Raw genomic sequence first — 72,089 nt, forward strand, 5'->3', positions numbered from 1 at the left:
ACTCTAAACACATAGTGTTGACTCATGGGGCAAAAAGTACATCCTTATTATAAAACATTTTATTCATAATTTTTACACCCTCACAAATTTGGCCCTCAACACGTAGCTTTCCTAGCGAAAATAGATACCCTTTTTCATTATTTTAGTGTTTTTGACATCCTTATTACGTTATGTACGTAAAATGCCCTATCTTGATATCTTGAAAAAAGACATCCTTTTTACGTGTTTTTTTTGGTTGCCCATGGTATCCACTCGTCAATGTTAGTGCAGATCCCCCCTCCCGTGAATAGAGACATTTTTTTCCCGTTAGAAAAAAAAATTCCTTGAACTTCCACCTCATTTTCAGCCACTGACTTCATTACAAGTGTTATGAATACCATTATTTTTTATTTGATTTGATTTCATTGTTTGCTTCTGCAATTACATCATTCGTATATAATACATTTTCCATAACATAACAAACATAGTATATTGAGAACTTTTTTTGCCATGAATCCTAACTAAGTGTACTAAAATTATCATTACAAACAAAACTGATCTCATACCAAATTAGTTAACATTTACAACTTGCAGGAGAACGATTGTCATCATAAGCAGATTGCTGGAAAAAATGACAACCCCAGGTTAAAACTCATTGATTAATATAATAAATTAATACAGCAGAATCGATATACAGTACATTTCATGAAAAACAGCAGTAATGTAATTTGAGCAATGAAGATGGAGATGATAAGGATGAAGATGATGGTGAAATGGTGAAGATGAAGGCGATGGAGAGGATGATGATGGGGATGATGCTTTAATGATGACATTGACACAGAAATTTTACTTCAAATATTCTGATATCAACATAGATTTAACGTTTGCCTTAAATGAGTAAAGAGACGTGGATTATGTGGTGGTATCATTTCCCATTGCAGACATGTTATTCTTCCTCAAATAAATCGAATTTCAAAACATTTATGTTGTTCATCTTATCTGATGACTGATACATTGGAAGAACCTTTACAATTACATCGTGATACTGTAAAAGAGAAGGGCAACGTGAAATGTCTTAAACGATACTTGTCCTTGACGTCCGGCCGATATGTTCGTATTGTTCTGGAGAAACTGTGTGGTATTTCCCTGTCAATGTCAGCTTGTATATTTAACCGCACTTCCTCTCTTTATCCTTTTTTTTTGTTGTTGATATAGTATTAACATTTTTCCATCTCAGATGAACCAGAAACTAAATATCACTTCCTTGTATACCAGTAGCTTGTCACATATAGCCAACATCATGATGTACAGGAAAACCACGGTAGAATATTATTTCCATTTCCGTACACTACAGTAGGTGGTTTCAGACCGCCTCGAAGTTCGCCAGTTCCAGGTATTCTCTGATCGGGAAATTTACCCCGATCAGAAAATACCAGGTATTTTGGTAATGTGAAAGCGAACTATGCGTAATTTCCCCGAAAGAAAATACCCGCTAAATAGTAGGTACTTGACGAAATTACGAGAACTTTCGTGGGGATTTTTCCAAGGTCGCAGGTATTTTGGCGATGTGAAAGCAAATTACGGGAACTTTTAGCCCAGCGTGTCGTTGGGCGCGGCGGCGTGGGTGGCTGCTGGGCTAGTGATTTTGAATCTCGCACCTTGCCTGCTTATCAGACCATACTGCGCATGCTCGTAACTTCGGGAACTTATCCCGAAGGATGTGTTTCGGGGCGGTGTGAATGCAGGAATAATTAACGGGTATTCTTTAGCCTTAAAAAGTTCTCGTAATTTAACGGGGATTCTTGTGATCGAGGCGGTTTGAAACCACCTAGTGCGTATAAAAAAAGGACAGTTTTGAAAAGTCTATCAAAATTTTGTTTGAATTTGTTTGAATTTTGTTTTAACCCCTGACAAAAACATTTCGTGTTCGCTCAAGCATGAACGAAACTTATTTTTTATGGCAATTGAAAGTTAAGATATCAGAGCATCTATTAACCTCAAAATATAGACATCATAATTTGAAACAAAATTTCGAAAGACTTCAAAACTGTCCCTTTTTTTATAGGTACTGTATTTTTGGTTTACTCGGTAGAGTGTGGTGCAAAAAAAAGGTAAATTATGACTGACTGCCAAACACAAAGAAATTAAGAAGCTGTGGTGGCTACTTTACCCAACTGCTTAGAAATCATGAATGCTAATTAGTACGCAATGAAGGTACTGATGATTTGAGGTCCTATCCAAGGGACTTCATAGGGATTCAATGCATTTCCAAGGGACACTAGAACATCAACTTAGCTTTAACATTAGAGTGTTTATAAATATCTTTGTACCACTAATCAGCAACATTATACAAATAGCGAATAGGCATGAGTGCGATGGTGCGAGATTTCGCATGAGGTGAAAGAAAGATGCTCTATTCAACGAGGCGTTAGCCGAGTTGAATAGAGCATCTTTCTTTCACCGAATGCGAAATCTTGCACCATTGCACGAATAAGAATATTCGCTATTTGTGTTGTACAACGCCTCGGAATCTAGCGAAAAATATGAAAAAAGAAGAGTTTTTCCCTCCAGTAATCTATGAATAGGGAGCAAAATATTGAAAGCGAAAAGCAAAATCCCACAAACCGGGCCCACAAGCGACAAGCGCACATGATCTTGGACAACATTGCGCATTTAGCCAGCGGGCTATACGCGCATTGTAGTATCTTTTCCTTATTCAATGAAATCGCATTGTGACGTCACCCCCTAAAGCCGTGCAATGGTACATTTTGGACGGTACATATGGGATGGTACGTCTTGTGTGCAACGGTACGAATGTGTGACATTCAGCCTCGCATTTGATCGCGTACAACAAGCTAAGTAGGCGTTGTACAATACAGCTCTGCCACATCTGATTCAATTTCTAACAAAATGTACTCTCCTTTTTTTCTCTCTCACAATCAAAGAATATTTGAGATAATATATGAAGAATTTTACTAACCAGCTAAGTAAATACATGAGGATGACAGTCTTTTTCATCCTCATTGCATCCTAAATTGCATGTTTTCGTGCAAACATCTGTTTAAGAGTTGCCTCAAGAGTACCACAAAACAATACTCAACATTATTAGGAAATCAATATTCTACATAAAGCAGAATACTACTTGCATTTTCTACATAAGTGTTCGTTGTGCAAATGGAATAAATCATGGCCGTATGCAGCAGGGGGCAGGGGGGAGTTGCCCCCAGAAATTTTGGAAACATACATTTTTTTTACTGAAAATTTTCACAAAATAAAAAAAATGGATGAACGAAATCCTTCAATTTCAGTTTATGAAATGCAAATGCACCCTCACTATCATTTTTTTAACTTTACGCATCCTGCTCCCCCCCCCCAAAAAAAAGCAACAATCACCCAGTAATTATTTCCCTCATTGTTATAAACTTATGAAATCCTACCTTCGATGCAATTTTCTCTGCTTCTTGCCTGCATTGTTGTTCTATATCTAGCTTGGTCTGGACATCCACAAACTCTTGTACCACCTGACCAGATACTAGAAGGTGAAGAAAACAAGTAAATAATTCTGAAGTTAATTAACAAGATAGCAAGAAAGTAAATAAAATACAAAACAAGTATAACAAGATTTATCAAGAAAACAACTAAAAAGGTAAGAAGATAAATATATAAGTTTGAAAAGAATTTTGCAAACAAATTATAAAAGTGAACAAATTATGAAAACATGTAAGAAAGTTACTATTAAAATTATAAACAGATAAATACTAAAAAATAAATAATAAAAAATAAATTGTTGCTTAAGTGATATCTTAGTTTGAATAAAAATTAGATTGCAAATCAACAACAAAAAACAAACAACTGTGATTTATGACAGAATTGCAGGTAAAAATACCAAATGGTAACGAATACTCATTAATAACCAGTGTACCAATCCTATATGAGTAGGATACACACTGAGAGGTCCACCTGCATGCTGTTGTTAGGTTACAAATAATTTTAAATACCAATTCACATGCAAGACTGGTAACCCTTTCTTGTGCTAAATGGTACCTCCCTCACTGACTAAGCACCTAAGAAAATGTTCCAGACGTGCGTAAAGTCATGTGTACTATTAGAAACACCCATCTATAAATGAAGATTGCTTTATGTCTCCTTTCTAAAGTTGACTTGATGTAACACATAATCAATACAGTAATGAACAATATTTCTGAAATAATAAACAAATACTAATCATCATCTCCTACTCATCCAATCATCCGATATAATAATAATATTCCGCATTTATATAGCGCTTAATACATCGGAACGAGGTCTCTAAGCAGACATATTATTACCCTGGTCATCGGATCTTTGCACGCCCGCATACAATGTATGCACCTTCTCCACTCCCTGGGGAGCATTCCAACAAGAGTTCCAAGACTCAACTGCTAGGCATACTACATATAGGCTTTCACATCCTACCGGGTATCCATTTAACACCTGGGTGGAGAGTTCCAAAGTGTGGATTAACGCCTTGCCAAAGGACGCTAGGCCATGGTGGGATTCGAACACACAACCCTCTGATTACAAGGCGAGAGTCAGAACAGCTACACCACGACGCTTCCATATTGTGCATACATATTTATCTTCAATATACAATCAAATAGTCACACTTATGAAAGTCAATCCTATTCTCATTAAAAAATAGCAAATAATAAGGAACATAAACTAAAACATGACAAAATTTAGGCCTACACCTTTGTTGAACAAATCATGGAGTGAAACAAGATCAATATTTGGTGCCAGGTCCCTGCTCAAAAAAAGGGGGATTTCCCCTAAATCAGCCAACTCGAATGTTTACCATCTTTCTCAGCATATACATATGCACACAACAAGGATATGGACCATTGAGAATGTCTACTAGATCAATACATAGACCTATCACGATGGTCTGCAGAACAATGGCTATATAGACAAAATGTCTGGCTCTGCCCAATAATGGTTCATAGATAAATATATCCTTCTATGAGTTCTAGCGCTGTTTTTCCCCCTCAAAGTTAAATCATATACTCCCTTTTTCTCTCTTTATCAAACAGAACAGTGTTTTCACTGGTTCCTAGATAAATACCAGTATATCCTCTGAGTTTTTTTTCAAAGTTTGGTCCTGTATGCTCCCTTTTTCTCTCTTTATTAAAAAGATCATATATGGTTTTACTTTTGTTACAGGATTTTCTGCATTTATTGGAATAAAAACAAATTTACAATGCTTGAGACAATCATAATATAGCATAAAGTACATAACCAATTAAAATCTTATATGTAGTGACTGGAGAAAGACAAAAATACAATATAGAAAAAATATATTAAGTAAAATGCAGAGGCAAACTATATAAGCAAATATATGCTTGAAGCATAGCAGCCAAAAATTGGAGACAGCTCAAACATGAAGAAATAACTAATGGCTGACACTTGAAATATTCAAGGATGTAAATGTGTAAGAACTGTTTTCAATCATTGCCTAACGATCATTCATGATTTTATTTACTATTATATACATGTCATACATGTATATCATGAACAATGCAAGCTTTTTAATTTGCTTTAGCACAAGAGAAGTGAACGCAAGATATATCATATTACATAATTACATAGAGCAGAATTTTAAAAGGATTTCAGGATACAATATTTGCTTCCAGCGATCTAGTATATGTGCAATCAATAAATTGTAAGATTTGCTTTAAAATGGGAATTTGTATAAAGGGAAAAAATTAACATTTCTGAAAGTTGGTAATAATATCATACAGAATCAACAGGTAGGAAGGACATTTTTGTAAGATTGGAATCTTCACCAAATTATAGGACAGGCACACAAGAATACCCATTCTTATGTATCAGTTTATCAATCATACATGTTTGCCTGTCGAGCAGTTTTGTTTGTTTTTATCATTAATTAGTTGACTTTATAAATAACTGTGAATCAGAGAAATACCAATGATAATCTTAAACTGATTCTGAAGGTAAATTTCCAATTAGTCTATTGCCAACTTGTCCACTCATCACACGGTCTACCTTCATTTTGTCTAATACCATTCCATTCGTCTAACAGGCATTTGGTCCAGTAACCATTTGATCCAATCATAACTTCATCTAATCACCCGTTCCTAAATGACCATTTCATCTCATAATCAGTTGGTCTAATATGGTATGTAAATACCCATTTTATATTCATTCATTTCACCGAATTAACACTTAGTGCAATTAGACCAAATAGTATCGTCTAAATAGCTATTTGACCAACTGGTTATTATATGAAATGGTGAGTGGACGATATGGCAATTAGACCATGTGGATAGTGGACTAACTGATGGTAGACCAAATGATAGAAGACGAGTCGGTAATCAGACGAAATGGCATTAGAGCAATTGAATATAAACTATTCTGAACATACAAACCTATTATTGCCTTCGTACAGGATACCAGTCATGTAAAGGAACCCCATATTAAAGTGCCTCGTTGTTGTGAATGGAGGAATTACCGTTACTAATTCAAGTAACATATTAACAAATTTATCTGTCACTTTAATATACAAAGTAAACAAAAAATATATGCATATTAAGATGAGATACTGGGAATATTTTTTTAATCTTTCAGTTTCACCAACAAAGTTGTGCCATTTCACTTTTTGTAGTTAACATAGGACTATAGCCCTAATTTGGAAACCAACAATTTGATTTTTTAATTATTTTTGAATTCATTAAACTCAATAGTTTGTGAGAAATAGCAGAATTTTATTTTGAGTTGATTAGATTTGTTGTGGCTGATAGATTGATTAACAGACTACCTGACAGATCAATTACATATAACTAGTAGGTTGATTGATTAATTAATTGATTGAGAGTTGGTTGATTTATTGGTTGACATGATTGATGCAATAGACTGACTGACTGACAGACAGACTGAGTGACTGGGACTGACTAGTCGGTGCTGCACCATCCCGAGTTTGCTCAATCTCGAGATTTTAGCCCGATCGGCCCTCTTCGCGATTAATCTCGAGATTCAAGAAACCCCGTCTCCACCATCGCACGAAGAGCGATTCTTGCTCGAGCGAGGCAACAAGCCCGATATTCCGAGCATGCGCACTTTCGATCTTGGAGTTTCAACGGCCCGCGCTTTTGAATAACTTCCCGCGATATGCAATCAAGTCCATGTACTCTTTCGCCGAATTCGACCGTTGTTATGCAACAATCCTCTCAGCTCAGCCGCGCTATAATTATAAGCGAGTGAAGTATTCTTCGTTTAATATGATGGCGGACTCCGAGGCAACGACAGAGGGGGAGAGTGAGAGAGGGGAGGAAAGACATGAAAGAAATGCTATTTGCTCACATTTTGCGAAGGAATAAGACGACAATGCTGTCAGTATTGTTATTGACTATGACCATCGTCGATAATGAGCGCCTCCCCCATCGGTCTGGTCTCTCCCAAAATCCATTCACGGGGGGCTTGACACCATCGGTGCTGATTGGGGAATTGATGAACGCTATGATAAAGTTGACTTTCGCATGCGTTCGGTATAATCGCTGTTTATGTTTTACCAAGGCGGAAATGGAACGCGAATTGCATTATGGACTGAAGGTCATGAATAAATTAACCCGAGTCCAAACCCGAGTGCGTCTGCACCTACGAATTAGCGCGATAATTCGTAAATAGCGCGCTATTTTGCAAATAAACCCGAGTTGACTTGGGATTGCAATCTCGAGATTAATCCTACGAACTAGCGCGATAATTGCGTCTGCATTACAAACAATCTCGAGATTTTTCAGATCGGGATAATTTGCCGGATCAGAAATAGCGCGCTAATTTGAAAACTCGGGATGGTGCAGACGGCCCTACTGACTCACTGACTCACTCACTGACTGACTGACTCATTCATTCATTGATAGATTGATTGATTAAGAAAATAATCAATTGGTTAAATGACTGACATCATTCCATGTCATTTAAATAGAGGTAAATATTTCAAATCGATCTGCAATGCCTGGAAGAATATATGGAACAATAAGGAACTTCTCCCCAATCCCTTTGTGTTTGATTCAGGATAATTCCTTTGTAAAATGAAGGAAAATACAACATCATCATTAAGACATCAACTTGAAGTGAGTGTTTTTGAAAGGTCACAAGGAATCAATTAATAGGCCTAACTATGTGCTGCAATATTATCCTTGGCATTATGGTTCATGGATAGGCTGCCAATATACAAATATTTATCTGGGCTCTGTTTCATGATCTTCATCACACTAGTTTTCAAGTTAAAGAAAGTGATAGCTATCATAAACTGCTCCTGAAATAATGGCATTTGATTAAATGTATGAAAATTGGTCACATATAGTTTGTCACAGAAATCTAGAATACTATGTGTTATAAAAGCAATGTATCCAAACATTGTCAAAATAACCATACAGGTGTACATGTACAATATTATATGACATCTCAGCACCAATGCTGTTTTACCGCAGTACTTTGTAATCATATCTCCACCGGCAATTATGCCCTAAATAAAAGGGATTTGAAATTAATCCTATTAGGCTGTGGTTGATTAGCAGTTAACTAAGCACGTGATTGGAATTCAAATCTTTAAGATTTAAAAAGTTTGAGGAAGACTGAATGTAGACCCTTCCATCGGCAATATGACCACGATCTGTGATGTCGCACACATACAAATTCCCCATTACTTCACTTTCATTTTGATATACTCTTTTATCTAGTCTCTTGCAAGATTGGAATATCATTTTTAATTACTAAAACTTATGCTCATCTTATTCCTTGATTATTCTGCTTTCACTCACGCTAATTTGCTTCAAGGTTTTCATTCTCCTTTATGACTGCACCTGGTGGGGGTTTCATAAAGCTGTTTGGAAGTTAAGAGCAACTTTAAGAAGGACAGGTGATCCTTTCTTGTGGAAAATGGTATATTCATTTGCGATGGTTAAACGCATAAGAAATGTTCACCAGTCATTCTTTAAAGGTAAATGCTAGTTTTGGTAACGATATCAAAATGAGTTCGTACAGAATCCAATGAAATGACCACCAAAGTGTCTGTTTGTATAAATAAAACGCATGTGCCAAAGGACTCTGGAAGAAATTGTGTAATTGCTGAGAAATCAGCAAATAAGCACAGGATTCAGGTAGAGCATCGGGCCCGACGCTCTAAGCAATAATTATACATGATTATATTATACATGATTTAAAACAATTTATGCTTCATTTTAATATCAAAGATTAAAGGGATGCTCTGGGCTGAAATTATTTATATCTAAATAAATGTAGTAAAATTCACAGAGCAAAATGCCAAAATTTTTATCAAAATCGCATAACAAATAACAAAGTTATTGAATTATAAAATTTAGCAAAATTTTGTGAAACCAGTTATATGCATGTCATCATGAATATTCATTAGATGGGCTGATGATGTCACATCCCCACTTTCCCTTTTCTCATGTTATTACATGAAATCATAATTGTTTCATTATTTCATACATGTGTTAATAATACGTCTCCCTTATAATGAAATAAATATCTAATGCACTAAATCAGTTGTCAATCCATTTTTTTTTAGTTTTTTGAGGAATAAATTGAATAAACCCAATATGATAAATTGAATAAACCCAATATGATAAAATACAAAAGAACAAGTGGGATATGACTTCATCATTTTGCTCATTGAATATTCATGAAGACATGCCTAGAACTCTTTCACCGGAAAATGCAAAATTTGAAAATGTCATAACTTTGTTATTCCTTGTCCGATTTTGATCAAATTTTCAGTGTTTTGTTTGTCTGATTTTTCTTTATATGTTCAAATCATTTTAAGTTCAGCTTAGATTATCCCTTTAAATATAAAAATATAACCTTTGTTCTCCTAAATTTATTACACTTGTTAAGCTGTCATATCTACTGTAAAATTAACATAGTAATGTATAAACATTTCAAACAGCATTTCAACAGGTAGTAAATGGGTAAGGATTGATGAATAACTAACCTGACTCGAGCTTGGTTAGGATTTGTTTAGTTTGCTCAAGTTCCTCTACTAGTTGCTTGGTTTGTTCTTCCTTCTTACTGAATTGCCGCTGAAGTTCCTTATGTTCTGCAATGGCTGTAAAAACAAAGAAAACATGATTTTTTTTTAAAGACTGAATATTCAGTCATTCCTTTAAAATGCAAGTTTTTTATGTTCTGCAATGGAATGGATTAGGCAATATATTCTTCAAGAGAGAATGCTCATTAATTCCTTCAGTTTTAGACCCGTATTCTGAACTCAGGTTTAAATTAAACCTCGGTTTAAAGTTGTGGTTTTAACTATGGAGAGCCAATTGCAGCACAAATCCCTAACAACACACATTCAGTTTATTAACTCATATGACACTCAAATTGTTCATAATTGTTTGGGAATCCGATCGATAACTGAAGTATTTTTATTCAAAATGAAAGCAAAAGAAATATTCAATATAAACAGAATTTTTTAACTTTTGGCTCCCATAATTTCAGAACATATTTAGACTGTGGTCTAAGTTAAACCTGACTTCAGAATACGGGCCTTAGTGTCTTCTGGTCTCATAACAATACAATACAATTATTTTATTTATCATTACTAAACAGTTTATGATGAAGTGATCACCACATGTGCTGTCAAATCGAATCTTTTGACAAGACTTTGAATTAACCCCAAGTTCAGAATATAGGCCAATGGGTTAATGCTATCTGTAACAACAAACAAAACAAGAATTTGTAGACAAAATAATGATATGAATCCTTTGAAATTTGAATTCTTTATCCTATGAAATTCCTGTAACAACAAACTTTTTACTGTAGAGCCTTGAAAGTTATCCAAATACTCATTATTCCAAAATTTCCATTCTATCTTCTTGTATGTAATTCCTTCAAAAGTTTTATTGTATATATATATATATTAATTGTTACGTAACAACTAGATAATTACAAACAAGCGTTACTATGTATGTTTCTGTGAAGGGCGCGCATCCTCAGCCAGTCATCATAACAACATCTGTCTGAGGATGCGCTCTCTGATTGATAACACACATTGTATATACTCCTGAAGAAGACGGAGGTCCGTCAAAAATTCGAGTAAATAAAAACTATATTGGCATTGAAAGCATTACCTTTTATCTTCAGCATATTTTGTATATATATATATATATATATATATATATATATATTCATAAATGTTCTTCAATAGTAATATAATTGTCTGATAGTTCTGACTCCTTATACAGGAATTCTCTTTAAGTTCTTCATTCTACAATGGCTGTATACTGTTTTTCAAATCACCAAAGAATGAGTTTTAGTTTGTCAGTTGTTTCTCATTAAACAAATACTTTGCACTACTTCAGATGGTAATAGATTCTTAAACAAAACAAACATCAATCCCTTAAATATAGGACTAATTTGTGTGATCGTCGGCAACCTCTATGTGTACATTTATGGCTCATTGCATTCTGTGACTATTGTTATAAATGTAATTACAGATGTAATTACACGGATGTATGATTAGTGATGAACACAACTGAGGCATGATTGTGTTCAAAGAGGATTTCCTTTTATAAACAATTTTCCCTTATTCACATGTTATTTTTCTAAACGCTGAAAACTGAAACTAAACTGACCATTAACATTTCATTGTTATTAAAAACAAGTGACAGCATTGAAGGTCTATGGGAAATATTTCAAATTATGTGCACAAAGCAGTAGAAACGAGAGTGAAATTCAATATCAATTTAAAGATAAAAGTGATATTAAATACCTCAATGGTTTACAACTAGATGGGTAATTACAAGTACTTCGGCCTCCCACCTCAACTCTTGGGTTAGGTGACACAGAGTGTAGTCACTGATCATTGGGATGATTTTTATAATTGATCGCATAGGACATAATATGAATCAATTACAAAACTCAACAATACGATCAACTACTAAGCTTTGTTTGGAGAGGGCCAGATTATGAAGCAGGCATTAATGTGAAAGCTATCAAAAACACTATACCACCTACTATTCTTTTGTAGTATAATTAGTCATCATCAAGTGTATAGGTTCTCTAATACCATGACATTTAATTATAAATATCATGTCGGAGTTGCTAATCCTAAGTAATATACTATTTTTATACTAGTGTAGATGATTATTCTACAAGACAAGGAAGTATTTTGTTCCTTATTCTCAGTGATAATTTATAAGTGTGTCTACTTAAGACAATGCTTGATAGCAACCCTTCCCCTTATCTCTCAACTGCTTCCCGCTCCTCCCCCCTCTCTCTCTCTCTCTATTTGCCTGCATCACTGCACTTCCTCTCCTCTTTTTCTCCCTTCTCCCCCTGGCTCACTCAGTGGCATAATAAGCAAAAAATTTTGAGGGGGCTAGGTATAGCGTATCAGGCAAAATTCAATCCAAAAAATTGCAAGCAGGCTAACATTTTGACACGTTCTATTACAAAACTCAAATTTGAGATAGATTTTGACATAACATTCGGAAAATAATATATTTCACTCTTCTCTCTTTCCCTTTTTCTTTTGGTCGTGAAAATTTGGGGGTCCATAGCCTGGAACCCCCCCCCCCCCATCTGTACACCATTGGGTTCTCTTGGCCTGGGGAGCAATTACTTTATATTAATAATATTGCGCAGACATTTATTCCAACTGGTGAAGAGCAGCTGCTTGAAGCATGTCCATGTATCTTATATGGTGTGGTTTGGTTATGACTAGTGTTCTACTAATTAACTTTTTATATATTGCAATTGAGCTTTTTATCATTTATGGGTATTTCATTGTTTGTTACTCATACAAGTAACATTAAACCTGTGGACAAAATCTGTTATTTTCTTACCCAAGGAATCACAACAATTCATATTACCATTGCAAGGACATTATGTATTGTATCAATGCTGTTGGACCATACAATCTAAATAACAAATTTGGTGCCTACTGTATATATCCAGGTATTCCTTGCTCACTGAGCCTGGGAAGTGTAGGTTTGTGAATAGCTTGGTCATACTCATAAACGTCCCACCATGGTTGGGCGAGTTCATTTAGGCAGACGAGCAGACTGAATATGACACATCTTATGTACTCAGTGCCAGTAGCACAATACATCCAACTCCACCCCTCCCTCTCTCCCCTTGTCCTTACCTACAGAACCTCCCCCTCCCCCAGCCTTCCCAAGCCCCCCCCCAAAAAAAAATAATAATAATAATCCTGCATCATGCAGCCACTACAATTCACACTTCCATACGACAGAGAGAACAAACATATTCCATTGATCATTACTCCACTGTAAGAAAGGAATACATCTCAGGGGCAACAGCTAGCCGGGCCAGGGGAGTGGGGCAGGGGGGAGGGGCTTCAGCCAAAACAATAAAATATCATATCTTTGTCATTTCTTATTCATTTTCAGTATTTTGTTGTCAGATTTTACTCTATCTGTTACAGATGTATCACTCAGCCTAGCTGGAGACCAGGAGTACAAGATATTAATGGAAGCCTGTGATACCAGCTGATGACTCTAGAAGATCTTGATGTGTTTTTTTTCTCTCATTTTATTTCATTATCAACAATGAAATAAATATATAAATTTACAGTTAATGTACAAAATACATGAAAAAGCAGATCTACATCAGATGCTGTAGGCATACTAATTTTAAAGCTGAAGTTGCCAACCCAAAATGAAAATAAAATCTTCATTACCATCAAGATCACAAGTGAAAGACATCAACATCATTATCTTAATTATTCATTTAAATCAAATTCACCATCATACCCTCTTCTGTACAATGGACCTCCTCCTTCCCTTAATCATGGTTATGAAGATGAAGTGTGAGTGTAATTCTGATATCAATGTATCAACTTCCAGTAACACTGCATTACCAAGTTTCGATAATCATCCTTTTAATTTCAGATCTTACCTAAGTCTGAGCAAGGTGGCAGAATGGCAATGGAATAAATTAAGAATCTAATCATTAAAATAAACAAAAGTCAAAACACACAATTTCTTAATCACGCACTAATTAGTTACACTAGGTTTTAAAAAGTCCAAGCATGCAGCTGCAAGGACCACCATGTGAATACGCGGAAGCTATTTATTCCGGGGAACCACCGGGAGCCAACCCTGTTGGGAGTGGTAGAAGGCCCAGATTGGTAGCATGACGCATTAACCTCCCTTGGCCTAGTATACAAATTAGATTACCTTTCTTTGCGACTTCTTTGATCTCTCTAACATCTTTAGCAGAATGAGGAGGGTGGCTTTCATCCAAAGACTGTTTCCGAACAGGTGGAGTTGGTTTTTTAGACATGGCGACAATCAGCTGGTATAAAAATCTTCAAAATGCGGAAGTTCACCTTAATAATTCCACAGCCCAATTTACAGACCTGTGCCTCGGATTGATCAAAGAGATTGGTGTGATATGTATTGCGGCTCGCTGAGCTGCATTGATAAATCAAAAGACCAACCATAACAAACACTAGTTGCAGAACTTTGCGAAAGTCTTGGTTTGGCGACTAGTTCATTTTATGATAGGGATATGATTCCGCAGCTTATTAGTACATAATTATGTAAAATGATATTCCAAAGTATTCAAATTTTTAAATCATAAAAAGTATTACAAATAATATACAATCAAATATCAAGGAAAAAAGGGTCTTATCATAATTCATAAATTAATTTTGTCCCTCACACTTAACATCCCCATCTGAAATAGAGTCTTCCACACGTGGAGCTAGCTAGCTAGCAAGTGAGCTAATCGAGAATGGTGGCGATCAACTGTCGCGGTCGTGAAAATCCAGAAAAAAAGATGTCTTTCTGTGGAACTTGTCGGGAGACTGTTCAATTTTACGAAAGTGATGGGCTCTTTTACTGTAGTCAATGTGATGGCCAGTCTGAGGTAACTATTAAGCTTGTTATTATTGGTTTAAATGCATATTTCAGATCCTTGGTAGGGGACCAGAAATTTGGAGAGTAGCATCGGGACGGAAGTGTAATACCGCCCCGAAACTCAGGGGCTGATAATGGCATATTCCGCTGAGGAGTTTTATACTAACTCGCTACGGCTGAGCTGTCAGTGATACTGAGTGTGACGTGTTTGTGTAGCTCATGGAGCTTCCCCTAGTTGTAACTTATGTGTTTTATGTTGTAGCTAGGAACATAACACAACACAAAACATTGTACAATTTGTACTTGCATGCCAAGGCCAGGGTGGTATTATGGAACACTGTCATAAATTTTGTCATTTCCCTCCGAGATGTGTCAACGCTATTGATTGTCTCAAATCTGAACATTGTCTTTTCCTTGTCATATCTCTTTATGTTCCCGCCCATCTTTTTGGAAGCAAACCAATCAACATCATTGTTAGTTCCCACACGGAGCCCTTCTAACCAATAGGAAGGCCTTGTAGCAGGTAGGGCGTATCCCCAATACATGTTCAGTACTTAGGCCTTAGCTGGCATTGCGCAACTACGAGTATTACTTAAAGGACAAGTCCACCCAAAGTAAAAGTTGATTTGAATATAAAAAGAAATATCCAATGAGTAAAACATTGAAAATTCCATCAAAATTGCATGTAAAATAAGAAAGTTATGACATTTTAAAGTTTTGCTTAATTTCACAAAATAGTTGTATGCACATCCTGGTCAGTATGCAAATGAGGAGACTGATGACATCATCCACTCACTGTGTCTTTAGTATTTTATTGTATGAAATGTGAAATATTCAAATTTTCTCATTGTCAAGTGAAACAAAGATTAATTCCTCCCTGAACACCTGGAATTAGCATTATTCTAATACTATATGGTTCAGTCCAGTTGGCTCTAATTGTCAAATCTGTAAAAAATGAAATATTGTATTATTCAAACAATAAAAAACAAAAGAAATAGTGAGTGAGGGACATCATCGATTTTGTCATGTGCATGTCACTGAGTTGTGCATATATAACTGTTTTATGGAAAAGAAGCGAAACTTTGAAATATCATAATTTTCTTTTTTTACATCCAATTTTGATGAAATTTTCAGCATTATGCTAATTTAATTTTTCTCTATTTATTCAAATTGACATTTTCCTGGGGTGGACTTGACCTTTAATTACAAAGAGAGACAGGGAGCTGTGAAGGATTTTAGAAGAGAATATAGAAAAAAAAGAAAACAGGAAAAAAATGAGGAATCACTATGTAGGGAATAGGCCTAGCTAATCTAGCATGAAAAAAATATTTTTGATGAGTGAAACTAATACCACAATATGATATTACCGGTATGTGTTTGACATTAGTCAACAGGGTAACAAAATAAAAAGATATGACAAAATTCATGACTGCTATCCCCCTGTCATAGATTTTATGTCATAGCTTTTGCTTTATGTATTTGGATCAGATTTATGGTGTGTGCTTATGAGAAGAGACAAAATTTATGATAAAGTTATGGCATCCACCAGAATACCGATTCTGTCATATCTCTAGGAAAAGACAAAATATGGAGAAAAGACAATGTTCAGAATACCACCCCAGGAACACAAGTAATTTACCATGGAATTACTGTAATAGTAAATTTTGCTGGGATTATTTATGTAATCTGTACTCTTACATTTGGCTTTCCATACTTTATTGTTTACATTCAACTTGTTTGTTTCCATTCAAACTCATTTCATCCTTCTTTCTATCCTCACAATCCACATGCATTGTCATGGTCTCATCTTTCATTCCATCTCCACAATACATCTCACATAGCAACACAGGTTCATTGCATTTCATGCTTTCATTCAGTTTCCCCTCAGTCATGCTTCCTGGTTTTCATTAGCTTTCCACTCCACATGGTCTTATTGTTTAATTCTCATTAGGATTCAGTTTAACTCATGATCACCCTTCCCTATTCTCTGGTTTGTTCTTATTGTTAAATAGGGTTAGTTCATTTTATAGTTCATACCATTTTCCTTGTATTTGATTGGTTGTTTTCTGATTGATTATCCAATGTGGGTACATTGGCAGAACTTCCCAGAAGATTAGATTGGAAAGTAAAGTCAGTGCTGATCTGGACTTCATCGTGTTAAGTTCTAATTTATTCTGCGTTCACCCTATCTTCAGTTTAATAATTTTAGTTAATTCAAGTAAGGAGAGCTTTGGAGATTGAATTTTACAGGAGAGCATATAGGAGACTGAAGTGCAAGAGTTTATGATTTTGGAATGTACAAATGGTCATGTTTCATTAGTCCTCAGACTTTTTGTTTGATTACTTTTAAAAAAGCATCAAACCAAATTTTATTTTAACTTGTTCTCCTGATGTCATCAGACCATGCAGGTGATGGAGTATTCTCATTTTGAGAGTCAACCAAGCCAGAGTAGTTACACTATGAGGGCAAGAACCATCAAAAGATCAACAGCTTCTAAAACCAAGGTTCCCAAGCCAGGTGAGACCAGCAGAGGTGCCAACTAGCCAGGCTGCTTCTTGAGAGTAAAAATCATTTACTGACGTAGGCTTACTCTCAATGAAGCCAGGTCTTCTCATTGACCTACACGAAGGACGCCAAAATCCGAAACTTTCATCCCCAAGATTTCTATGATTTAGGACTTGATCTTTTAGAAGGAAAGTAGAAATCTCGGGAGTGAAAGTTTCAGGTTTTGCCATCCTTCGTGTTGGTCAATGAGAAGGAAGACCTGGCTCCATTGAGAGTAAGCCTACGTCAGTAATTCATTTTTACTCTCAAGAAGCCGCCTGGCTAGTGCCAACCCTGGGGGGGCACTCAAATTGGGGGTCTAAGGAACTGACTACAAGGGTGAAATACGGGGTCTTGGGAACTAAAAATGTACCTGGCCGTGTGAAAAACAGGGTCTATGGAACTAAATCAAATCAAACAGGGCGGGGAAATGAGGTCATGGGAACGGCACATTGTACCGTAACGACTGCGATCGTGCGAGCTCTATAGCTTGCTTTGTATTGTAGCTGAGGACTCTTGACTTGATGGAGCTGTGCGTGTACATGTAGCTTGCTCTCCGAGATCCGGGGTAATGTAGATTTTCACGGCTCGCGGTGGACAATTTTGGCAGGGCTTGGGAACGGAGGTGTTTCGTAACAGGGGTCTTGGGAGCTGGTTGGGGTGGCTTATGAACGGAACTTTTGTAAAATGTAGATGCTAGTGTACTGAAATTTAGGTCTGAAAAGGGGGGTCTTCAAAGCAGCATGTCCCCGTACCACCAATATATGTGAGTGTTCATGAAACTGGACATAAGGGTAATCAAGTATTACTGAACATTCTGCTTTGGTTTCATGTCACATGACCAAGGTCAAAGGACATTTAGGGTCAATGAACTTAGACCATGTTTGGGGGAATCAATATTGAAATCTTAACCTAAGGTTAAGTTTATAAAAAGTCAGCATAACTTAGAAAGTATGTGGATCTAGCTCATGAAACTTGGACATAAGGGTAATCAAGTACATGTATTACTGAACATCCTGCCTTGGTTTCAGGTCACATAACCAAGGTCAAAGGTCATTTAGGGTCAATGAACTTAGACCATGTTGGGAAAATTATTTTCAAAATCTTAACCGGAGGTTAAGTGCTGTATCAAATTGTGTAATGCAGGCAAGACCGCAGTGGCATTCCACTTGTTTGATTTTCCAGGTCTATTTTTCGCATTTTTGGGGTGAAATCACCCCCAGCTCTTGTGTAATTTTCCCCCATCACGTACATGTAACATATATTTGTTCTCCTCAGTCTTGTCCTCTATTAAGGAAAGATTTGTTTTTATCATTGTGGGGGGCTACTTTTCACAACTTACTCCATAAATCTGCTACATTGGAGAAGCTTTAACATGTACAATGAATGGGGATTTTCCAGGGCCCCAATCTTTCAAAGAGTTACGATTGATTCAATCAACCTCAACTTTATGGAAATCCATCAATATCATATTTTTTTCCAGAGGAAATTTGCTCGATGTCCTTTGTAAACAAAGAGAAGCACATTGAATTTTCGATAAAACGATAGATGTATAAACATACATCATATCTAGAAAATATTTTGAGCAAACAAGCATCTAAGATGTTGGCGGTGCTGGCTTTCCACAGTTGTGGTCGATCGGATCAATGGCAACTCTTTGTAAGAGGGGGCCCAGGGTTCTGTTTGAGTTTCCAGGGCACTTTTGAGCATTTCAAGGTTGATATCGCCCCGAGCCCCGATGTGATTTTTTCCCCCTGCGTTTTGTTCTTGTTAGATGAAACACCAGATGAACCTGGAGAAGAAGATGACACCTGGTCATTTGCTGAGGTCTTCCAGCTAATCCTCAAGAAACAAGTCGATGCCCTCATAAAACTGGGTATCACAATTAAACTCAAGGTGAGTGCTAAAACAGGATGTTTAAAAAAAAAGATTTGGCCCACAAAGCTCCTAGATACTCCAGAAATAAGATTCTTCATTCTAAATCTAGGAGGAGAGAATACATTATTCATGATAGAAGAAAAAGAAAAAAAGAAATGAATGAAAATGTTTTCATTTCTTTTTAATAATTGTAATTATTGGATGGAATTAATGGATGTGGTACATTTTATTTGTTTCTGTGTTCAATATTTAAACACGGTGAAAAAAAATATAATGATACAGAAAAAAATGCATTAGCACACAGGCCTTAAATTTCTATATTTTCAGGGTAAGGCCACGTTTGTGCAAATGTTTTATTAATGGCAAGTCCAAGATGATATCCTCTGAAATGTCAAAAATTCATCTTGACAAACCACGTAGCCTTTTATGTAACCCAGGGCTCGACATTAGCAGTGGCCCGGGGCAACCTAAAATGAGAGTGGGGCCACCAAATTCTGTAAAAGCCTGCAATTGGTGGCCCAGTCAGGCTACCAAAGTTTTTGATAAATTGTAATGTTTTCTATTGTTTTAGGGCCACTAAATTTGCCTTTCAGGCCACCAAGAATATGAAATTGATGAGTTTGGTGGACCGATCCGGCCAACAAGAAAAAAAAGTTAGTGTTGGTCCTTGATATAACCAAATTACCTTTTCTATATCCGTTTTTGCAATACTCTCACTTTGAAAGAAAAATCTTTATTTTTATCTCAATTATTCCTAATGCTAACAAGGATTTCAAATAAATGTGTAAACACACCTGAAAGCATTGAACTTTGTGAGCACATCAAAATTAGTTGAGCATGTTAAATATTTTTTCAAGAGAGAATGATGGTTAAATGCTCGACCAACAACGAAACATAAATATGACTATGGATTGTATTACACTGTTGTTTTCTTTTATCTCTAATTAGGTGGTCTGTCTTTGACAGATCACCTATTAATTTCGTCAGAATTTTCTTTTTATTTTTATTCTTTTTAATGGCAAGGTTTTTGTCGCCAAGTTATCTCGAGTTCGACAAAATCAATTTCATTGAAGTTTATACCATTCATAGGGTCTCTCATGGAAACGTCAAAATTTGCTTTTCGATGTCATCAGGTCATGATGACGTCATCTAGGCGCCATTTTGTAAAATCACATTATCAATCATATCTCCATTATCAATTATCAAAAATTAATAATATTTACATCACATCAATTTCAGGTCAAGAATCATCAGGTCATGTAATCAAAGGTAACCTGGAGGTCATGCACGCGCGCAAATTTAAAAATGCTCAAAATAACTTTTTGACCAAACTAGAGTACGTTTTAGGTCATTCTAAGCATTTCAAAAATTTGCGCGCGCACACGTATGCGCGCGCGTTTCCGCGCGTAATGCCATAACGCAGTGCAAAAACACCGTTTTTTTTACATCATTGCATTGATAATATAATTATGGGAAATTTGATACCCAAGTTTGCTCTCTATGACCAATAATAATGAAATTAACACCCGTTAAAATTTGCAGCACGTGTGCGCGCAAGCTCTCACTTTAGGCCATATATGTGCAAAAACATGCCTATTGAAAATTCACTGTAGCTCTTTAAATAGTCCATTGACCCCCAATTTTTTTTTCATATATCGATAGAGTATGAGTTGTAGATTTGATTTCATGTCATCAATGTCCCTAAATTATATCATGACGTCATCAAAATGGCACCTAAACTAAAAATTTCATTTTTTCAAAAATGACGTCATAACATTTATGCAAATTTGGTTGTAACTTCTCGAATATAGATTGGTTTTCGCCCAGATTTCGATATGTTGTAGTTTAGAATGTACTCTTTCTCGTTAGTTAACATGAATTTTCTTTAAGAGAAACGCATCATAAAACAGCGATAAAAAGAGGCATGTCATTTTTCCTCATTTTGCGTGTAATCTCTATGGGACATGACTTTTTCCCAAAACTAGATTCGACATTCCTCTATTTCGTGAGCCATATCTCCATTTTTTCTTGTCAGTTTTCCCTGAGCTTTTAATATGTTGTAGCTGAGATTCTAAGCTTTCGGAAATGTGCCCTCCATTTTTTGATCAGATGCCGGGATCATGCCCGTATTTCGCTTGCAAAATTGGAATTGTAATTCTCAAAATTGCTTACGTGTATTCTCTATGGGGAATATCGTGGCTCAATGGATAACGCATTTGACTTGCTTTCTAAAGGGCGCAGGTTCGAGTCCTGGGGTAAGCAAGATTTTTTTTTCCATTTTTTTTCTTTTTACCACCTCGTACATGATCCCTTATGATAATTTAAAGGTACAAAAGTTAAAATTTAGCAACATAAAACAGATTATAATTACTTTTTTCATATCACATGTATTGTCATACATCAAAGAGACCCTTTTACAGTGCTTTATCATCTCCCGTCTTTCACAAGCATTCTATCCATAATCAACATTCAGTTGTCATCATGAAGATCACATTGATCTGCATGAACATGGTAATAGTGATCATGATGGCAATAATAAAGACAGACCACCTAATTCGTCCGCATGACGAATTAAAATCTAGTGCTATATTTCATTTTCATTTTTAATACACAGGAAGCGGTGGAGGTGATGTGGTTTCGATATCTTCGAAATTCAAAATGGGCTTTTGTCCCGAAACAATCGAACCGACTGCAAGTGAAAGGCAAGAATGGGAAATCCAGGAAAAGTAAGTCTTCTTTTATAATAAAGATTGTGAACAGTGCCTAAAATTATTCAAGAGGACAACCCCAGGAATTTACAGGACATTTCCAAAACTTTATTTTGGCTCTGAAATTCAGATGAATTTCTATAGTTGAAAGTCATAAATAAGTTGCATAGAAAAAAAATTGGCCCAAAATGTCTTCTTACACTAGAATTCATACCATACAACATTCTAGATATATGGGACTATATAGGCCTTTACACTTTAGTTGAAAACTGTTGTACCTTTTGTGTATGTTTCAATTAGATAATCTGAAGGCCATGATGTCACACTTTATTGGAATAAGTCTCAAAATAAGTTGCCAAAATGATGGAAAAATCTATAAAAGGATATTGATGCATCTAAAAATTGGATCCAATCTTAGACCAACAATGTCTATGTGTAATAAATCTTGGAATTGCCTATCAATGTGTTAATAGAATTATTTCCTTCCTAGGAATGATAACGTGCCACACATTTTCCGTTCAAAGGCACTGGAGCATTTAGACTTCCAGCTCAAGGAGAAGTCCAGCATGACATCAAGATGATAATTAATCAGAAAATTGAGAGAAACTTTAAATGAGGGTTCAATGAAAATCTATAAAAAAAAAATACTAAAGAGTTTTTGATCTCTGTCATCATATACAAGCGCTTATCCCATATCCCATAAAGTGACACTATTTTCAGTAAATTGAAAATCAGTTTACCTGTTCATTTGATAATCTGACGTTTTATTCCCTTTCATATTCATTGTATTGATTGCATATGAACTTCAAATAAGAAAGAAAAAAGAAAATCGCAGAATTGTTAATTGTATATACGTGAAATACGTGTATATGTACAAGATTCAAAATGGTTTGGTCTCGGTTAAATAGAAACTTATTTTCCACTGGCATTTCAAATCAAAACTTTCAGAACTGTATCATTAAAATTAACATTATTATACTGACAAGGTCCCCTCCCACCCCTGGTTGATTGAAAATATTAAAATTAATCATAGCAAGTGATAATCATTGAAATTTTATGTCATTATTGTCGTTATCAGCATTTGCTTTCCATTCTCAATATTATTGCTTAAAGGGGAATGAAACCTTTGGAACAAATAGGCTTGTGTAGAAACAGAAAAATCAAAGAATAAGAATAAAGAAAGTTTGAGAAAAATCGGACAAATAATGAGAAAGTTATGAGCATTTGAATATTGCAATCACTAATGCTATGGAGATCCTCCCATTGGCAATGCGACAAGGATGTGTGATGTCACTGATGAACAACTTTCCCTTTGGTGGACTATAAAATACCCTCAAAATGTCTCTTTGCTTTTTCTTACGATGATACAAACTCTTTATCCATTATGTATTCTTAAAAAATATGTATTACATGCCCTCATGTAGAAAGAACACATTATCTATGGATAGATGTGATAAAAGAGGCAATTCAAGTGAAATATATACTAAAGTAATGGGGAGAGTTGTTCATCAGTGACATCACACATCTTTGTCGCATTGCCAATTTGCTATCTCCATAGCAATAGTGATCGCAATATTCAAATGCTCATAACTTTCTCATTATTTGTCCGATTTTTCTCAAACTTTTGTTGATCTGTTTCTTTGATTTTTCTGTTTTCACACAAGCTATCTTGTTCCATTGGTTTCATTCTCCTTTAAATTTTATTGCTGCTATTGGGGGAGTTACAAAAAAATGTGTGCAGTCGATTACAAATTTTGATGCAAATTTACAAGTTTCGATGCAAATTTACAAGTGATGGATCAACCATCAATTTTAACTAAAGCAATAGGATTTTATATTTGTTGATGCAAGAAGCAGACCATCAATCGATTGTAAATTTGCAACAAAATTCATGACCTTCAATTGATATTGCGGAAAGAGTTGCGTTTAAACGCAAGTCAAAAAATCAATCGCAAGTCCAAATTGCGCGCTGTTGATTGGTTGAAAATGAAGTTGCGCGCGATTTTTAGAGATGCGTTTGATTGAAACTCTTTCTGCAACGGCCCCAGATATCAATTTCATGTTCCTTGCAACATCCCACAAACCTTCAACATGTTATTATTTATCTATTGTTTCATCATTGTTTTGTTTTCTTTAGAGAAACATTCAACCTTGAACGAGGATGAACAGGAAGAAGTGGACATGGTATGTACTATGTATATCAGGGCCCTGTTGTACAAAGAGTCACGACTGATCCGATCAATCGTAACTCTATGAAAATCCATTTGTGTCATAATTTTTTTCTAAGAATAATTTGCACAATGTCCTTTTTATGCAAAGAGAAGCGCAGTGAATTTTCAAGAAAACAATGATTGGGTGAATATACATCATAGCTAGAAAATATTTTGAACAAACATGCATAATAGATGTTGACGTTGCTGGCCGTCCATAGTGGCGAATGATCGGATCAATCGTAACTCTTTGTACAACAGAGCCCTGGTCGATTCCTTGACCGTCTTTCATATGATTTTCCCTACAAGCACAGCTCTTAGTGCGAAATATGTCCGCTCAATATTGCATATTTGACATTTCATTGTTGTCACATGAAATTTCTCAGCTAGGTGAAATATGGGCACAACTCGATCTCGTGGTTCTGACTCGCCTTTCAAACAGAGGGTCGTGGGTTCGAATCCAAGCCATGGAATGCTTTCCTTCAGCAAGAAATTTATCCACACTGTGCTGTACTCGACCCAGGTGGGGTGAATGGGTACCCGGCAGGATTAATTCCTTGAATGCACCGAGCGCTGGTGATTGTAGCTCTAGCTAAAGCTGGAGTAATAATAGCAACGCTTTGTATCCTCCGGCAAAAAGCGCTTTTTGAAAAAAACTGTGATTATTATATTATTCCCATTGAATAGTATTCAAATAATACTCCAATATTTTGGCCAACATATGAGGGGAAGGGAGGGGGGCATGTTTAATATCAATTGATAATATTTTCCATTTTTGGGGTTGGATATCAGTAAGAGGGATAAATGTCGTATCTCACATATGTCACTTTTTTTTAACAAGGTTCATATAATCTGAAACAAAAAAAATTGTTTTGATATCATGAGGGGTTATACATCATCTGCGAAATATGATAATAATAAGAATAGCAACAATAGCATGACAACAATGTCATATTTACCCAGGGTAGCCACTTCTGTTCTGAAAATGTCTTCCCAGTGGACCCTACTTATCATGATAATGTTGTTATTACCCTCGCTTTAGCAGGGCTTCCTAGGCAATCGAGCAGTCAAGGAATTTTTTCCTAACAGGTACTCATTCACCTCACCTGGGTTGAGTGCAGCATCATCTTTCATCTCAATAGTATGATAAAATCATTCAACCAATGTGAGGTACTCCTGTGACTCGCAGTTCGTATTAGATCAAATCATTCATAGCTATCTGGGAATGGTAACTAATATAATTGCCTCCATTAAAGCATTGGTAGAGAACAGTGTGAACATACATGTACATACACACCAGTAGCAATGGAAACAAATGTTTACATTTTCAGCATCGCATTATATTAGTAAAGAAATAGACCAGGGGAAATAATTTTAAACTGGACTTTTTTTGGGGGGGATTGGATTGGTGCTGATTTTTTACCTGACTGCTAAGAAAGCATGAATGCTTGTAAGCAAGCAACCAGAAGACCGACGACTTAAGGTCCTCTCCAAAGGACCTGGTACAGAGGATTAATGCCTTACCAAAGGGCACTAGCCCACCAATTGGGAATCGAACCCTGGTCACCGGAATACGAATCCCCCGCTCTACCGACTGAGCTATCGCGCCTCCTTGTGACATGGGCCATGATGTTGCCGAGCTCTGAGTCCCACTATGTCTGACTGGGGCTGTAATCTTTGTGGCAGGAAGTCGTTCCGATTATTCTCATTATTGGTTACCAACGAGCTGGCCTGGCTCCAGGTCAGCCATTTATGTATTCCTTAGGATGGAGAGGCCCTCAAATTGATCTCATTACCTGTATTGCTAATGAATGCGATTTACCACTTAGAGCTAGCCACTGAATGAGAGTTCCGTCCACGTATATATGTGGACGTTGTTCACAACAAGTATTCAGTGTGGGTTTATTGTACTGATATTCCTCCCTAGAGTGTAAATTTTACTTTTTATTTCCCAGACAGAGTGATATATTCCCTCCTAAGGAATTATATTTTGCTTGAAGCATGCAGCACTGAGGGAATATATTCTCTTGAGGGGAAATATAGCTTTGGAGGAGAGTTGAAATGTTATTAATTTAAAAAAGATGGCCAGGCAATATCTGTTATTTCAGATAGTAGATTCACCATTTGAGTCTGCATTTATTATGTCGATTTAAGATAAACCAGGGGGGTGTGATTCACAAACATTTAGGTACGACTTAGGTCACCTTTTAAATTAAGATGCATATATGAAGTGCAACGCGCAAACTTATTGATCAGTACGCAGTAATACGCTTCCTCTTGGCATGATCTGACCAGTGCAGACATTCCTTTTATACCGTACGCAACTAGACATTTAAGTGGGACTCTTAAGTCATACTTAAATCTTTGTGAAACATCTCCCTGGTGGGTGTTTCATAGAGCTGTTTGTTAGATACAAATGACTTTAATAATGCACGACTGGAGATCCTTTCTTGCGCCATGTGATATCCCTATGTAATTGATTTATGACCTAAGAACATGTTCCAGTCGTGTGTAAGTTTACAAAGAGCTTTATGAAACACCCACCTGCGCTGCTTGCTGCAGGTCTTTAATATTCACCTACGTCAAAATAGAAAAATACAACAAATTACTGGGGGTATGCATACTTCAATTAAACTACCTGAGTACATTACTTATTAAGCGTCGAGTGACCTCACCTTATATTTCAGTTGCTGGACAGTTTCATGAAACTTGTAACAATAACAAATTGGCTAAAACAGTTTAAAGCTACTGAAATCCTATAATTTCATGGGGCGATAGCAAACTTGTTATTGAAACTGTGCATCTGTAATGTTAGCAAGTCTTCATGAAACCTTGTGGGTGTTTCATAAAGCTGTTCATAAATTAAGAGCGACTTTAAGAAGGACCGGTGAAACTTTCTTACATGCTAAATAATCACCAGTGAACATTTAATGGTGAATATCATTTACCACAAGAAAGGATCACCAGTTGTTCTTAAAGGGATGGTCCGAGCTGAATGTATTTATAGCTTACTAAATAGAAAAGAATTCACTGAGCAAAATGCCAAAAATTTCATCAAAATCGAATAACAAAGTTATTGACTTTTAAAGTTTAGCAATATTTTGTGAAAACAGTCATGAATATTCATTAGGTGGGCTGATGATGTCACATCTCCACTTGTTCTTTTGTATTTTATAATATGAAATTAGGTTTATTCAAACTTTTTCCTCCAAGAAATAGAAAAATGGGATTGACAACTGATTTATTGCTGCAACTTATTTTATTATGAGGAAGACGTATTATTCACACAAGTATGAAATAATGAAAAAATATGATTTTATGTATAAAATGGAAAGTGGAGATGTGACATCATCAGCCCACCTAATGAATATTCATGATGACTGTTTTCACAAAATATTGCTAAACTTCAAACTTCAATAACTTTATTATTTGTTATCCGATTTTGATGAAATTTTCTGCATTTAGCTCAGTGAATTCTACTCTATGTATGTAGATATAAATATTTTCAGACCGGACCAACCCTTTGAAATCATTTTTAACTTTCGATCTTGTGGCTTAATGAATCTGCCCCTGACCCAGATCGAGTGAGTGGCTTACCTTCCATGCCTCCATGAATGAATGCAGATGGATAAAATCCTTTCCTCCAAAGATTTGAATGGTAGTTTGGGATTTCCTGTTGCATAGACATGATGGCAATAACTCTCAGATCAATGGATAAATTTGAAATAAGAGCACACAGTTTCTCAAGGTTTGACCCCTTTACAGGGTAAGGTTCTTCTGTTCCTTATATCAAATAAGATCTTTATGCAAGTATGTGTTGGTTCATTCTCTGTATTGTATCAGGTTTTCAGTACTATCCAGGCTGTATAGATCTAATGATGCCAAGAAACTGCTGATCAAATATATCAATTTCCAGTGAGGATGTCCGTCCATTGAGTGTCCATGATCATGCTTGTTTGCATCTCCTAAAGTTTTTCTCTCCTAACCTGTTTTCTCCTACTGGAAAATCCATTGGAGTCACAGAACTTGGTGATCATTTTAATTTTAGTCGACGGTTCTAATTTGTGAGAAATATTTTCCTACATGTACTTTCAAACATCTGACGACCATAAATTGCTGCTCTGCTAGATTTATTCAATACAAATGTTGTAGCATGTGAAGAGTTAAGCTTCTGAGGTCCATGTTGTTTATCAATATTTACTGGTATCATCTGTAGGCATATAAATCTAGTGAATGTAAAGTATATAAATCTGACTTTCTTTTCACTTTTGGTTTGAGCAGATCAGATGTCGATGATCTAGTGTCTGCAACTGTTCTATATCTATTTTTAAGCCTATCCACTTTTGATATCAAGACCCCTTTCCATTTCTGTTACTGCATTGAAATGTGACTTTTTGGCAAACTCCTTGTCAGGTTGTTGTCAGGAAACAAGTCAATTATCCAGTTCTTGCCATGGTGCCTCTATTTGAAACTTCTCATCTCCTTGTTTCAAGTATTATCTTTCCTTTTTGAGTCAGGTTGTTCACTTCTCTGGCCCTACTATGTCGTCATTCTCAGGTTCTTGTGTTTTCAGATCACGTCCGAGTTTCCCTTCCTTGCGGTAAAATCATGAATAAATTGTAAAGCGGCAGTTACACTCTTGTCAACTGAAAACATGAAGATCAGATCGCTGAAAATCAATTTTCTACACCTCTAATATCACACAGGATAAAAATAAGATATCCTTGTCAAGGCATACAGGGACCCGTTTCCCTGTGTGAAGTCTCGGATCCAACAAGTGAACCTTTAATGCGCTCTCTACAAAGAAATTGGGCTAGTCAGGAAATTCGATCAAAGGTTTTCAGCAAAATGAAAATGACCATTTTGGGGGCTATCCAGATCTTCATACCAAACTGGTCGAGCTTTAATTGTCTTTTTTATCCAGTCATTCTTCATCAATAACGACTGGTAACAACATATTCCTCAAAATTAATGGTAAGTCAGAGGTGTCAATGTAATTGTTTTATTTTCAACTGTTCCTATTGAAGATTCAAACCTTCATCACTGTTCCTTTCAAATATCTTCCTTATGATGGGGACTAGGCTGGATTAAGTTCTTTGAGTAAGTTTTCAAGCTCGTTTTCTGGTAGTTGACAGGTATTTCTTTGTAGCGGTGCGGATCCGATGGTAACGCCGGAGTGAGTAAAGCCCTTGCCTGATGACTCGCTGCCTCGTAACGAGCTAGCGTAACATTACGGTGCGGATACCTCCATTCTAGGGAGTGGGGCTGGTCGAGTGGGAGTAGGAAGAGTGCGATTATGATCAGCAAGGTTGCTTTGAAACTTGAATCGTGCTATTTTTAATTAGATAATTAGCTGTTTCAACGATAATATTCACATGTAGTAGGTTGATAGGCGAATTCTTGATCTGCAAGGTTGAAATGCATTTTGGTTTCAGTAGATAATAGAACTGCTCTTAAAGAGAGGATTCAGGTGAGATGTTATTGCATGCTGTGTTGGGTCTGAGACTGAGACAGTGGCACCCATCACAGAGACATGGACCCCATTCTCAGTATACAGAGGAGCATTGTAGCCCAGTCTTCTAACTTTGAAACAGAGGGTCGTGGGTTCGAATCCCAGCCATGGCGTAATTTCCTTCTGTAGAAAATTTATCCACATTGTGCTGCGCTTGACCCAGGTGAGGTGAATGGGTACCTGGCAGGATTAATTCCTTGAATGCAGGAGCGCTGAAAGGCAGCTCGAGCTGAAGCCTGGGTAATAATAATACTAACAACGTGCCTCGGAATAGAATATTTCTAGATAGATGGCGCTATATAAATGCCTATTATTATTATAGTCGATCACTTTGCCTTCGTGTTCTCATCACCATCTCCTGAACTCGTTAACGATTTCACGTAAAGTAGTCTTGATACGGAAAATGCTCTGTGGGATCAAGTGTTTTGCTTAAAATTTGAATCCAGAGTGTAGGCATTCTACACACAGTTACAGTGTGTGGAATATAGCACTTCAAATATGTGCAAAGCTAGCTTACCGAAGAACGATTGTGTCCTAGTTATTGTCTCTTATAGGTTAACATACAGTATGTTTTTTTTATCATTAATTACTTTAATATTGTTTCATTGCTAAAATTCTGGATGAATGCATTAAAATCTGGAGAAATATCCTGGTCAATGCAATTAAAGATTAAATTGAAGTCACTTTCAATTATGTTTAATTTTATTTTTTACTATATTTCGGTTACTCTTATTCAAGGTCCAGTCTTGGCAAATATGAAAATTCCAAATACTTGAAGTGCCTGTATGAAAAACCTGTATACTGCCCTCTTTAGTTCTGATAAGTTCTCTTGACATCTCATATAATCGTCACCAATGGTTTGACGTCGTATGGATCGCCTTTTCTGACGACTTCCTACTTACGAAAGCGACTGGCGCGTATAATCTGGAGAGATTGAAGAGTGCCATCATATTCAACAACAACATCTCAGTTCCCTCTTTCTTTTTATCCAGAATCCTCCCCAGGGCCCTCCACTCCCTCTCATTGTGTCCCCCCCCCCCCCCTTTCCACAATACTGCTTCTTTTTCTTTCACCTTTTTCCTCTCTTAGTATCCCAACCCGATTCATTTTTCATCGTCTGGATGAGAAAAATTTGATTCATTTTCAATATTCCATCCCCTCTCACTCCCCTTTTTCCCTTTTATGTTCTTCCTTCCATATTCTTTTCATTTTTCTCCTTCTTCACTGTCTATATTCTTCTTGTTTCATCTTATTTTCCTTTTATTTTCTTTTCCTACTTCTCTTTCTTCTGTTTTTCCTCTTTTCTCCTTTTCTTTTCTTTTCCTATATTCTTTTTTATTCCTCTCCTACCACTTATTCATTTTTGTCTTTTCCTATTTGTTCTTGTTTTTCTTTTTTTTTACTTCTTCAGCTTCATTTTCATTCTTGGTCTTTCTATTCTTCATCTTCTATTTTTCTTCTCCTCTTTCTCGTTCCCCTTTTCCTTCTCCTCCCCCCTCCCTCCCCTTTCCCCTTCCCTTCTCCTTATTTTCCTTTTACCATCTCCATCTCTTTCTTCTCCTCATTCCCCTTCCAATTCCCCCTCCCCCTTGTCCTCCTCTTTTTCTTCTCCTCCCTCTCTCATTCTCCTTTCCCCTTCTCCTCCTCTTCCTCCTTCTTTGTCTTCTTCTTCCTCCCCTCCTTTTTCTCCTCTTTCCCCATCTTCTTCTCTCCTTCTTGTTCTTTATCTCCTCCTCCTCTTCTTCCCTCATTCTCTTATTTTTTTTAGTTTCTGTCATATTCTGTCTAAAGTATAAAAATGTGGACTGAAATAAGAATTATATTTATATTTTTCACACATTTGGTTATCATTTATTGGTTTACATTGTGTTGAATGAAGATACCCAACATGCATCAGTCCTTTTCCTTTCTATTGTTTAACAACCAAAATCCTCTCTGCATTATAAAGTAATGGCTGAGATAGTTTTGAAGAAAAAAAAACATGTTCAAACTTTTGTTGAAAGCAGGTACCTCAATTTTCTTTAAAAGTGGATTTGGTACCTTTTGGAACTACACTTCTCTCTCCTGCATATTATTCAAAAGTCTTGGATGACATTGTTGAAAATCACAAAGCAACCGTAAATAACATTATTCAAGAGTTTTATAAAGAAAGTGTTGTTGAAATTTGTTATCCAAGACAAAGTAACATTCACTTTGTACAATGTTGAAAAATGAATTGCACTTGCAGATTATTTTGGTGGTCCTTTTTATTTTAAATTATCATTGAAATTGTAAAGCGTCCATCTTTTTAATTCATATTGCTTATTGTATTCCATTGAAGTGTATAAATTATATACACTCAGCAAAAAAAGTTCTTGGACACTTATAAAATTTAAAATATTCCATATCGATATTTGATTAAAGGCAAATTATTGTATGTCCACATGACCAGACAATATTCCTCTTCCAGTATGACATGAAATTTTCATGTGAACAGTCATGCATGGGTGGTTAAATGCTTTAAACAATAGCAATGTCAGTAAAAGAAAATTGCAAGAAATGGATCCAGTCAGTGCATGGCTGGTTACAGGCATTAAACAATAGCAATGTCAGTAAAAGAAAATTGCAAGAAAACGATCAGCCATTCTTTCAGTTGTGAAAGTTTATGTGGCATCAATATCCATTTAACGATGAAAGCAAGTTACAGTCGAATACCACTCTAAAAGTGAATAGAAAGTTATCCACCTTGGATGCATCACTATTCCACTGGAATGTTAAGTCAAAGTTAGTCGATGAAAAAATGTCAAATTTCAGTATCTTGGCATAAGCAAAAGAAAATTCAATATCTCGTTTGTCCACCCTGGCTCTGAATGAGTGCAGCACATCGAGGTCACATGCTTGTCATAAGTCGGCGAATTTGCTCTGGGGGTAATGTTGTCCCATTCTTCCTGGAGATAATGCCGGACATCTAGTGTCTCCTGGTTGAATTCTTTGATTGACCAATTTTCCTAGCTGATCCCACGAGTGTGCAATCGGATTCATGTCTGGTGAACAAGCGGGCCATGGATCCAAGAGCTGAACATTGTGGTCATCCAGAAATCTTGGACAATGTTCGCTCAATGGGACCTGCATTGTCATCCATGAGAAGAAACTGTTCGGATCAGCTAGGAAAATCAGTCAATCAAAGAATTCAACCAGGAGAAACTCTTCAAGATGTCCGGTGTTATTTCTGGGAAGAATGGGACTTCATCCCAGAGCAAATTCGCCGACTTGTGACAAGCATGTGACTTTGATGTGCTGCACTCATTCAGAGCCAGGGTGGACAAACGAGATATTGAATTTTCTTTTGCTTATGCCAAGATACTGAAATTTGACATTTTTTCATCTACTAACTTTGACTTAACACTCCAGTGGACTAGTGATGCATTGAAAGGTGAATAACTTTCCCTTCTCTTTTAGAGTGGTATTAAGTTTGCTTATATCGTTTGATGGATATTTATGCCACATAAACTTTCACACCTGAAAGAATGACTGATTTTTTTTTGCAATTTTCTTTTACTGACATTGCTATTGCTTAATGCCTGTAACCAACCATGCACTGAATGATCCATTTCTTGCAATTTTCTTTTATTGACATTGCTATTGTTTGAAGCATTTAATCACCCATGCATGACTGTTCACATGAAAATTTAATGTCATACTGGAAGATGAATATTGTCTGGTCATGTTGACATACAATAATTTGCCTTTAATCCAATATCTATATGGAATATTTTAACTTTTTTAAGTGTCCAAGAACTTTTTTTGCTGAGTGTATTTCATATCGGTATTGCCATTTTGAATTCAAATCTGGCTGTTTTCAACATGATGTACCCAATTTCTTTTTTTTATCTTAACATCTAACTGACATTCTAACTAACAATCCTACTATACCAAGATAAAGATTATGTACATGTTTGGTGTATAAAAACATTAAATACATGAATCCATAAATAATGTGAAAAATTATAAATGAATTATGTTACACTTATTCGACAGTTACATATTTCTTCAAGAGTCCAAATCAAAGATGATCATGAAATCAGGGAGAATATAACTCAAGATGGCTGTAGTTAGATTAATTTTCTGTATGAAAGATCTATGAACTATAAAATATTGGCTTCTACTTGTTACAGTAACATCTTCAAACGAACTATTGCAAGTTAAGAAACTAATTTTCTTTTCAGTATCTATCAAGTATTCAGTGAGGTTGAAAGTTGTTTTAAGTCAGTTTTATTTACTTGCATGTAGTTAGTAAAACATATAAAAAAGGATAGAAAACAATTATAGTTGAGCAGAGCATGCTGTAGTTTTGTTCATAAATTGATGTGGTAAATAAATCATATAAAAATTTACTTGTGCAAGATAGATATTCAATAGCAAAAAGAACAAACCAACTCCTATCATGATTGCGTAACTTCTTTAAATCAAAGTAACAAACATAATTAAAATCTACAACCTTCTTATGACACTCCTTGCAGTTACATCATGCGATTTTGAGACGAGGTTAGAATGAAAGAGAAGAAAAATATTGCCATAATTCACAACATGAGAGTGAATGTTTGATATTTGAGGAAGAGAATGATTAAAGATACATATTTGTGCTTTGTGTGATCAAAGAGAATTCATAAAATCAGTATAGACGAAAACCAGTGAAGGAATTATAGTTAGATGGTCCAAAGTCTCTATTTTCTGTGATTTGTACCCAGACATCATCGTTTTCCTCTAAATCAAGAATTGCAAAGTTTCCCAGTCTCGAGTCCACTGTTGACATTGCTGTTAAAGCAGTTTCATAGTTTTTTATAAGACTGGCTTTTTCCGCTCGAAAATTGTGGTATCCACCGAAAAATTGGAAAGTGAAGGCGTAAAGCCCCGCAGCCTTGCAGGTGAATTTGCCAGTGTCCTGATTGTAGCCTTCTCCGGAGTTACTGAGGATGGTTTGGAAGACGATAGGTGTGTTGGCTGTTGGGAAGCGGGTGGCGTTGATTACGGTGAAAGCTACGCGAAGTTCTGAAGGAAGTGCATGATTTGCTGGTCCTTGGATCCCTGGAAGGCCTCTGGGTCCGCGTAGTCCTTTTATACCCGGTTCTCCTGGTATGCCCCTTTCTCCTGGATCACCTTTCATTCCTCCAAAGTCTCCTTTATCTCCTTTCATTCCTGGTGGACCTTCAGGTCCTCTATTACCCTTTGGTCCCTTGGATCCACGGCGTCCAGCCAATCCCTGCTGGCCCCCGTTCCCGCCGTCCCCTTTCATTCCGGGTTCCCCTTTGATGCCAGGGTTTCCTGGGAGACCGTTGTGTCCTGGTGCTCCTGGGATCCCAGGCATTCCTGGGAACCCGCAGCAGCTTCTTCCACAGGCCTGCTGCTGATGAAGCATTTCCTGGTGCATTGAGACCTGCTGCTGCTGTTGTTGCTGCTGCTGTTGCTGAAGCTGTTGCTTCTGATGCTCTTGATGATGATGTGTCTGTTGCTCCTGTTGATTGTTCAATTGTTTGTGGCTCTCGTTCAGTTCCTCAAGTTCTTCAGTGATTAGCTCCATATCATCTGGCTCACCTACCGTAGCCTCCGGTCCTTGAGGATATCCTTGTGCAGCATGTGTAGGTGGAAGGGTTGTAGGAATACCTGTTGGAGGTTGGGTTGTTGATAATGTCAATGAAACCAGACTGAGAGTCAGTACAGCTGTCATTAGTGAAGTGATGTCCATGTTGATGAACCAGTGTTTCCAGATGAACCTTCAAGAAAATAAAGAACAGATTAAATTGAAAAGTAGTCATCTTTCTTATAACAGGGGCATCTGTCATTAAAACGTGGACGCTCTGTTACATTAACTTGTAAAAGGATTTGATTTTTTTTAACAGCCTAGTGCGCATGGTACAAGGAAAGGGTACTACCTATCACAATAGAATTTTTGAAACATTGTTCAGGGTTGGGAAAGTACATTCTGAGATCAAAGAAAGATTACTTGTTTAGGGTGCTTTTTGACAGTCTGTGTAAGTGCATGGTGTCCACCTCACAACAGCAATTATTTGTTATCTTCCGGTGGTTATGTCTCTGATTAAAAAGTTAATAATTCACCAATTCTTGTAAGTATGTCATTTCCTGAATTTCGGAGTAAGAATGATGATTTATTTCAACCATCTTCTTTCTTCGCTATCTTGCATATATTTACTGTAGTCTGTATAGCAAGTAGAGAACAATTAATAGCCTTTTTATATATAATTCTCCTAAAGAGAGGAAAATGAACATTTCGATTATTTTCGTTCATCTTATTTATTAAAGTTGGTTTCCAGAGAGAGATACAAGATCTGGTTTGATTTGATAATTTTTGTTCAAAATGATTTGTCACAATTTCTTGTCAGAAATCGTCTATCGATTAAATTTTAATTTCAGATATGATGGCATTAATCAGAAAATTAAATGATTTTGTGTTTGGAAAAACAAGTGAAGAGAGAGGGGGAAAAAGTTAATTTTTCATTCTGTCTTATTAATCAAAACTGGTTGCTAGAGAGAAGAGATCCAGTTTAAAGCTAAATGAAAATAGTTGCAGTAGAACACTGATTTCGTGAGAAAGTCTGTAAAACAAAGGTTAGGTATTACTATATCATCATGAATCTAGATCTGGTACAGTTACATAAACTGAACTTTGTGAAATCTTGAAATCTACGCTGAAAACGTTCACACTGAAGATCGCCAACACAGATAGGCACACATGGGATAGTGTATTATTATTGCTGGAAAAAAGCCCGGATGGAAGTGACCAAATCCGCGCTTATTTTGATTTCTCAGCAATTACACAATTTCTTCCAGAATCCTTTGGCACATATTTTTTATTCATACAAACAGACATTTGGGTTGTCATTAGATTCTGTGAAAAGTCATTTTGAGATTGTTACCACAACTGCCATTTATTTTTAAGTTGATAATTTTCCTTTACAATGATTTGTCACAATTTTCTTTATTAGAAATTGTCTCTCAATTAAATTTCAATCTGAAAATATGACGACATTAATCAGAAAACTGAGGGCTGGTTTTGGGTGTTGGAAAAACGCGTGAAGCGTGAAAAGAATTGCTAAACCACTCCATGTCACCCTGAATCTTTCATGCTTGGAATCTAAGTAATTAGCTCGACATCGTCATGGATACCATTAAGGTTTTCTGCTCGTTCATCCAATATTATAACAAGCTAGATGATTTATTAAGTTCATCTACACTTAAAGTTTAGCATATCGTTTTAAACTCTCAAAAGAAGCATTTGACATGAATATATGATGTTTCATTATTTGGAAACTTCACTGTTAAAAAAACCCTTATTTTACAGGAAGATTTTGCAGAAAGCATTAACAGAATCATTCTGTAAATTCATAAAGCAGGAATTCTCTGCAATTTAACAGAGCAGGTCTGTATAAAAAGGGGAAAAGGGTGTTTTATTTATGGAAATTTGTAAGATTCCATACACCATATACCAATTTCCTGTAATTTTACATGATATAATGTAAACGCAATCTAGTAAGATTACAGGTGTTCTCGAGAACTCTGCTGCAGGAACTTCTTTTATTTTAAGGTTAAATTTTTCAACAGTGTTGGTACCCTTGTTGTGTAGATTGGTACTGATATCATGTTACAAGTTTCTTTTAAAAACCACTGAAAAGGTGCAACCCGAATGACTCGGGGCAATTTTGTCATAGAATATTTTATTAAGTTTATTTAGTAGATTTCTGCATTCAATTTAATAAAGGTGTTCATCAATAACGAATGCAATATTTCTGCAACATTTTTTGAGGAATAAAGTATTATCTTTTTTTCTGTCAACTATTTTCATTTAAAAATTTGATGTGAACAAGACGAGTGTGTGCACCATAATTTTTTTCTTAAGAATTGTGTACAGTATACCATTTACTGTACATGCACCATGCTTCAACACAATAAGCCAGTTCGTAGTTCCTTTCTGCGCATGATCAAAATATTCTACGCATGATCAGAGGAAGGTCATTTGTACTAAGGTGACATGGTGGTTTAAAATCTAATGAGATAAGCACCAACTTTTATGTCTTGATTATTCATATATTCTTTTAATTGCAGTTTTCATTTACATCCACACAAAAAAACAGCAATGCGTCCACGAACGACTGGTATTTCACAGTTTGCCAAGTACATTGTGCAACATGCTATGATCTGCATTCAAAGTAGGAATGCAACAAATACCTTCATAAAGTGTTCATTGGTGTGCTATTCTAGTCACCTGGTCTATTCAATTTCTTCATCCTGCTATGTAAGGCAAGCTTACGTAATATCTTGCTTTGAAATCTGCCTATCATAATGAAAGAAATGAAAGGTCATTTGACCAAAATTGTCCATGAAGTAACTACGAACTGGTCTATTCACGAGTATTCAAACAAAGCAGACAGAAGTGTATTTTTATCTCCAAAATATACTCGGCTTGCATCTCTGTCACTTTGCCAATAAAACTCTGCAATATACTGCCTTTATAGCTTTTAAGCATGAAAAAGTCACCATAATAGATTAGGTACCAATTTATTCACAAGAATTTGCTTTATAAAGTATCTTTAAACTGAATATGCAAATTTGTTCAGGAATGGAAAAAAAATCTTCACTCTTTTTTAGTTTGCAGCATAGTATATTAATAATTATGTGTTTTTTTTTCATTCCAAATGAAATTTAACCCATACTTGAAACACTCGGGATCTAGAAGGAGCGCCGTTCATTAATGTGCCATGTGGGATGAAACTTAAATATTAATTGCATGCTATCTTTAGATATTAATTAAAGTCAAGGTTATAGTAATTACCTATAGCTGCACGAAAACAGATTGTGTCTGTATGATTAGGACTACCTGTTTTGGATGGGGGCATTTAACAAAAAACCTGTTAACCTCTGATGGGGGGGGATGAAAATGTTCAAAAATAATTATTTTGTTGTTTTGCCTTGCTTGAATGAAAAAAGTACTTGTAATTTTGTTCGTCACCACCAACAATTTCAATCACTTTTTTGTTTTGCCAATTTACTTTTTAGATGTCTTTTGCACTGCCATTTCAGATTGTGCCCCCTGCAGAAAAAATTGTGAGATTAATTGTGATAAATAAATAAATGAATGAATAAATTCAAAGATAATAGAAATGAATTGTGAATATATTAAAAGATAAGAGAAAAAAATTAATTAGACTCATTCTGGTTTTGATGTAGATACTGAAATCACGCAATACCTGGGCACAGGTTGGTTGGTATTAGTGGTTTTGCATGTGATACATGCACTTATTGGTTTAATCATTTTCTCCACTGTATTTTCATTAAAAAAATATTTAACTCATATTGGGGTTTATGTGGTGAGTTGGCTTGACTAACTTTCAACGTCACAAGGATATACTCTGATACTTAAAAAGAAAGTTCTTATGAGGCATATTATTAATGATTTTCCATCGTGGTACACCACAACAGTTTCAGATGCCATATGTGAACGGAGGTCTGACAGGATTGGTTTGAGGTCTTCATAATGATACTGTATCGATTGATAGACTTATCATGCTATATGACTTCATATCAATTGCTGCAGTACAATTATTGCATTGGTCAGTTAAGAGCAATTATGTCATAACAAACCATCAGCATTGAATGATTGGTATTATGAAGGGTGGAGGTAGAACGTTTCCAGAGCTGGCAAAGACCCCTTCTGTCACAGTGCTCTAAGGTGCTTTTCACATTGCATTTCCTTAACCCCATACTATCTTTTTTTCGATTCACACTGTCTTTCTTAACCCCATACTATCTTTTTTTCGATTCACACTGTCTTTCTTAACCCCATACTATTTGCTCAACCGTGATTAATGCCTTAACCCCGGACTATCCCTCAGCTCATGAATACTGATGATTTTACCATACAGAGCGTGATTAACGCGCAATTCGACTTCTGTGATTGGTTAATGCTTAGCCCCACTTTCCTTAGCCCTGTTTCGTTTTCACACTGCATCTCTTAGCACCGCAATTGTGGTGCTAGCACCACAATAAGCCGGCTAACCCTGCTTTTTTGCAGGGCCAGATAGTACCGTACTATTTACCGTGCTAGCCCACTTTGCTAAAACGTAGTGTGAAAACGAAGTGGGCTAAGCTTAACCCCGGGAAATTGGTGGGGCTAAGACCCCCCCTTAGCCCCACCAATTTAGGACAAAAAGTACAGTGTGAAAAGCATATAAGGGTGTGTTCATCGTCGATTTTCAAATTTAAACAGCAACAGGAATCATGATTGAAAACTCAATTACAAAACACGGAACACAAGTATGATCAGTGGTGCACCATTTAGTGTTAAAAATATAAAGCCGTTTATAAGTTGATTGTTTATGAATTTCCCGCTTTCGCTAGCACAGCTTTAGTGCTCAGTTTGACCCATTACAAGAAAGGTCAGTTATGGCACCTGTTTGTGTAGGCTTCCATCACTGCGAGAGCAAATTCAAAGACGTTTTAAAACGCAACTGTGTTCAATGTTGCATTCGCGATGCTCAAGGTCGTAAAATTTGAGCTGATTACGCATCTTTTTCGATGCTAAATTTTCCTTGGAATCATGATTTGAAAGACATTTACTCTTACGACCAGGAATAGTGGACATTGAACACACCCTTTGTATCTCATATCTGTAATCACGTTTTCAATCATGATCCATGTTGCCTTTTAAGTTTGGACACTGACAACGAACACAACCTCAGTGTATTTTAGGGTAAAGTTCTCAAAGCAAGTTGTTGCTCACCCATCTATCCTCATCATCTCCCCTCTTTTTCCTTCCTTAAAGGAGAATGAAACCTTTAGAACAAGATCGCTTTTGTGAAGACAGAAAAATCAATGAAACAGATCAACGAAAGTTTTAAAAACAATGGACAAATATTGAGAAGGTTATGAGCATTCGAATATTGCGACCACTAATGCTAAGGAGATCTTCACATGCGACAAAGATGTGTGATGTCACTTGTGAACAACTCTCCCCATTACTGTAGTATATATTTCACTTAAATTGCCTCTTTTATCACATCTATCAGTAGATCATGTTTACTTTTTATAGGAGGGCATGTAATACAGATTTTTAAAACATACAATATGAATAAAGAGTTTCTATCACCATAAGAAAGAGCAAAAGAGACATTTTGGGGGTATTCCATAGTCCATCAAAGGCAAAGTTGTTCATATGTGACATCACACTTCCTTGTCGCATTGTCAATGGGAGGATCTCCATAGCATTAGTGATTGCAATATTCAAATGCTTATAACTTTTTCATTCTTTGTCCAATTTTTCGCAATCTTTTGTTGATCTGTTTCTTTGATTTTTCTGTTTTGATAGAAGCCTACTTATTCCAAATTTTTCATTCTTCAAACATTTGAACAGCTTCTGATATTCTAATATAAAATACATTTAGCAAACTTTTAACCTTCATCTGTATGAATAATGAATGTACAATGACTAGATGATAAGCAATTCACACACAGGAAAATTGTGATTCAAAAAATTTCTTCTTCAATCACAGACAATTGTTTGCGATTTTGATTGCAATGTGATTCTTAAACTAATTAGTGCATTTTGAAGGATCCACTTTTTGAGCTCTGAAAGCATGCTAATAATGCCCATTTCATTGTTATGAAAAAGCTGATTGAAAAAAAAATAAAATCTGTGTGTGGATGTACCCAAATCCATCTAAACTCAATCTCACAGAAAGCAGGCTCTTGAATGATACCAACATTGAAGTATTGAGATATGATGAAACACTGCAAGACTTACTTGAATTTCAGATCATTATTGAGGAAATTATGAATATTGATATGCTTGATTCTAGAACTTTTTTAATGTAACAAATTAAGTATGAAAAGGCATTCTTTCACTCAAATGGCAATATTGATACATTTTGACTTCAATTAATTTTGAGCGAAATAAAAAGACCCAAACTGGGAGGTAAATTTGAGTGGTGCTGGAGTTCATGTATCGAGCAAAGTGAAACAATATTAACAGATCATAGTCCTTGTAATTTTATTGATAAATTAATTCCACCTGTCAAACACCCAATCATCACAATCAATCTACATCAGCTGGATAGTCGTATATACGTAAAATGGTTGCTAACTTCAGCCATCTGTAACCATTGGCCCTATGCTATAGACATACTAATTGGCCGATCAGCGCTGACTGAAGATCTTAGCAAATTGGCAGTGACAGTATGGTCGTGCACTGCAGGAATTCATTAAGGCGTTGCCACTCCGATGGGTTACTAGGCCAGGGTGATTTCACGCTTCTTATAACAGTTTATCTTCTCTTGATAGCGAAGTACCTGGGGAATAAGCATGGTATGAGATTAGGGTGGTTTGGATGTGGCGGATGATTTTTATTAAGATAGGGAGGGGATGGTTAAAGACTAATATAGCAAAATAGACAAGTTAGGAGTTAATTTTGTTCAGAGTGACCTCCGTTAATCATGGAGAAGGGTTAGTGGATAGGTCAGTTTGTATCGCAGTTGGACTCACAGAATCAAAGCCAAACTTGATATTGAGAAGTTGCAGTGAGTAACAGAGTCCACTGAGGGATTATGTAATCAAGATGAATTAATATCGTACAGAGTAAGTTCTGACTTAAGAGCAAAGGAAATATGAGTCAAAATATGAAAGACATTCAAGTAATGCTGAAAATCACCAAATCAACATGAACAGGTGCTGGAGAAGAAAACAATCTGTAATATGGTAAAATGCCTGTTTATTTTCAGTTTCCTGTGCTGCATGATAATCATCAAATTGGGTAAGGTTTTTGTCATTTACTGTTAGCATGAATGATAAAAACGATTTTCTTGCAGCAAAAATAGTTTAGACTGTTGCAGAATCAATCAATGTAATTTTGATTGGCGGGCCCATGGTATTCCGATCCAGACTATTAGAGGGTGAAGGCAGTATTCAAGATGCTATGAAGATCGTTAAAAGACAAATGGGTCTTCAACAGTTATCATCAATTTGGCAGTGATGTATATTACAGCACATAGGACCTACCATTTAGGGGGCCTACAGTATCTGTTTATGTTGAGCCATATAACATGAAGAAAATATTTCAATTGACCTTTGAAATGATAAATGGAGTTCACTTTGATCCTCCTACATTCGTGTCACATTTTATCCATAAGAGCAACCAAGCCTGTAAAATTCCTTTGGATCGTCAATATTTTAGCTTTTTAGTCCATATCTATGTCACCCATGACCAATCATTCATGTCCAGTACCAAGGGTTCCCTACCAGGCATTCACCTTGGAATGGACTCATTTTTTCTCCTTACTCTCCCATGGAGAATGTCAGCAGGTTCTCCTTATGAAACTAGAACAATCTCTCATTATGTTGTATGCTGGAGGAGGCAAGGGGCTTGGCACCCCTGGTGCCACATTCAAGGGGTACAAAAGTTGGTGGTAAAAAAAGAAGGGAAATTAAGAAAGTTTTATCTAGGGGAGAGGTTTATGAAAGGACATATCCAATATTTTATCATACAAGCTCCATTTTATTGGACAGTTACCATGGTAACAGTGCTTCTCAGCCAATCAAAATCAAAGAAAGCTGCCATATTTGACAAGTGGTCAAAGAATGTTGATGATGGAGCCCTCATTTTGATTGCCTATCAAGCCCTCTTGTCGCAAGTGGTAGAGGCTGTTCTCACTACGTTCCTAAAACTAGTTTAGTGGAAACTAGTTTAACGTGTAGTGAGAACGGTCAAAGCGGTCTTGGAAGCGATCTTCCAAACCAGTTTGGAAGACCACCTCGCGATGTAGTTTTCAAGATCGCTTTGCCTCGTTAAACTGGTTTTAGCGTAAGTGAGGACACAACCGTTCTTCGGGAAGCGATCTTCGCACATTTTGAGCGTGCTACTCCACACGACAGGTGTAGAATGCCTATGCTGCGGTTTCGAATTTCGCGCGAAACGTGTCACCCCACTGAGAGCATTTCCATAGCAACAAGAGCGCTTTACGTGAAGTGATTTTGAAAACCACTTTCGTGTGATCAAGTGAGAACGCTAGCAAAGCGATCTTCCAAAGTGGTTTCCTGAATCGGTTTCCAGTAAAGTAGTTTTAGGAACGTAGTGAGAACAGCCTCAAAGTTGCCATATAGGCCCATCTGATCTTGCAGAATGGATTATGAAAACTACATGTTGATCATTTGCATTTTTCCTAAGAAGTCAGGGAAACCCCTCTTTCTATCAATCAAAGTTTGTGTCATGCCATTTCTAAGAAAATCAAGGACCATCACTTGTTCTGGAAGTGCGGAATCTCTCCCGACCATCCAGTCATATTGATTAATATCTAGTCTGTAATAATGGTGAAGTTAACGGAAGTTCATCCACATGTCTATGTCATTACACAACTGGGTGAATACATCCATTCTCTTCATATCACCAAACTCTTGAAACAAAATCAGACAATTTCTAGGAAGTGTCATTCCAAGGCCTATGTTTTGAACATGAAAATAAAAGTGAACTCTGATAAAGTGCTTTGATCTAATATATCCAACCAAAAGAATATTAGATTTTCCAATTGTTTTATGATGGATATTAAAAATAGCCAGTTTTAAATGATTGAGTTTTACATTACTCTAATGCATGTACCTGTTTATATAAAATATATAAAATATTTTCACAGCATAGATACATTATTTTGGGATGTGGGTCAACTCATAAAATGCAGAAAGTGTAGGATTCCATTTTATGGAATTTTCAAGTGCCTTCTATCCTAAACATTAAATAAGTTAATTGTAAGTAAAGCATTTTATTTCTTATGACAATAGGCAAAATGTACTGCCAATGTTTTTTTAAGTGTCCCAATACCCTGGCTTTAGCACAGCTGCCACTAAGGCACTTTTGAGCACTTAAAGAAATAAGGAATATATTATTTGATTTTAAAATCTTTTCTTCTTCTCTAAACAAATATGATTATCCAATAAGACTTTAAAGGAAGTCCCCTACATAGATAAAATCAATATACCCAAAGATGCCCTTAAAAAATGATAATTGAATATTGAGATGGGAAGTTGAAGTAATTAAATTTTTGTTGGTCCATGTATTTATTGTATTGATCAGCATTGCACAGATGTGGAATGGGGAAAACTAAATAGATAGATGATATAGAGTATATAACCTTCTTAGGTAGGATATATATCATTACTAACTCAGCAGGTTGCCACGGGAACTACAATTTGCCTTTCATCTATCTATTATGTATATATTAGCGGATATTTACATGGATGTTGTTAGGATGTTGTAAATCAGACTGTACAAACCTGTATCTAAATTATTCAGTCGATAGTGGAACTAATATTCCACTTGGTCTAATTTGTGCTCTACTTGAGATACTTAAACTGGGTTCTGAAAGAAACTGATCAACCTTTTACAAGGGCACTGCACAAATTTCATGCAGTCAAAATGAACTATAGTTTTAAATAGGCTGACTTCAATAATCTTTACTAAGCACATGTGAATAATAAAGAGATCTGGGGCCCGTTGCAGAAAGAGTTGCGTTTAAACGCAAGCTAAAAAATCAATCACAAGTCCCAATGCGCGCTGTTGATTGGTTGAAAATCAAGTTGCGCATGATTTTTTGAGTTGCGATTGATTGCAACTCTTTCTGCAACGGGCCCCTGTTCAATCACAGAGAGGCTGTTTATGTTTCTGTTTCTGTTTATGGTAACTCCAGTAGGAACTCGGCAGGACAGCATTTTTGCTGCTAAACGCCAAGCTGGTATATAACCAATTACCTAGGAAAATTTTACGTCTAGGTTAATCAGTCATAGTGGCTGACCTTATAGACGACAGATATTATTCTTGGGCCTTTTTATCAAAGTGGAGACAATGGCAGTGTAGGGATTTGAACTCACAACCTTGCAATTTTTAGTCCAATGCTCTAACCACTGGACCACATGACCCTCTAGCCCCCATATCAATTGGTTTCTGAATCCAAAGTCACAAAATGGCATAAAGAAAGACCAATGAAAATGAGATAGGATTAAACAAACTTCCCAGTTTATTACACATGTCCTTCACTGGCATGTTTAAAGGACAAGTACACCCTAACAAAAAGTTGACTTGAATAAAAAGAGAAAAATCCAACAAACAACACTGAAAATTTCATCAAAATCGGATGTAAAATAAAGTTATATTTTAGATTTTTGCTTAATTTCACAAAACGGTTATCTGCACATCCTGGTCAGTATGCAAATGAGGAGACTGATGACGTCATTCACTCACTATGTTATGTGAAATATGAAATAATCGAATTTTCTCCTCATTGTCATGGAAACAACAATTCCTCCCTGAATATGTGGAATTGCCATTGCTTAATACTATATGGTTCAGTCAAATTGTCCTTATTGTCAAATCTGTAAAAAATGAAATATTGTATAATTCAAACAATAAAAAACAAAAGAAATAGTGAGTGAAGGACATCATCGTCTGTCTTATTTGCATGTCACTGAGTTGTGCATATCACTGTTTTGTCAAAAATAAGCAAAACTTTAAAATGTCATAACTTTTATATTTTACGTCAGACTTTGATGAAATTTTCAGTGTTATGCTAGTTTGATTTTTCTTTATTTTTTCAAATCAATATTTTCTGGGGTGGAATTGACCTATTAGTAATTGGCTTCATCACAAAAATGACTGGAACAATCACCAGCCACACACGGGAATGTGCCCGTGAACGGCGAATAATCTGAACACACTGTTTATCTGTGTGTGGCTGTGTTCAGTTCTGTGAACATTTCATTTTTCATTACCAGTACAAGACTTTCTTTATAAAGAGTATTTTTGGATGAAGATGCTCATTCTGTCAACAGTTCATGACCACTATTTTCATGGCTAAAATTATTTTTGAATTGACCACAAATAGAGTGACTTGATGATGAATACAAATTAAGATTTATCTCCTGTATGGAGACAAAGCAATATCTTTGTCGAGGCCATATGTGATATTAGTAGATCATTCACTCTCAGAAGTAATTGATGTTTCCTCGAATCAAGCACATCATTTACAAAAGGAGAAGAGGAACATATTTTTAGATGAATATGATGTGTTCAACTCGTGAACATTCGAAAGCATTTTTTTTATCATTTGGGTGTGTAACTATCAAAATTATTTTTTAAAGAGATGCAAGTTTTAAAATCAACTATGAGATGCTTTTTTACACTTTACTGTCAATGAAATTCATAGGAGAGCACTGAACTCTTTTCTGAAATATATCATTGATAGGCTGACCTTGTATCTCAAAATTAACACAATTTGAAGACAAATTAGTAAAGCCCTTTTTTTAATTATACAATGGTGGAAACCTCATACTGTCTGAAAACAGTCTCCTAAATCTTGAATAGTTGTCTTTAGAGGCAACAGAAGATTGTTACTTTAGGCATAACTATGAAATAAAGCTTTTTTCCGAACTGTCAAAAAAAATTGAGGTGCAAGGTCTTAAATGGATGGTCCAGGATGGAGATATTTCTCTCTCAATAAATAGAGTAAAATTCACCGAGCAAAATGCTGAAAATTTTATCAAAATCGGATAAAAAATAAAATAGTTATTGAATTTTAAGATTAGCAATTATTCCGGTGAAACAGTTCTGGGCTTTATGAATATTTATTAGGTGGGCTGATGATGTCATATTCCCACTCGTTTTTTTTTGTATTTTATTATATGAAATTAGGTTTATTCAAAAAAAATTCTACAAAGAACTAAAACAATTGGATTGACAACTGATAAAGTGCATTAGTCATTTATTGCCACAACTTATTTCATCATAATGGAGACACATCATTTACACATGTATGAACAAGTTAATCATTTATGATTTCGTGTAATAACAAAAGAAAAAGGAAAGTGAGGATGTGATGTCATCAGCCCACCTAATGACGATATGCATATAACTGTTTTCACAAAATATTTACAAACTTTAAGATTCAATAAGTTTGTTATTTGTTATCAGATGTTGGTGAAATTTTCAGCATTTTGCTCTGAATTTTACTCTATTTACTTTATATGGTACATATTTTCAGCTTGGACCATCCCTTTAAGAGCCCATTCTCCAAGAAGACTCAATATACACTGATGTGTGAGTGCACCTGACAGGATCTGCAGTATCTCGAGTTAAATGCTTTTCAGTATTCTAATTATGTTGCGTGAGATAAGGTGTGACAGACACTCTAGTCTGTTAAATGTATCATGTCGTCCTTCTCAGTCGGAAGTCTTTGATGCCTCATATTTTAGGAGGAAATGTTAAGTTTCATGATTTAATTCTTGAAGATGTTTTGAGGTGAACTAATGGAATTCCTTAGTCTGCTTGATAGCATTAGGTTATGAAAGTCCTTTGGAGGTGAAACTGGGTTAATTCCGACAAAAAAACACACCTTGGTTTTCTGATAATTCTGATCCTACTTGGACAGATAACTCCTCAAGTATTTATCCCTCAGTAAAGCCCCATATTCGAGAAGAGCCAAGATTTAAACATTGTGTAGGACTTCAAGCCTCAATTTCAAATTGGTATCAATATTTGATCTCGGGAGCAGGTTTGTTGCTTCTTTCCACTCCAGCCACCAATACAAGAAAAGGATGAATTGATAATGTATAGATGGATGGATGGATGGATGGATGGATGGATGGATGGATGGATGGATGGATGAATGAATGAATGAATGAATGAATGAATGAATGAAATGAATGAGTGAGTGAGTGAGTGTGTGAATGTGTATATGTGAGGGTGGGAGGGTGTGTGAGTGAGTGAGTGAGGGGTGAGTAAGTAAAGTGGTGAGTGAGTGAGTGAGTGTGTGAGTCAGTGAGTGAAGAAATGAATGAATACAGAAATCATTCATAAATGGAAATTATGTCAAATTAATAGATGAATGAATAGGTCAAATAATGTATATGTATAGTATACGTGAGGGTGGTAGGGTGTGTGAGTGAGGCAGTCAGTGAGTGAGTTAGTAAGTAAGTGGGTGAGTGAGGTAGTGAGTGAGGTAGTGAATGAGTTAGTGAGTGAGTGGGTGAGTGAGGTAGTGAGTGAGGCAGTGAGGTAGTGAGTGAGTTAGTGAGTGAGGTAGTGAGTGAGTGAGTTAGTGAGTTAGTGAGTGAGTGGGTGAGTGAGGTAGTGAGTGAGGCAGTGAGGTAGTGAGTGAGTTAGTGAGTGAGGTAGTGAGTGAGGGAGTGAGTGAGTGAGTGTGTGTGTGAGTGGGTGTGTGTGTGTGAGTGAGTCAGTCAGTCAGTCAATCAGTCAGTGAAGAAATGAATGAATACAGAAATCATTCATAAATGAAAAATCATGTCAAATTGATAGACTGAATAGATCAAATAATTATTCAATTGAACCAGATGTAAATGAAAAATATGGAAATGGAAACAAATGAAGATGAATGTACTGTATATTAAACAATGAATTCACCTTGATATTGCACTTCTATTAACCTTGAGAAAAAATGCTTGATATTTGTAGAATCCAATGCTAAGATTTTTTTCATTAGGCTGACATGTAGGCCTAGAAAGTTGAATCCTCTCAGCCCAAATATGCTGGAGGTATGAAAATAGTATCAGCGAAGCTTGTCCGAGGTGTTTTGGCAGCTGCCATCCAGATATGAGATGACGAGATATGTCAAGCCATTCAAAGCTTGTCAATCCTTTAAACATTCTCTATGTTGTAACATCTCTTCATCGAATTAATTCTTGGGTGCGTTCACATTTTTTTCAGGAGGATGGTGGGGGCAGAATAATCTTTTGTGATGTGTTTACTTCAGCAAAAGTTTAGTCCTTTTTCAAAAAGCCAAAGTTAGTTGGGATGCAACCCACAAATTTGCTCATTAATTGTGTCTTTATAATTAACAATAACCTCTAGCTTACTTTCATGGAAATATTCTTGATTGTGAATTGTACAATAATAATAAAAACAGGCCTGTGAAATCTCCGCTATTTAGCGGAAATCCGCTATTTTCATTTTTAAGACCGATTTCAATTTCCGCTTTTTTCCTGTGTTCCATTTCCGTTTTTTCTTAGTCAAATTCCGCTATTTTATCCAAAACGGCTGGAAAACAAGTCTAGGTAAATGGATGCGAGCAGAATGTGTGTGTTGTGAATATACACGTTACGGGGCCTTGTATTTTGCCTTCGCGAAGTTTCGGATGAAACTGCTGCGGATCCATAGAGATATATAATTAGTATACATCTCTATGTGCAGATCACACCGTGCACCGTTGCCGTTGTTGGCATACAAGCGCAAAGCAGCGGCTCAAATCGCGATATTTTGCGACTGGTAAATACGTCTGTAAGGATGATGACGTCATCCAAGATGGAAACTTACGTTGACCAACGAAAGGATCGAAGATGACGATGTTTCGATCATTATTTCAAAGGAATTAGCGGTAACTGCGGTCTAAGGTACGATATTTCTGAATTTTGAACATTTTTTCGTAAATATGGATGTGATTTCTTTTTCATAATGTGACATTTTATGTACAAAAAAACGATCGGAAAATCGGGTTTCCACTGTTAGATCTAACGTTACTGCTAAAATACGTTGTCTGTACTTACGGGCCTCCAAGCTCTTCAGTCTATGTATTGGTGAGTGGGCCAACGCAGTTCAGCGGAATTTTTCCGCTATTTTTTTTAAACCCCACTCAGGCCTGAAAAAATGGGCTGGTGTAAATGGGCTATTCAAGCAAAAGCCTGAGCTAGATTGAAATCAATTGTGCTTTTGCTAATGAGAGTGTGATATAGGAAAAGGTCTATTAACCATAGATAAAATTCTCAACCAGCCATTTTTAAGAGAGCCCCCGTCCCATGTTCGGACGCTAACCTCCACTAGAAGAAGTGGATAAATAATGAATATATTGACCAATTAATACAGTACCTCACTATCTTACATGTTTCAGAGATTTTTTTTTTGGGGGGGGGTAGATCAAGGTTTCATTCTTGTGGTGTAACCTACAACATAAACTGCAGATAGAATATTACAAAAATCTCAAACTAGTTGTGATAGACAAAGTTTGCTAGATCAGAAACAGAATTTGAAAATGTTGGGATGTTATGTCATGACAGTAAAAAAAAATTCTGAGGGGGTGGGGGAGGCACATCGTACAAATTTTGGAAGAAACTCGAAAGTGAGGGGGCAAAATGAACAAGTTTGTCATGAGGGCGCTTTTCCATGAATGAGTAAAGTGATATTGAAGGATTTTGTGCATACATTTGGTGAGTTTTGTAAAAAAAAATCATTGCAAAGTTTTCATTTTTTTTGTGGGGGGGCTGCTGTGTATGGCCATACTTTGTTTGCTGGTTTACAAACCTTGGTTCCTTACTCCTTACTATATAAATGTCTGGTTTATTTCCAATTCGTATATTGCCAATTCGTCCAATTGCCAACTCATATACTCTTATTTGGTCTACCATCAGTTAGTCCACTCACCACATGGTCTACTTTCATTTCATCTAATGACATTGGTCCAATAGCCATTTAGTCCATATACCACTTGGTCTAATTAAACTGAAGTGGTAATTGTGCAAAATGAAGGAAAAGAAAATGGGTATTGGACCAACTGGTTATCAGACGAAATGGTAATAGACAAGCTGGGGATTAGACAAAGTGATGATTGGACCAAATGGTTATTGGATGAAATGTTGATGGACTAAATGAAGGTAGACCATGTGGTGAGTAGACGAATTGGCAATTTACCAAATATCTTACTATAAAGATCTTCCTTGCTTTTTTGGAAACTACCCTAAAAATATTTATTTTGATTGGCAGCTGTGCCCTGTTTCCATGGTAGCTACAATCAATAGTGAAATTAATATTAGTAATTGTTTTATGCAACGGGTACCTGGTAATTCTAGATGACTTGCTCCATGTTGGAAACAACGTTTGACTGTATACAATTTACAGTAAGATTTCTTGTGCTATTGGAAGTTTGGCTATCCTGCCTCCTTGTCAAGTTCATACATAAGGCGGTGCTGCACAAGCCCAAGTTTGCTCAATCTCAAGATTTTAGTCAAATTGTAGACTGCATCTCCTTGTCAAGTTCATACATAAGGCGGTGCTGCACCAGCCTGAGTTTGCTCTATCTCAAGATTTTAGCCCGATCGGCCCTCTTCGCGATTAATCTTGAGATTCAAGAAACCCCATCTCCACCAGCCCAAGAATAGCAATTCATGCTTGAGCGAGGCATTGATGCATTGTGGTCTACAGCTGCGAATTAGCGGAATAATTCGTAAATAGCGCACTATTTTGCAAATAATTCTAAGTTGACTTAGGATTGCATGCGATCTGGAGATTAATCCTGCGAACGAACGCGATGATTACATCTCCATTACAAACAATCTCGGGATTGTTAAGATCGGGATAATTTGCCGGATCAGAAATAGTGCAATTATTTGAAAACTCGGGCTGGTGCAGACGGCCCTATAGGGGCCAACAGCAGGGTGGTATTAAAGACAGAGCGATGAAATCATAGATCTTGATTAGCTCCCTCTGATATTAATTTTGACAAGTTTATTACATAATAGAAAAGCCAGCTGCCAACATGCTTCATTCCTGTTTATAATTAACAGGGCTATCCAGCACCAGACAGCTGTACCAGTTATACCATTACTTAGGCAGACAAAACCTACGTCCTCCCCCCCCCCAAAAAAAAGGGCTGTGTTTATGCGTTCATTGTGGAGACAGAATCAGTGTTTTGAAACGCTGTTTCAGAATGCTGATTGCAGACGTGGCTCTATTTTATGCATGATTTTTCAGATGCAAAATCCTTTATAATTTGTGATTTTTTTACGATTTCTTTTCAAGAGATCATTTGCTATTATTGCTAAATAGACAATAGACTTAATGTTAACTATTGTTTAATTTAAGGGAAGTTCACCCTGACAAAAAGTTTTGGTAAAAATAGTATAGACAATAATAAAAGATATTGGTGAAGGATTAAGGAAAATCCATGAAAGATTGAAAAGTTACAAGAATATTAATTTTTTGATTTATGACATCATATGCGGGCAGCTTCGCCACAAATCATGTAGTAAAAAGTCAATGAAATTATCGTTTTTCTCAGAAATTGAACATGGTTTTTTGTAAAAATTATTTCACACATGTTCCTGAATTTTTTTTTTTAATTTATGCATTTTGTATAACATAGCGCTTGAAACAGCTGCTTGTAATGTATATGACATCACAAATCCAAAACTAAAAATTCTAATAGATTTCTCGTAGTCATTGATGCATTTTCTTCAAAAATTTCCGCCAATATTTATTATTACTTTATAATTCTGTTAAAGTTTTACAACAAAATTTCTTCAAGTTAACTTCCCCTACAGATATAAATACTGAACATATTTACTATGTTTGTCTTTAATGCTCCACTATATGTGCAGAATAGGGGGTCTGATTAGAAAATATCAATTGATTTAAAAAACTTGATTAATTTTATAAACTTTGCAACGAACCAGAGTTACTGGGATTCTACCACTAGATTTGGAAAGATGGGTGAAAAAAAACGTTACCTGCAGCGTCAGACAATCCAACTCTGTGAGACTCGCTGAGGTGGAATTGATGATAAAATCAGGTAGAGAATTATGTCCTAACTCATGAATGATAAATATCAGCACTGTGCTTCGGAATCCCTGCAGCTTTCCCCAATGACAAACACATGAATGACGGAACTATTAATATCCCAGGATTCCCTGCTACAGCTGTAACGCAGATTCTCCTCCTTGTTTGATTTCTCAGGGGTTTGATGTGTGAGTGAGTTCTACCCATCGGAGGGAGAGCATGAGCGATGCGATAACCATCCTGGTTCTACCAGTTTCCAAAGCACAGTGTTACATCTGAGTCAATTATCGCAGATGTTTCAGTCTTGAAATGCGCGAGAATCTACTTTGTGTCTATTAAACTTTAGGAAATGCAAGGTTCGTTGACTGCTTTAATCTGTGTTGGGTTAGACTTAAAAAAAGGTTTCCTTTACTTGTTTGCTAATGAGTCTTTTTTTCGATAGAAAATGAGAAGGCCTATGTATTCAAGAACTGATGTCCCTCAATTAAACCAGGGTTGATGATGAGACTAGACCTTTACAACTTCAGAAGATTTGGAGTCAATCCCAAAGATCTAGTAGCTAGGGTATAAATGAAAACCAGCCAAGTGATCACGTGCAATTCTGAGGAGATCACCATCTCTCTCACTCTCTTTTTCTTTCACCCTCTTACACACACTATTCAGACATGAATATTCATGAGTATGAATGATGTCAGCAGCTCAGCAGCCAATGAGAGTTCATCCCAATGTGGAAAGTTTGAAGGCTGATGTCATGAAAGGCCTATTAATCTTTGCTCAAGTTGCAGCTAGATGAGTGATGCCTTGATGTTAACCCCCCCCCCCTCTCTCTCTCTCTCTCGTTGTCTTAAATGATAAATGACATTGTCCTATTTTGGGAATATTCAGAACTGCTCTAAATTTCCATGACATTCTAGCATCAGTTATAGGTGAAAGCATTGCATGTCAAATTAATCATGCTCTATTTTCACCAGGGTTTGTTAATTGATAAGCTTCATAAAGTAAGAGGGCAGTAATTTTAAAGGAATACTTCTATATTTTTAGATGAATTGAAATTATGAATGATTTTAAAGTATGATGAAGCATGGCAATATATTTTGAAAACTTCTCAAAATTCACCAAAACTTGATGCCAAAAGTATGCACAAATCTTTCAATTCCACTTTAGAAAATGCAAATGCATCCCCCATGACAGGCTCGGCCACTTCGCTCCCCCGCTTTTAAGCATCTTCATCCCATATTCTTATTATTTCTCTTTTGTTTAAATACTCCATTTAAAGTTAATCTATTAATTGGGTTTAGCTATCTATTTGAATGTAGTTCTTGTGACCTATATCCTATGTATATAATTCATATACAGGTATACTGTATACCTGTATAATTCATACCTGTATAATTCATATACAGGTGTACTGTAATTCATTCTTCTTTTAATTTAACTTTATTTCATCTTCTAAATATAACCAAATTTATCAGTGTCAATTTTCCCCTCATGAGTTCATGTTATTGTAATAAATTATAAAGTGATGAATTTATATGAACAAATGGTCCATATTGTGTGATATCTCACAAGTTTTTTTTTTTAGATTCTAATTCATCCTCATGACAAATAAGATATTTGATGATTTTTTTTGTACGGTTCGAAAGCTTCTAAAAGGGGGATGGCTTTACCTAATTCATCCTCCTGACAAATTAGATTTTTTGTGATTTTTTTATGTTCAAAATAGGCTGGATATGCAAACTTCTCCCCTGAGTCTTTAGCTTGCTTGATTGTGGATGTCATTTGTCATCAAGTTTATTATCATAGACTGGGAGAGGAAATATCCACTATTCGCGGAAACGTCAGCAAAGAAAAGTACATTCCTCCCTCTCACAGCAGATGAGGGGAGGAATGCAGCATGATTCTTATGACGAGTAACAAGTACCTTTTTATTAGAACACAGTTATTTCTCTCACATAATTCCATCATTAATTGTGAAAGATCTTTAAATCCTATATACCTTCTTCTAATAATTGCTCAAGTTTGACTGGATAAACCTGTAGATGGTTTGATGTTAAGTTGACATAAAAAAATAATTCTTTGTTTTATTTCTTCTGTTTCTGTTTATGGTAACTCCCGTAGGAACTCGGCAGTACAGTGTTTTGCTGGTAAACGCCAAGCTGGTATATAACCCAATTACCAAGGAAGCATAAAGTTAATCAGTCATAATGGCTGACTTTATAGACAACAGATATCACTCTCAGGCCATTTATCAAAGTGCAGACAATGGCAGAGTTGGGATTCGAACTCACAACCTTTAGTCCAGTGCTCTAACCACTGGACCACATGACCCGTATGAAGTGTAAAAAGAAATTTTGTACTGAGACCAAGAAATTAGACTTCAGAAAAGATCATGAATATATAAAGCTAAACCATTTCAACATCAAATGTATCACATTAATATGATTTGTGATTTTGATCCCTCAATTTTGTTTTCTTAACGTCAATTTACAAGTACTGTCTTGTAGCTATTAGTTCCATTCAATGAGCAATTCATTATAGAGGTAAATCCAACGACAATTTCATCAAAATGGGATGTAAAATAAGAAAGTTAGGACATTTCTAATTTTTGCTTAATTTCATTATGCATCCTGGTCCGTAGGTAAATGAGGGGACTGATGATAACCCCACTCACTATTTCTTTTGTATTTTGATATATGAAATATGAAATTTTTCTCCTTATTGTTCATGTGAAACAAGGTTTTATTCCTCCCTAAACACATGGAATTGCCATTGTTAACATTTTATGGTTCAGTCAAGTTAGTCCTTATTCTCAAATCTGTTTAAAAAATATATGTTGTATAAATCAAACATTAAAAAAAAATTAATAGAGACTAAGGGACACCATCAACTCATTTGCTTGTCACTGCATTGTGCATTGGTGTTTTGTTATAAATAATCGACACTTTAAAATGTCATAACTTTTTTATTTTACTTCAGATTTTGATGAAAATTCCAGTGTTGTGCTTGTTTCATTTTTCTATAAGAATGTTTATATCTATATTTTTGGGGGTTGCCCTTGACCTTTAAACATTTCGTGACTCAAAAACAAAATATTTCCCTTAAATTTTTTAGAAAGCGAATCATGAAATAATTAGCTTTCACATATTTCTGCTCTTGTGTCCCGTTGTAGAGTGTAAATGAAGAGAAACGGCCCAATTGAAACATTGTCGCTTCCCTCATAACAACATTATTATGATGTTTGCAACCTGTCATGTGTAATGCCTCTTTCCTTCCTTTACTTTCATGTTCTCATGTAACATTCACTTTTTGCTAATTGGAGGATGAGTCAAATTCACTCAAAATATGAAACAAATGGCCTTTAAAGGGGAAGTCTACCCCAACAAAAAGTTGATTTCTGTGAAAAGAAAAAAAAACCTCAAGGCCTGGGGCCTGTTGCAGAAAGAGTTGCGTTTTAACACAAGTCAGAACATCAAACGCAAGTCCCAAATGCGCGCTGTTGATTGGTTGAAAATCAAGTTACGCATGATTTTTTAGAGTTGCAATCGATTGCAACTCTTTCTGCAACGGGCCCCTGGTCACACCTCCCGAGCGTTGTTGGAGCAGTAGGGAAAGAGGGTCGAATTTCGCTTTCAAAATCGGGGAAAAAATTGATAACAAAAATCTAAAAAAAAAAAAACAATCAAAATCGAAAATGGTGAACGGTAGCGAGCGGTGATGATTTTTTTCTCTCCGCTCCACAACCACTCCAACAACGCTCGGGCGGTGTGACCATGCCTTAACGAGCTTATAGCTGAAATTTGTTTTAAATTTTAAGTTAATAAAAATGATAACATTTCAAAATTCATTTTAGCATATTTTGATTATTAGCATATTTTGTTATTATAAAACTTCAACTTAGAAGGGTATATTTTTCATCCCTACCATAGAATGAAATATTTGAGGCATTATTTTGGGGAAGGGGAAAACATATATTTATTAAAACAATATTTGTTAAGGGATCTCTGAGGTTGGAGGATGTTGATAAGAGAAGGGTCCATTTTGATATTTCATGTACAAGCATGGTGTTCACCTGACAGTGCCCCCCCCCCCTCTTCCACCCAGCATAATCTGTTATTGCAAGTATGCCCCCCCCCCCTTTGCACCTGCCCCATTTGTTACACCATTGCACCCCAGCCGGAACCAGTAAGATCATAATAGGTGTGCATTCTCCGTCAGCAGGCCGATTTGCCCAAGATTTAGAGCACATTTTCATGGTCATTACTTGATAGATTTCAAGCATAGTTGATCCCAAATCACTCGTGAAACCTCCCTTCCACACAATCTGCATGAATCAACTCCATATGACTGCCATTTGTTGCCATAGTAACTACACCAAATACGAACGTCAAGTCACAATTCATGGTTGCAGAAAAGATCATGGTGTTGTAGAACTAGGAGAGACCAATTTGTATATTTTTCACCCAATACAAGGTCAAAAAAATATCACAGGTTTGACAAGAATTTTCAAATATTTCAGTTGATTACTCCAAAGCAATTTCAACTTGGTGGAGACAAAGGATCTTTCACACGTAATGATAATTGCTATTGTAATCATGACTGTGATTAGCATTTGTGATTCTAATCATGTTCTACTTTGGTTTCGCACATGCTAAATATTCGTCATTAGCCTTATTTTTCACTGGAATCATCATTCAAATTATTTTTTACTGTGTGAAAGGGCGGAAAGTGGTTTGGAAATTCATACATTGAAAAGGGAAGTATTCTGATTTGGTTCTAACGAGAGTGTGCTATTGAAGTCTCCCCAAGAGACCCATTGTAAGGGTCATTCTTATGAAAGAGGATAGGGGAGAGCTGAGAGGGTAAGGAAAGGGATTCATTTTCACTTTTTTCAATGAAAAGGGCGATCATCTAAGATAGGCTTAAAGTAAAAGTTATTCAGCCCATGCTTAGCTATTTTTTTCTTTCTAATATAAACCCTACATTATTTATATGTTAAGGAATTCAGTTGAAAAGGCAATCACAAGAACACCCCTCCCCTTTCCTGTGCCCCACCCCCTTTTTGAGTGGACTATATACTTAGGCCTATTGAGGTAGAACCAGTTAGGTGTGAATAGACCAAATGGCATTTCATCAGAGCAGAAGGGGGGAAATGTGTGATATTGTGCACCATCATCTATGATCCCTGATACGCATACGTCGGGTTTGAGGCCGCCTCCGACGCCGGCTTTGAAGCAGCCTTCACACCTGCGATTTGGGCGGTGATACGCATACGCGGAAAGTGGTCTGAAGCCGCGTCGAGATCATTATCCCCCTGATACACAAAACCTAGTTTCACATCGCCTATTTACTTGACAAGTCAAGAGTCGCCTGACTTTTCATGTCAACATTTTCTATTTTCCGACGCCGGCTTTGAAGCAGCCTTCACACCTGCGATTTGGGCGGTGATACGCATACGCGGAAAGTGGTCTGAAGCCGCGTCGAGATCATTATCCCCCTGATACACAAAACCTAGTTTCACATCGCCTATTTACTTGACAAGTCAAGAGTCGCCTGACTTTTCATGTCAACATTTTCTATTGTTCGTTAGCGATAAGTGTTGTTCGCTATTTCTAGTTTGGTTTTCAAGCCGGCCCCGAGTCTACTTGGAGATAATGCACATCCCAATTGCAGGAATGAAGCTGGCGTGAAGCCGCCTTCAAACCACATCCAAAGGTGGGCTCGGCCCGAGCAGGCGCCAGTGCGGCTTTCAAAAAACAGGTAGATGACGCCTCTAAGTTGAGCCGCCTTCAGTCAACTTTCAGCGTATGTGTATCACTGTGACACTGTCCTATGGGGCTGACTGTATAGCAGTACCAGATAAAAGGATTTTATTGAACTGTGACATGTGTCATCTTTATCAGACTAGACAATGCCGGGCTTCAGTATTCCCCTACCTAGAGAATTTGTTTGGACATCAGCAGCTTGTGTTGATTACATCTTTCACTGTCCTTTAACTAACTGATCATTTAGTGATAATGACGGGGGAGGAAAGGCGGGATGGGGTCAGAAGATAAAGGCTTGACACGTCCAGTAAATCTATTTTATACATATATTTATGGAGTTGTCTGGTCTAATATTGATTGATATTGCACTATTGCTGTCATTTACAAAGCTTTTCATTTGGTTATAACAGGACGAAAAAGGTGGGCGGGGTCAGAAAGATAACAATCTGTCATTTAAGTCTTGCTTGAATTGTCACCTTTGCATTTGTTTTGTATTTAAGGTGGTGGTATTAACCCCCCCCCAACAAATCAATAAACGGACGAAGAAAAATAAGTTCAGAGGTGAATAGAAAGGACCCTGTCTATTAATAAATGAATTAATTATTAGGTTCATGAATTAATAAATGATAGGATGGATGTATGTAACAATAAATGAGTGAATGAAATGAACAAACAAAAGAAAGGATGGATGATCTGAAAAGGTATGATTCAATATAAATTAAGGATCTTAAATGGACTCAAACTTTAAACTGTATTGCAAACTTTCACTGAGATATGACAAATTTACCTGTATGCGCAAATGACATGGGAGATTACTTGGTTGCATAACATTTGCTACGTTCAAAATTTCACAGATTAATGAAATTACCAACTTTTACACTATATCCTACCCTCAAGCTAGCATAAACCCCTTTGCAACCCTAACGCTAACCTTACATCTTAGACAAACTTAAGCCCGGAGCAATTGTCGCAGGAGCAAATGTTGTGTCACCGATTATTTTGCATTGCTGTATATATTAATGAAACACCAAATTTTAAAAATCTGTTGATTGCACGTGTCCCACGATCATATAATCAGAATAGGAAGGAGTTACAAGGAAAAGGGAACTTGATGATAAGAGAGAGGGAGAAAAAACACGGGCACGGGAGAGAGAGAGGGGAGAGCTTAAGAGAGAGTGCGAAATGTTGGGAAAGCACCTTTGATGATATAATTCAGTGAGGCGTAATCTAGAGCAGCACCTCCCCATCGTCCCACCTTCCCAAAGACCTGTTCTCATTAGCAGACGTTATTTGAGCATATTGATACTTGATACATGGGAGTAACTAAGAAAGTTAAATCTGAGTTAACATGGCTACCTCGTTACGAGTTCCAATCTGTGTATGAAAGTAATATAGTTGGAAAATGTTTCAATGGAAACTGATTGGGTATGGACAAGGACGCACTTTTCACACTACCTTTCTAAAACTAGTTTACTGGAAACGTGTAATGAGAACGGTCGAAGCGATCTTCCACACCGATTCGTAAAACCACCTCGCGATGTAGTTTCCAAGATAGCTTTGCCTCGTTAAACTGGTTTCAGCGTGAGGACACAACCGTTTTTCGGGAAGTGATCTTTGCACAATTTGAGCGTGCTCTTCTACACACAGTGTGTGGAATGCCTACGATGTGGTTTTGACTTTTGCGCGAAACTTTTCACCCCACCGAGAGCGTTTCCATAGCAACAAGATCGCTTTACTCGAAGTGATTTCGAAAACCACTTTTTGGTGATCAAATGGCAACGCTAGCAAAGCGATCTTCCAAACTGGTTTCCTGAACCAGTTTCCAGTAAACTAGTTTTAGAAAGCGTAATTGTCCCAATCATCATTTTGTCTTATACCCATTTCATTTTCTCTCATTTCACATAATTAACACAGAGTACAGTTAGACTAAATGGTATATGGACTGAATGGCTCTTGTACCAACTGGTTAAAGAGAAATGCCAGAGGTTGCAGTAAACACTGATTTCATGAGAAAGTCTGTAAAACCAGGCTTAATTGTCAGTATATCATCGAGGATCTAGATCTGGTACAGTCACTTAAACTGAACTTTGTGAAATCTTGAAATCTACGCTGAAAAATATTCACACTGAAGATCACTAACACAGATAAGCGGACGTGGGACAGTGTATTATTGCTTTGAATGTCGTGCCCGACGCTTGACCCGAATCCTGTGCTTATTTGCTAATTTCTCAGCAATTACACAATTTCTTCCAGAATCCTTTGGCACATATTCTTTATTTATACAAACAGACACTTTGGTGGTCATTTCATTGGATTCTGTACGAACTCATTTTGATATCGTTACCAAAACTAGCATTTACCTTTAAATGATGTGATGAGTGGATGAAGTGGCAATTCGACCATGTGGATAGTGGACAAACTGATGGTAGACCAAATGATGGTAGACGACTTGGTAATTGGGCGGCTGGGCATTAGGCCAATTGAAAATAAGCCATGGAGATGGGGTTTCTTGAATCTTGAGATTAGTCCCAAGATTGATCCCAAAGAGGATTGATTAGGCTGGAATGAATAAGGAATCCCAGGCTGATGTAACACCAGCTGCTGACTTGAGTAATGGCAATGGACCAGGGGAGTCTTTCACCAAAAAAGTTTTGTCATGGACATTTACCAACCGATTTGCCCTCAGCCAGTCAGATGAGAGGGTCGAGTAATTATAATAAAGTGAAAATCACTGATAAAATCTTTTCATGAAAGGTTCCCCAGGTCTGATGGAGGGCTGGGTGGGTAGGCTGGCCTTGTTCTGTTTTGTGGGGAAAAGGTGCTGATCCATCTCGCCAATCCGAATCTTTGTCAGGCTAATGGGGATGCTGCCCGTGTCTGAGATGAATCAGAAGACATTTTCCCCCTAGAGATCGCAGACTTGATGTTACACCTGTTCGTAGATGTGTCGCAGACAGGAGATGTGAAATGACAAGGTCTGCACTGATTGCACGATATGAATGATATTGTATGATTTGATGATGTATGCATCATCATCATCATCTAACGGGAGAAAATGTATGTGTGCGATAGAAGAAAGACAGTATCAGACATGTATTTGGCATTTGAGGGGACTTTTGTAGAAGTTTTCATGCATTTCTTTTCTCAAAAGGATTTAAAGATTTTTTAATCATCTGACAAAAATGAGTTTTGGAAATGAAATTAATTTGTGTAATCAGTTAAAGTTCCAAACAATATTTGCATTATCATGTAAAAATTAAATGTTTTTGCCAGGAGGCATTGACACCCCCCCCCCCCATCCCCAGGTCATCCCCCCGGGGGGGGAGGGGAGAGAAAATAAAAAGGAGAGAATCCTGGAAAGGAAATGAAAATTGAAGTATGTAAATCATGTAAAAATATATAATCCCAATGTAGACTTATATTTAATCTCACATTTTAGTTTGTTTTATGACAAACTATCAACTTTTCAAACTATAATTAGCCATCAAATTTGGTTTGTGCACCCACTCGTACCATTCCTCCCTCTTTCCCTCATCTTGATTTGTATTAACCTATATATATTCATATCAGTGGGCAGAGTAGTATTACAAATGAAGATGTCATTGACCAAAATTCATGACTTCCTCTGATTATTCCAGATGTGTTATAAACTCATAATAGAACATTGACTTCTTTGTAAAGATTTCCCCATCAAACCGATGTTTATACCGCCTGACCTAGTTCATAAAGATCCGTTTGTCATATATGTTTACATCAGGCAATCATCCTCATCATTGCCATAGCAACCAGTATCATTACACTCATCGCATTCCCTCATCATTGCATTCATTCTTGAATGAATTTGTCTAGACAGTCACAGATATTTTCATTTCTAATTTTGTTCTGTGACCTTGGTTTGGAGTTCATACCACAGAAAACCCCACAAGAATGTCTTCAGAGGGAAACGTTGGAAATGAAAATTGCTTTTTAATTTGATTCTTGGTATTTTTTTATCATTTAAGGGCGGTCATTCAACTTTTTCATTATTAAAATTATTGAGGACCCAATTTTCTCTTAAAAGAAATTTCATGAGTAGAGAGCACAAAGTCTTTGAACAATGTTATTTCATATCTCATTGTGAATAAAAGTCCACCCCCTTGCATACAATCAAACTTTGGTGTCACTATTATAGAATAAACACTAATATTCAAAATAATATCAAGAATCCCAAACATAAACAACAATTTCAGATAAAAGCATGAAGTTCAGAATTTGATGATTACTGTAGAAAGACATATGCTTGAATAGCAACAAGACAATATATTATCAAATATCAATAAATTTACCCCCACGTTGTCTGTATGTTTTTTTGTAATGTAAAAATGCCATTAAAAGAGAGGTGTGCCCCCTCTTTTGAAATTGAAGACCTTTTTTTTTAAATATCCTAAATTTGTTGTGGAAAACCTTTGTTTTTGTCTCACCTGCGAAGCAAAGTGAGACTATAGGCGCCGCTTTTCCGACGGCGGCGGCGGCGGCGGCGTCAACATCAAATCTTAACCTGAGGTTAAGTTTTTGAAATGATGTCATAACTTAGAAAGTATATGGACCTAGTTAATAAAACTTGGCCATAAGGTTAATCAAGTATTACTGAACATCCTATTAGAGTTTCATGTCACATGACCAAGGTCAAGGTCATTTAGGGTCAATGAACTTAGACCATGTTGGAGGAATCAACATCGAAATCTTAACCTGAGGTTAAGTTTTTGAAATGTCATCATAACTTAGAAAATATATGGACCTAGTTCATGAAACTTGGACATAAGGTTAATCAAGTATCACTGAACATCCTGCATGAGTTTCACGTCACATGACCAAGGTCAAAGGTCATTTAGGGTCAATGAACTTTGGCCGAATTGGGGATATCTGTTGAATTCCCATCATAACTTTGAAAGTTTATGGATCTGATTCATGAAACTTGGACATAATTGTAATCAAGCATCACTGAAAATTTTGTGCAAGTTTCAGGTCTCATGATTAAGGTCAAAGGTCATTTCGGGTCAATGAACTTTGGCCAAATCGGGGGTATCTGTTGAATTACCATCATAACTTTGAAAGTTTATTGGTCTAGTTCATTAAACTTGGACATTAGAGTAATCAAGTATCACTGAACATCCTGTGCGCGTTTCAGGTCACATGACCAAGGTCAAAGGTCAATGAACTTTGGCCGAATTGGGTGTATCTGTTGAATTACCATCATAACTTTGAAAGTTTAGGATCTGATTCATGAAACTTGTACATAAGAGTAATCAAGTATCACTGAAAATCCTGTTCGAGTTTCAGGTCACATGATCAAGGTCAAAGGTCATGTAAGGTCAATGAACTTTGGCCATGTTGGGGTTTTTTGTTGAATAACCATCATATCTCTGTAAGTTTATTGGTCTAGTTCATAAAAAAGGGAAATAAGAGTAACCATGTATCACTGAACATCTTGTGCGAGTTAGAGTAGTATTCAAAGTGAGCACTGCTGCTATATTGAACCGCGTGATGCAGGTGAGACGGCCAGAGGCATTCCACTTGTTTTTTATTTGGCTTGTAAATTTTTTTTTTCATGTCAAAATTTTTCTCCGAAAAATCCGCCCCCGTTTTGGAAAATCCTGGATCCGCCCCTGGATGCACTGTATAAAAATCAGTATTATGTGCCAAATGAATCTGCAGAAATTGGATAATTGCTGATGAATAAGCAAAATGACAAGGCACTGTGCCATAAGATGTACCCGTTCTCTAACATCTGAGGTACAATTACACATCCCCATGTATGCTTATTTGTGTTGTCTGTCAGCAAATTTTCAACTTGTAGTCACTAAATGTGTTTGACAATATTTGGCATGCTCAGAATTTCCAGAACTCGATTGATGGTAAGAGGACATTTCACCTTGTTTTAAAGACTTTCTGTGGACATTATTCTCACTTCTTTATTTGATTTTGTCTTTATTTTAAAGCATAGATCCATCTTCAATAAGGATAGTTCTATGTCATGCTCAGTGAAGTTGATACGTTATGTTCATACCAACGGACTGAGTTCTCTAAATTTCTCCATTTTCTTTTTTACTTTCCTCTGAAATTATTGTTCACTACTTCTACTTGATTTTTACTTTAAAGACAAACACAACCTTCAAGGGTTTTACCTTTTATGTTCAGTGGAGTCTAACATTCTGTTCGTAGTTTGTGAGTTTCTCAACTTTTACAAGACATTTCACCTAATTTTGAAGACTTCCAAAATTATTATTCACTTCTTACACTATATTTTGGCTTTCAAGGGTAGGATAAGAACCTCTAAGGGTAGTTGTCTATCATGCTTGCGAAGTTTACACATTCTATTTATAGATTGAAATCTGTGAGTTTCCCAAAAAACTTTTTCAGGACATTTCGCCTAATTTTAAAGACTCTTTTGAAATAGTTGCTCACTTCTTGATTTTGGCGTTAAAGGGTAAGAAGAACCTCTAAGGGTTGTTGTACGTCATGCCCAGTGAAGTCGATACATTCTGTTCATACCAATGGATTGAGTTCTCCATCAGTAAGCCACTTAGCCTGCTTATGATTAACATCTTGCGGACATCCAAACAGTAATATGATACCCTCCTAAAAATGACTGTCAATCATGCCGGGCTGGACAAACCTTAGACCCGGAGGGTGCGTTTCACGTGTTGCCAGATGAAAACTTGGGATCTGTTGCAGAAAGAGTTGCGTTTAAACACAAGTGAAAAAATCAATTGCAAGTCCCAAATGCGCGCTGTTGATTGGTTGAAAATCAGTTGCGCGTGATTTTTAGAGTTGCGATTGATTGCAACTCTTTCTCCACGGGCCCTTGGTCTTAAAATTACATAGCTTGTTTGGTGATACCAACATATAGGCCTTCAATGTTTTGGGGTTTTCTAAAGATAAGTTTCTAGCAACTTGATAGCTCAATCTCATGATAATTCTATCTTTTATTACTTTTTCTTCATAAATTTATTTAATTTTCTTACCCATTTGATATTTGATTTAGTATAAGATATTTGGCATATTGATTCCCTACCTCTTGCAGGCAGCGGAAGGTTATTAAACTAATCAATATCTCCCTCTGATATTCAATCTTTATTATGATAGTACAATCTTTGATGGCTCATCCCTACTTAGGACTGCTTTTAACATCCTATCAGAAGGACTTATTATAAAACACTCAAGCATAAGAATGACATAAGACATGCCGTGGGTGGAAAGTGTAAATCCGGTCTTGTTTTAGGGCCGAAAATGGTGGGATATGAGAAAAATGCAGATCATTTTGATGGAAGTTTATCTTTCTCTATGTCTTTTTGTTTGTACATGTATGTGGTGAAAATAAAGTGAAATGAAAATGGGGAAAAAAATCTTTGCATGTATGTAAGAAAGTTAGCCAGGAGATAAGGTGAGTTTAGCCTGGATAAATGAAGGCCAGATACACAAGGTTGGAGTGTATCTGTGTTATTTAATGTGATCATTCATCTCTGTGCTTCCACTGCATTACCATCATCCAAACAAAATTAACTTGAGGAACACTATCCTGCTTCATACTTAAAGGTCAAGTCCACCCCAGAAAATGTTGATTTGAATCAATAGAGGAAAATCAAACGAGCATAATGTTGAAAATATCATTAAAATCGGAGGTAAAATAAGAAAGTTATTACATTTTAAAGTTTTGCTTATTTTTCACGAAACAGCAATATGCAAAACTCAGTGATACGCAAATGAGAAAGTTGATGATGCCCCTCACTCAACATTTCTTTTGTTTTTGTATTGTTTAAATCATAGAATATTTAATTCAAGTTTTACAGATTTGACAGTAAGGACCAATTTGACTGGACCAGTAAAAAGGTTTAAACAATGGTAATTCCACATGTTCAGGAAGGAATAGGACTGTGTTTCATATCACATGGAGGAGAAAATAAGAATATTTCACATTTCATGTAATAAAATACAAAAGAAATAGTGAGTGAGTGAGTGATAGCATCGGTCCCCTTATTTGCATACTGACCAGGATGTGCATACCGGTATTATAAATGTTTTGTGAAATTAAGCAATACTTGAAATGTTAAACTTTCTTATTTTGCATCAGATTTTATTGACATTTTCAGTGTTATGCTTGTTTGGTTTTTTCTTTTTATTTGAATCAACATTTTGCCGGGTTGGTCTTGTCCGTAAAACACAAAGTCATGAATTCATTAACTGTATCCCATGGAAATCCCTTTTTACATCCCTGTGTATTGTATACATTATTCCCTATATTTCATTCCTCTCTTTTTCTATTTCCTTCCTTTCCATTTTTTCCTTTTAGATGTAGTGCAATGATATTTTTATATATTCCAGTTGTACTCTTTATTGAGTTCATATAGGGATCATATATATAGATCAATTTATAAACAGTGTCAGAAATTCACATTGAATGTTTCTCAACATATATTAGTCCATTGAGTATCAAATTGTTATTCATTATATTGAGGGAGAAAACTATATATGAAGTGTTACTAAAACATTTCAATGTATGGTATTTTGGTCATTGTGTCTTTTAAAATAATGCTAGTCAACTTTAAGAATGCAGGTCACTGTTCAACAATGTGCATATTCTTCATGCTCTGTATATACAAGATCTCTATTTTTTATCAGACAGATGTATTTAGAATTTAGATTTAATGTTGTTCACTGATAGTGTGTGTGTTTTTTTTTTATTTAAAGGGACTATCCATTGGTTTTGTGCTGACTGAAATCTAATTGAAATCTACTCTTTCCTTTATTGGAGGAGACTGTTGATTATGTGAGAACATTCTTTTTAATGTGAGAACATTCTTAGTAATGTGAATGCACCTGCTGCAGACAAATCTTTCTGAGGCCTGCGGACTAAAGAAACCTTTCTACAGATTTATTATGTTTGTTTACAGAATGAATGCTGCCAGACTAAACTCCACAGACATTCATTTCCATGTATCATTGTTTAATTTAATACTGTTTTGCTGCCTATACAGTGTGTCCCAAAAAAAACCTCCCTTAACCTTGCAAATTCCAAAGGATTTGCCTTTCAAAAAACTGACATAAATTGGAAGGGTAATTCTGGCCCAGCCTAATTTTCATACCCTTTGTTTCAGTGGGCAGTGCTCGCTCAAGCATGAATAATTTTCCAACTTTTTGGTGTCATTTGAAAATCTTTATGGCTTTCCCTATATATAAGTCTTTCCCCCCAAAGTGATTATAATTATGTTTTATTTGGCAGCCATTTCAAAAGTGTATAGTTTTTGGGGGACGCACTATATAGTACCAATGGTCTAGAAATTTTTCTCTCCCCCCCCCCCCCCCCCCCTCTCTTTCTGTCCTCCCAACCCATACATCCCACATTATTACTTTACCCTTTCTCTATTCTTTTCTCCTTACCTGCATTCCTCTCACCTCTTTCCCTGCCTTTCTTTCTACCCTCTTACTACACCCCCTCCCTTGTCTCTATTTTGTCCTTCTACACACACCCTCTCTCTCTCTCCGTATACTCTACATTGTGGAGCGCTGTGGCCCAGTTTATAAGTCTCCGGACTTTGAAACAGAGGGTCGTGGGAACAAATCCCAGCCATGGCATAGTTTCCTTCAACAAGTAATTCATTCACATTGTGCTGCACTCAACCCAGGTGAGGTGAATGGGTACCTGGCAGGAATTTATTCCTTGAAATGCGTGTGCGCAGTTATCTTGAAAATTACGGCTGCCAAGCTACAGCTGGGGTAATAGAGACATTCATAATGTGATTTGCGCTATAGAAGAACTGTATATTATTATTACAATTCCATCCCCTTCTCACTACATTCCCCATTCATTTTCTTATTATTTCCACCCTTTCTCCCTCTCTCTCACTACCTCCCACCCCTCCCCTACCTACCATTTCTCTATTCCCCCTTCCCTTCAACTCACCCTCTCATCCCCGTTCTTGCCCTGCACCTCTCCCCACCCCTCTCCCTGCTTCTCTCCTGACCTTCTTTCTTCTTTCCTTCTTCCTTCTCTTCCTCCTCCCTTCCCTTTCTCTCCTTTCCTCTTTACCTTCTATTTCCCTCCTTTCTCTATTTCTTCTTAATTGATCACTTTTTTCTTTTCCTTTTTTTTTTGTCTCACAGAATTCATCCATGAATAAAAACAAGAATGTGTAAGTACAGGATCATACATTTCCATGCCATTTGCTCTGGCATTAATTGCTGTGATAGAAAATCTTAATGTGAAGCCAAGCATAAAACCTAACCTCCAAAACTGAATAAACCCTAATTCTTATCTTTACATTATTCTGAACCAAATACTCATATTACAATTTTAACTCTAACCCTATGCCCTGTGAGATATTAAGGCAAGAGCATGTGTCGTGTCGCTGATCATGCATTTATCAATTAAGATATATTTGTTAAGTTTTGTTTGAAACATGACCTAGATGTAATCATACGCACAGTTTCAGTTTTATTCACACACACACACGAAGAGTCCTGAATTGAATGAGTATTTTCTTACAAAATAAAGCCTGGACATTAATAATAGCTTTTATAATACTTGAGTATAAAACTGTGCACATGAATGGTTTGTGACTTCTTGTGTGAAATGCAATGAGTTTCCTTTCCCCAGGGCTTTTCATAGGTTTCCTCAAAAACAAAAATCAAAGAAAGACAATTGAATTGTATAGACGGCTATTTCAGATAAAGAAAAACCTTAATTCTCATGATATTCTTTATTTTCACATACATATAAATTCAGAACTTTGTTCCTTAATACCGTCCTTTCACACTGTAAAAAAATTGTAATTTGAATGATAATTCCAGTGAAAAATAAGGCTGATGAAAAGTTTTGAGCATGTGTGAAACCAAACTAGAATCACGAACGCTAATTACAATCACAAATTCAAATTCTACTCCATAGGTGAATTCCAGGTAAGTTTCACTCAAATTACAATACAAATTTTCCATGTGAAAGGTCCAATGATTCTAAAGACGGATTGCAATCATCATTATGATGATGATTCAAGATTCACGTGTGAAAATGCCCGTAGTCTTTACCCATTTATATTTAGCTCCCAATCTCTAAACAAAGAAAACTCTTTGGATTTTTTGTGTCCAGGGATATAGATGTAAGTGGTGCAAATTAGCTTTCTGAAATCATAATATTTTTCTGTGTATCCAAATGCATGAATTGTTGGTACATTTCACCAGGTGACATTTCTTTTATATGAATACAAAAACGAATAAATGATTAGTGTATCTTTCCTTCTATTCCCATCAGGTGTAGGCCCACTGATGAAGACTTTGTTCAGAAGAAGAAGAAGAAGTTCCGTCTTGTGCATCTTCTTGGAATCCTGTATGCTGCCCTCAGGTTTCTTGGAGAACCAGTCTTGGTCTCAGACCTCATCAGGTAGATAGATTGCCACTTGGTCTACAGCCATCTCTTCCCACATGGTCTAATCATAGTTCACCTTCAACCAATTTGTCTACTCCAGTCTTATTAGATGGTATTCTTATAACCATGGTTTAGTTAACCCTATCAAGGCCTGGGGGGGCCTCGGAGGCCCCCCTCAACGAGTCGTGCGATATTTTCGCCGCGCAAAATTTTTTGACCGCGCCGCTCGCTGACTTTTTACTTTCAAGTCTTGCGCAACTTTTGAGACCAATTTTGCGTCACCCGGGTACGTGGTTCCGAAGTTACGCAACGTTATGTAAGTGCATGTCAGACCAAAAATTGCTCAAAAACGTGATTTCGTGTACAAAGTCAATGGAAATTGTGTTTTTAACCAAAAATCATAAATGTATGATTATTTTTAGTTTTGCTGGCCTAAATGTATGTATTTTATGCTGTTTATGATCTTAGAAGAGTCCCCAACGAATTTCATTGAAAAAACAATGAAAAACAAAAGGTCCAAAAAACAAAGAAATACATAAGAAATTGCAAAAACAATATAATACATAAGAAATTGATCTGATATCACAATTTTTTTCATGTACACTTGCTAAGAACATCACAAAGAGTTTCTATGCCAAAAATTAGAACATTTGGAGCCTTATTTATGGAGTTAGAGGAAAAAGTATGATTTTGCATACTAATTACGCATAAATTAGCATAATTACGTAATAACGATTCGCATGAAAAAAATTACTATACCATTTTGTAGATTATATCCCAGACAACCTTTGTGCCAATTTTCGGCGCGATCGCGCGGTCAACGGCCGAGATCTCAAGGGGGGGCCTGGGAGGCCCCCCCCGGCCATGTGAACTCCCAAAATATCCTGGCCTAGATAGGGTTAAACCTGGGTTAACTGGGTTGACCAAATGAGACATAGATTTTTAATAGTGGGAAAAACGCAATTAGACCGAACTGATGGTTGACCAAATGGGTTTGTCCCGTGTGGTTTTAGACTATCCAAGAAGGAGACCAACTTCTTGTAAACCAAGTGAATATAAACCATTAGTCTAAAATCTCTTTCATACATGACACATCAGAGCTCAGCAATATGTTTCAAAGGCCCATATTCTGAAGTCGCATTTTACCAAGACCATGGTCTAAGCTTACTCTGAAGTTATGGAAAACCAACATTGTCAAATTTTTGTGTACATCATATCTTTCTTATGTTTACTGAACTCATTCCCAATTCTTTCTTGATGAAGACAGCAACTATCTTTTTTTATCGTTCCCAGACAGTTCCAAATGATTTAAGAGTTGAATGAGCTGATATATTAACTTGTTCTGTTAGAGATTTATGTCATGATTGGCTATTCATAGTTGAAATACAAGTTTAGACCAGAGTCACCAGTTTCAATTATGTTCAGAATACGGGCCAGTGTTCAGATTTAATGAGACATGATTTTACACCACTTAGTCAAAATACTTTGGCACGTCTTTGGCACCTTAAGGTTTCCTTTTCTCTTGTTTAAAGGTCAAGTCCACCCCAGAAAATTGTTGATTTGAATTGATAAAGAAAAATCAGACAAAGATAACGCTGATAATTTCATTG

At 36.4% G+C, this 72,089-nt stretch overlaps 4 protein-coding genes across 4 annotated transcripts in view; 2 read left to right on the forward strand and 2 right to left on the reverse strand.

The window, feature by feature from the left end:
- Positions 1-2,855: 2,855 nt before the first annotated feature.
- Positions 2,856-14,418, reverse strand: LOC121424653. Its single transcript, XM_041620390.1, has 3 exons — positions 14,199-14,418; positions 9,989-10,102; positions 2,856-3,511 (listed from the first exon to the last, which is right to left on the reverse strand). Exons 1-3 carry the CDS (start codon positions 14,302-14,304, stop codon positions 3,369-3,371), a joined length of 363 nt encoding a protein of 120 aa, XP_041476324.1. The 5' UTR covers positions 14,305-14,418; the 3' UTR covers positions 2,856-3,368.
- Positions 14,419-14,724: 306 nt separating this feature from the next.
- On the forward strand, positions 14,725-24,286 carry LOC121425417 (TATA box-binding protein-associated factor RNA polymerase I subunit B-like). The gene is made up of 5 exons (XM_041621463.1): positions 14,725-14,892; positions 17,283-17,400; positions 19,202-19,323; positions 21,920-22,031; positions 24,151-24,286. The coding sequence occupies exons 1-5, from the start codon at positions 14,758-14,760 to the stop codon at positions 24,267-24,269; spliced, it is 606 nt and encodes a 201-aa protein (XP_041477397.1). The 5' UTR covers positions 14,725-14,757; the 3' UTR covers positions 24,270-24,286.
- Positions 24,287-33,641: 9,355 nt separating this feature from the next.
- On the reverse strand, positions 33,642-53,902 carry LOC121425698 (complement C1q tumor necrosis factor-related protein 7-like). The gene is made up of 2 exons (XM_041621868.1): positions 53,271-53,902; positions 33,642-35,485 (listed from the first exon to the last, which is right to left on the reverse strand). The coding sequence occupies exon 2, from the start codon at positions 35,455-35,457 to the stop codon at positions 34,387-34,389; it is 1,071 nt and encodes a 356-aa protein (XP_041477802.1). The 5' UTR covers positions 35,458-35,485; positions 53,271-53,902; the 3' UTR covers positions 33,642-34,386.
- Positions 53,903-69,226: 15,324 nt separating this feature from the next.
- The window catches only part of LOC121425543, a 10,214-nt gene continuing 7,351 nt past the window's right edge, over positions 69,227-72,089 (forward strand). Inside the window, exons 1-2 of the mRNA XM_041621622.1 lie at positions 69,227-69,250; positions 70,366-70,494. Of these exons, the coding sequence (XP_041477556.1) occupies positions 69,231-69,250; positions 70,366-70,494 (149 nt within the window). The 5' untranslated portion in view covers positions 69,227-69,230. The remainder of the gene's footprint in view (positions 69,251-70,365; positions 70,495-72,089) is intronic.

The sequence above is a fragment of the Lytechinus variegatus genome, chromosome 12 (assembly GCF_018143015.1).
Source record: "Lytechinus variegatus isolate NC3 chromosome 12, Lvar_3.0, whole genome shotgun sequence".
Classification (NCBI taxonomy): Eukaryota; Metazoa; Echinodermata; class Echinoidea; order Temnopleuroida; family Toxopneustidae; genus Lytechinus; species Lytechinus variegatus.

Excerpts from the sequence above, each read along its gene's own strand:
- LOC121424653 (XM_041620390.1), bottom strand. The coding sequence starts at position 14,304 with ATGTCTAAAAAACCAACTCCACCTGTTCGGAAACAGTCTTTGGATGAA. Across the intron at positions 10,103-14,198 it reads CAAAGAAGTCGCAAAGAAAG|CCATTGCAGAACATAAGGAA; the intron begins GTAATCTAATTT and ends TTGTTTTTACAG. Across the intron at positions 3,512-9,988 it reads CCTAACCAAGCTCGAGTCAG|TATCTGGTCAGGTGGTACAA; the intron begins GTTAGTTATTCA and ends TTCACCTTCTAG.
- LOC121425417 (XM_041621463.1), top strand. The coding sequence starts at position 14,758 with ATGGTGGCGATCAACTGTCGCGGTCGTGAAAATCCAGAAAAAAAGATG. Across the intron at positions 14,893-17,282 it reads AATGTGATGGCCAGTCTGAG|ACCATGCAGGTGATGGAGTA; the intron begins GTAACTATTAAG and ends TGATGTCATCAG. Across the intron at positions 17,401-19,201 it reads AACCAAGGTTCCCAAGCCAG|ATGAAACACCAGATGAACCT; the intron begins GTGAGACCAGCA and ends TGTTCTTGTTAG.
- LOC121425698 (XM_041621868.1), bottom strand. The coding sequence starts at position 35,457 with ATGGACATCACTTCACTAATGACAGCTGTACTGACTCTCAGTCTGGTT.